Source organism: Solanum lycopersicum, chromosome 9 (genome assembly GCF_036512215.1).
Source record: "Solanum lycopersicum chromosome 9, SLM_r2.1".
Lineage (NCBI taxonomy): Eukaryota > Viridiplantae > Streptophyta > Magnoliopsida > Solanales > Solanaceae > Solanum > Solanum lycopersicum.
The window spans coordinates 14,247,940-14,320,028 of NC_090808.1; the positions used below are offsets into that span (position 1 = coordinate 14,247,940).

Below are 72,089 nucleotides of genomic sequence, written 5' to 3' on the forward strand. Positions count from 1 at the left end.
TGCCAAGTCAGACGAGGTAATTCTTTATGAAATTGAGGGAGTAATACTATTTTGTCAGCAAGAAAAGATATGTCATAAATATTACGATAATTAACCCGCGTCTTTGTTATAACTAGCTTACGGAAGCTGATCAAATATGAAGAATCGATCAAATTTTGTAGTGACTTAAACTCAAAATCTTTTATTTAAAAATCAAAACCGTAAACACCAAGTTACAAGCTGCTCTATGTACAAGAAGACAAAATTAAGACCAGGAAACAAACCGATGAAACAGAATCATCAAACAAATTGGTTGGTATACATTACTTTCAATAGTTTAAATCAACAATAGTCTAACAGAATATTGCATATATGCTTAATTTGACTCTAAAAAGGAAGTACCTTTAAAGTTCTTTTTTAATTTATTTATCATTTGGTTTTGATAATTGTATTGAAGTTCAACTAATTTAAATTTGTGTCACGTAGAGCTCCATTCAGAGGAAACACTCCCTATGGAAAAAAAAAATTCATACTGAGTACTCAAATCTGAAATCTCTAATAAGGGAAGAGCAGTTACATCTACTTCATCACATTCTTTGATGGTAGTGTAATTTTATGAGGTAAGACACAGGTATCTCCATATATTATAATCGAAATCTCAGAGACACAATTTAACTAAACTAAGATCTTTTTACCCACCTTAAACCCATTTTTTAAAATAATTTTATATACCTTTTTGATCTATTGGCCTCCAAAGATCTACCGTGGCGCCTTTACTATCTAGAGTCATGTAGTATGCCTCGTTAGTGGCAGATTTGAGATTTTAAGATCATGCAAACTCCATTCACTACCAATCACAAAATAGAATAAACAAAATTATGACACCTAAAAAACAATTATATTTAAGTACAATAGAGAAAAAAGTTAATACGAAAGAACTATCGTAAATATAATTTTAGACAAAAGAAATGTTGCAACTAGCTAAGTTGGTATGGAAAAACTGCTGCGCCGCGGGAAATCCTTCTCTATACAAGTTCTCGGACGAGGTTTTTGAACAGAACTTCGATAGGCGAGAGAAAGTATGAAGAGAGGAAGAACTTGTGTTTAAAATTTTAAGAAATGTTTCCAAAGTGAATCAAATCCTAATATGCATGAAGCTTAAGCACTGACTTATGAGCACTACGCCAATTCAATACTTATTAAATAGGTGTTCGCTCTTTAGTTTTATTCTATTACTTTAAATTTTTATATGAATAAATTAATTTGATACGAGATTAATGGGTGCTTGAGCACTTGAAAAGATCAACGTAGATTTGTCTTTGTGTCTCGTAAATCAAAAGATCTACAACTTTTTTTTAAAAAAAAAAGAGTCTAAAAAGGTAATAAAATCTTAATTTAATTAAGATGTGTCTTTAAAATGTTAATCATAGTTTAAATTGCTTTTACCTATCCCTAATTTAAAACTTTGATGTGCATATGCAATGAGGAAAAACACAATATTAGAATAACCATTTATCTACCAAGTTTTGGACAATCCATCTGCATATTCTAAGTTCACCTGAACTTATGATTTCCTCCACAATCATGTATTGTAATATTCTGTTTTTTTTTGTAAAAAAAATTTAAATATCATTTTCTCACTTCTGAGTTCTTGATCTACTGTTGTATCAATGTTTTTTATTTTTAAATTTCTATGTTTGGTTTAAATTCTTCCGAAATTTTTTAAGTCTGACACTCCGACACTATGTTAAAATTTCTGTTGTCCATTTGTAGAAGCTTTATACAATCAAACAAAATGTATATACTAAAGCTAATAGTAGTTGATGATGTAGCATATATGGTTAATAGATTCAGGGTGTGTTTGGTACGTTTGAGACAAAAAAATTTGAAAAATATTTTTCTACATTAATTTTTTTAAAAAATTATCAAGGAAAATGACTTTTTTTTCAAAAATTAAAAAAAAAATATTTTCCAAAATTCTTATCCAATTTTAAATTACATTTTTTGTTTGAACATCGATTTCTAAAAAAATATTTTTACTCTACCCTCCTCGACCCCAATCATCCCTCCACCCCCTCCAAAAAATTAAATTTATTTTTTAAAAATATTTTCAGTTTCAAAATTTTAGTTTTTCACCCCAACCCTAGACCCTTCCCCCTCGAAAAAATTAAGTTTTGTTTTTTTTAAAAAAAAATCGACTTCAAATTTTATTTTATTTTTCACCCCTACCCTCGACCTCCCCACCTAACCCAACCCACCGTTACCCCACCTCCCAAAATAAATTTAATTATTTTTTAAAAATATTTTTCAACTTCAAATTTTTATTTTTTTACCCATACCCCTCCTCCACCCTTCACAACCTCCCCCACTCAACCCCCAACCCTCCCCCCCCCCCCCCCAAAAAAAAAAAATTAAGTTTGTTTTTAAAAAATATTTTCAACTTCAAATTTTTATTTTTTCATCCCTACCTCGACCCCCACCACGCAACACCCACCCCACCTCCCAAAATAAGTTTTTCATTTTGTTTTTAAAAAATATTTTCAACTTCAAATTTTTGTTACTTCACCCCTACCACCTCCTACCAGCCCCCCAACCCCACCCCCTTCCAAAAAAAATAATTTTATTATTAAAAAATATTTTCAACTTGAAAGTTTTTTTTCACCCCTACCCCCTCCCCCCTCCCCCCCCCCCCAAAAAAAAACAAGAAAAATTACTTTAAAAAAAAATATTCTCAATTTTAAAAATTATTTTCCACTCAAGTAAAAATAAAAGATATTTCTCAAAAGTAATTTCCATTCATAAATCAAACACCAAAAACTATTTCCTAAAAATATTTTCTACTCACCAACCAAAAATGAAAAAAATAAGCAATAAATCTACTTGTTTTTCAGAAAAATATTTCCCCCCATACCAAACACACCCTCAATCTATCAAAATATTTGAAGTTTTGACCAAAGTAAGCCATTATTAAATTTGATTTATCAAAATAATATATTTTTTTGAGATTTTACAAAACTAGTATAAACGTGATTCTAAGTAACGTTTTAGGTAATAATTTATTTTTAAAAAAATTCAATAACTAAAAGACAAAAATTTGAGAGTGTAAACAAACATAAAACGTTATTGTCAGTTACGTTTTATATTTTGTTACTATGAGGCACATTTTAAAGTTAAAACGTGACTCATAATAACGTTTCTTTGGAATAATTAAATATTAAAATTCAATCTCGTATATGCCTCATTCAATTTTATATGCAAATTTCTCTTGTCTTCTCTTTTCATAGATAGATAATATTTTTCCAAGAAAAAAGAGAGCGAGGAGGGATTTTTTACGATATCAATTAATTCTTTTTTTAATAGATGTCTTGCTTACTTATTGCATCAATATTAATTCAATAACTTCTTTATTAATATTCTAATATTTAATAATCATAAGAAACCAATTGATCTAATATTTAGAAGGGATAGTTACCTAGGCTAGAAGATGATCTCTCATATGATTTATTCACAAATTTTGAAATTGAAATGATACAAGGCATTAGACAAGCTCCAATTTGTTCAAAGTCTTCCTCACATTTTTTTTCCTTTTGTTTAAAAAGGTATTGTCTATGTATAAAAGAGAAAGATAAGAGAAAATCATATATATTTCAAGTGAAGGTATGCACAAAATATATCTATTTATTTTAATAGTGAAAATTTAAATAATGAAGCAAGCATGTACAAGATTGAATTACAATTTTCAACCATTTTAGAGAAATGATATTGTGAGTCACATTTTAACTGTAAAACATGTTTCAGAGTAACGAATAATAATAACGTTTTATGTCTGTGTACTCTGTCAATTTTTTGTCTTTTTATTATTGAATTTTTTTAAATAAAATATTACCTTAAACGTTACTGAGAACCACGTTTATACTAATTTTGTAAAATTTTAAAAAAGTATATTATCTTGGTAAATTGATTTTAATAATGACCTACTTTGGTCAAAAAAAATTTCCACTCGAGTGAAAGTAAAAGATATTTCTCAAAAAATATTTTTCATTCATAAATCAAACACCAAAAATTATTTTCCTAAAAAAATTTCTACTCGCCAACCAAATATGAAAAAATAAGCCATAAATCTACTTGTTTTTCAAGAAATATTTTTTTCTACATACCAAATACACCCTCAATCTATCAACATTTTTCAACATAATAAGTAAATAAATAAGATGTTAAAAAGAACTATTTTAAGTAATAAGATTGCACCAATAATCACCAAAAAAAGTGCTCATATTGTTGCGGTTTTTTTGGAAGGGTTACACAAACCTTCGCAAAAATATATTAAATGTTGGGGCTAACTGACACTGATAAAAGAGAAAAGACATAAAGTGATATCTGAAATTGTCGCAAATTTTTAAAAATATATCATAACTATGGAGATGTCCTATTACCTCTTAAAACTATTTCGAACATATATTATTACATCATTTTTGGATCAATTCAAAATTTTTAATGACAAGTGTAATCATACACCAATATTGTGCGACACGTGTTAATTCAATTTGAAATATTATTTTTTTTCATTTTAAGTTTTTTTTTATTTCTTTCTCTTACCTTTTGTCTTATTTTAGTTTTACTATTTTTATTTCAATTTTTAATTCATCTTCCCCTCCAACTTTCAAGCTCCCTCCATTTTCTTTCTTTTTTCCTTCTTTTTCACCTCTTATCCTCACCTAACCCCACACCCATATCAAGTTGAGCCCCTTCATTTTCTTTCTCTTTCTTCTTCTTATTTGGTCAAATTTCTTACATTCCAAAATTATACTATTTTTTAGACTTTGTTGAGTTATTGATAACAAAATTAGTTATTAATCTAAGAAAGATCAAAATTTTGAAGGTATCATCATTTAATTTATCTCATTTCCATATAAATTCAAAACTAGAAATGATAATTTTGATAGCATAAGAATTCTCCTAAAATTGAAAAAGTTTAACTATAATTTGGATAAAAAACTATATAATGTCTACTAATCATCTTGAAATCTAATGGGTTTATCACATTGTTCGAAATGTATTAAAATATCTAGATATAATTATAAAATTGAAGAGAGTTAAACTAATAGTAGAATAAAAGAGAGATGACGTTGTGGTAAAAAGTGACAAGTTAATGAATATGACGATGAATTTTTTAAGAAGGAAGAAAGAAAAAGAAAAAAATGATAAGGAGAAAAAGTTAAAATAATAAGAAAAATAAAAATATATATTTTATAGTAAAATTCTTGTAAAAATAAAATTATATTCGTCTTTTTAGTTTGTTCACGCCTTTTAAGAGAGTGTATACACTCTCCATGCCAAGTGGACAAAAAATGATGTAATAATATTAGTTCACGATTGTTTAATGGGTAATAGGACACTTGCATAGTTTACGTGTTTTTTTGATAATTCGAGACAATTTCAGGTGTCATTTTATGTCATTTCTCCTGACAAAGTACGTTCTTCACATAGTCACACTTACGATTTTTTAAAGAAAAAAATTACTATTATTTATTTCATACTCTTTTCTATTCTTGAATACATCACTTTATGTGATATATCGAGATATTAAGTGGTGTATTCGAAATTGAAATGCGATATATCGAGACATTGATTGATTATTTGAAATCGTGACGTGATGTATCATGATGTATTTGAATTCCACCAAATTTAATATATTTTCGTAATTTTATAAAAGAGTAAAAATATGATGTAATTAACTCTTAAAACTAGGAGAATCATACAATTTTTTTAAATCCCATTAATAAACCCCTTCAACGATAAATGAAAGAAATCCCAGCTTTAAGTTCTCTTATTACCATCATCCCTTATTAGTTTTACAAATTCCCCAAATCCCTCATTTTCGCGCATCAAATTAATGTATCTTGCGCATTAGATTAGTGTATCTTACTTAATGATTGATATATCTCGCACATCAGATTAATGTATCAGCGCTTATATTATTGTATCAGTTTGAGAATTTCTGTAATTATAAACTTATAAAGAACAAATGATAATTTTACCTTAAAAATATGTGATTTTTGTCCTTTACCCTTTTAACAACAATCTTTTTTAAAGAAAGACAATACACAAGTGAATATTCGTATTGCGAGAGTTAATAGCACCAATATGTAAATTAGACCTATGCATAAAGAATATTTTTTATAGGGATTAGAGTTTACGTAAGGTGAATTCAGATCCCAATATATGAATATAAAATTTAAAAATAATAATAATATTTCTTTTAATAGTGAATTACAAATGAAATGGGTGATGAGTTTTTTTAAGAAATCATCCATTTCTTTGTAACAAACAGTACATTTTCTTGAAATCGTAAATTTACCTTTGGACTTAACATGACATTCATTCTTAAGTCTATTTTGGCGCAGATTATTTGGTTCCCGGGAAATAACATACAATGAGTATATAATATAGATAACACATACTTTATTTAATTTTGCAGAGAACAATAATTGTTTTATAAAATTTGGTGTACATAAGGCTATTGTCAACGTCAACCAATGCATGTTTGTATCCCCAATAATTTAAATTCAACCCTCCCTACCCTAATTTAAAATTAGAAATATAACGTAATGATGACAAAAATATTCCAAAACTTATAAATAGTCATAAAATTTTTTGAAAATATCATTGTATATAAATAAGGGTTTATGGGTTTGTTACAACCACTTCAATGATTAAAAGATAGACATGCCAGCCCATAGTTTTAATTTCCTTTTATGCATATCCTACCTCCTTATTTATTCTTCATCCTAATCCACCAACCAACCACACACCAAATTTTGGCTTAATATTGAAGTTTTAATAACTAGGTCTATTTTCAATTGAATTAAAAAATGTAATGAGAATATTAGGAACGAAAACATGTATCGATTCTTAGTCATTTATTGAAATTTAATTATTTTAAACTGGAACAAAAGAGGATGGAAAAAAAAAAGAAATTGAACATTGAAAGAGAAAGGGAATACCTAACCATTCAAGGAAATTTATGTGGTTGTTGAGTAAGAAAATTGATATATAAAGGGTATTGTTAATGTTGAGTTAGGTGCTAACATTTCAAAAAATAAGTTTTCAACGAAGTGAATTCGTATTATTTAGGCCAATTCTAACACAAATGTTTTTATATATAAAAACAAAATTACTACATATATACAATATATACATACAGATATATATATGTATGTATATATTATGTGTATATATATATATATATATATATACTGGGTGGATCTATTTGTATATTTTGGTATACAAATGAGTCCTGCAATTAAATTTTATACAACACATATGTCTGAATGAGTTGTCTATTTATATATTTCGATATACAAATAGGATGACAAAAAACATGGAATGCTTGATGCGAAATACAAAATAAAAAAAATTATGACTATAACATTTAATTTGAATTAATATTTTACTATTTCATATAATTTTCGGGATAATGCCCAAGTACCCCCTCAACCTATGCCCGAAATTTCAGAGACACACTTATACTATACTAAGGTCCTATTACCCCCTGAACTTATTTTATTAATAATTTTTTATCCCTTTTTAGCCTACGTGGCACTATCTTGTGGGCCCAACGATGGTTGACTTTTTTTTCAAACTAGTGCCACGTAAGCTAAAAAGGGATAGAAAATTACTTATAAAATAAGTTCAGGGGGTAATAGGACCTTAGTATAGTATAAGTGTGTCTCTGGGATTTCGGGCATAGGTTGAGGGGGTACTTGTGCATTTTCCCTATAATTTTCCCTAATTTTAATTACGAAAAAGCACAACTAAATATATGATCTCTTCTAAGACTATCTATACACAATATATATTACTTATTTTAGAAATTGTCGGGTGCACATGCACCATCACGATACCATGTGGGTCCGCCTCTATCGGAAACTATCTCTTGAAGTGTGAACAAATATCTTAAAGTAAGTCAGACTCTAGTTCAACGGTCTTTTATAAGGGTTCCACGTTCAGAACAGATCTGTTATAATATTTGGATGCATGTGGGCAAGTATCGTATATAAAACTTATTCTCTTCTAGGTTAGAAGAACCGATAAATTTCTTCATAGTCCAAAAAGGAGAAGAAAAAACATGTCTTTTTCTTGAATAAGAAAAGCACGTTCCTTTCTTCCTTTTTCCCTTGTAAAATTTTGAGTTCTAGTTGACTATGGACAATTGAGAGACCATAAAATTAATTACTAAGGCTTTTTGTTATGAAGATAATTATAAAAAATAATTTGAATTATTCTTACTAAAATAAATTATAAATTATTCCACTAAAAATTTCTATTTACACTCCTTCATTTGTAATTCAAAAATTTCTTATTAAACAGTACTTATGTAATTCCTCATATTAAGAAAACACATTCTATTCAATAAAAATTACTAAGGAATATAAAATAAAAATTAATTTCCTTTACAGCACTGGTTAACTTGTTTCATGTGTCAGATTCATATTTCATGATTAAGGTTTGATACAATTAAAACTTATAAATTTCTTAAAAATGTATATCATCAATCTCTATATCGACACACGAATTTCATCAACTTACTTATTGTTTCACCAATGTATATTATCATTTAATCTACTAGGCATATTGACCTATATCAGAATCTCACATTTTAATAAATTAAAATGATAATTAATATATATAACTCATAATAGTTATATCAAAATTAAGAACATATGTACATTTATTCGTTTATAAAATATATTTTTGTGAGTCAGTACCACCATACAAAGAAAGGACAACACACTCACCACATGAAAGATCAGGGTACTCATTTAAGGACTAAGGGTATCATTTATTTTTATTGAGATTTAGACCTCTAAACTTGAGTGCACATCTAAATGATTAAGATGTTGTTTCTGATATGAACACTAAATAATTAAACTTTTTGTTCAACATCAAAATCTTAATGTACATAATTTATTTATATATACATAATAAATACAATTAAAATAAAAATTAATAAAATAAGATATTATTTGATTAAGAAAAGCACATACATGTTTCTAGTAATGGTAGATATAACTTATAAGGGTGGTGGTGATGTTAATAGTTATTGTTAGTAGCTGATGGTGGTGATAGTTGTGACATTGGGGGTGATTGAAGTTGTGTTGAATGTTATAATAATGAAAATTGATAGTGATGTTGGTTGGGGAATTTATATTACCATTGATATGTCGCTAAGTACAAAACTGATTCTGATTCCTCTTTACAAAATGACTCCTATTAAGCTAAGGAAGCTAAAGGAGAAGTTGAAAGATTTACTCGAGAAAGGAGTCATTAAGCAGTGTTTCACTATAAGGTGTACCAATTTGGTTTGTGAGACAGAAACATTGCTCAGTGAAGATGTATATCTATTATCGATACCTGAACAAGGTTAATATAAAGAATAAGTATCTTCTTTTGAGGATCAATGACTTGCTTGATCAGCTGATGGGTGCTAATTTCTTCTTAAAGATTGATTTGCGACTAGGAAAATATCAGGTAAGAGTTCGAGAGAATTATATTTCAAACATGGATTGATATGGTCAGTTTGAGTTTCTTGTGATGTCTTTTGAGCTGAGAAATGACCCGACATTGTTTACCAATCTAATGAATAATATATTCGGATTGTATCTAGGTCTATTCGTAATTGTGTTTATCAATGGTATTCTGATATACTGAAATTTATAGACAAATCTTGCAAATCATTTGCAAGTGCTTTGAGATTGGGAGCTTTATGCAAAGTTTTCTAAGAGCCATCAAACATTATGGTTAATTCACACAATATTAAGGACGTGAAATGTTAGTCTAAGCCCATGAATTTGACATAAGCTTCTTAGATTAGCATGTTAATAAAAGAGGTCCGTAAAGGTATTTTCTTAGCTCTCGAGAACTATTGGTGAAGCTAACTTAGAAAAAAGCTAAGTTACAATGGACCAAGGTTTGTGATTAGAGCTTCCTGAAGCAGATGGATATAATGACATCGACATGAATTCTAACTTTGCCAAAGGGTTTAAAAGGCTATGATGCTTCTGGAGTTCGATTCGGATGTTTCTTGATGGAATATGATAAGATGACTGCATATGATTTGAGGAAGTTAAGAAAGACCAAGAGAAATTATTTAACCTATAATTTAGAATTAAATGCAGTTATGCATGCATTAAAGGTAAACATACACTATTTGTATCGTCTTTAATTATAAAGGCGGATATTATTAGGGATCATAAGATCCTCTGGTGCATATTTAAGTAAAAGGATCTAAACTTGCAGCACCAATGACAGATTGAGTTTCTGAAAGTAACATCCAAAAAAGAAAAATGTGATAGTCGATGCCCTCAGTCGCATGTCTATGGGTAACTTATCTTTCTTAGGAGTTGAGAAGAGAGAGCTACACCTGTTGGAAATCTTAGGAGTCCGATTATGGAACTTAAATTATAGTGGGTCACAATTTTGAATACCTTAGTGTCATTTCTAGTTGCAGAATTGAAAGAACGTCATAATAAGGATCCTAGCCTAGTGTAACTAAGGGGAAATACTCAATAAAAGAAATTTTTCAGACCTTGAGGTCACCGAAGACATAAGGTACGCCTTTGTGTTCCAGATACTGTAGGACTTTGACAATATATTATGGAACACGCACAATATTTATATTATTATAATCACCTAGGATCGACAAAGATGTACTATGATGTTAAGGGAATCTATTGGTGGCACATGATGAACAAAGGAATTGCTTAGTTTGTGGTCAGGTGACCCAATTTTCATCAGGTAAAAATTGACCATCAAAAACAATGTGGCTTAGTGTAGGATATAGTTATTCCTTTTTGGAAGTGGGAAATAGTGACTATGGATTTTGTTATAAGATTACCCCATTTATGACATAAGTTTGATTCTGTTTGGGTGATTACGGATAGACTAATAAAATCAATCTATTTCTTATTAGTTCGGACTACTTTCATGACCGCGGATAACGCACAATAAAAGGGAGATAGTTAGGCTCCATATATCTAAATATCAATTATTTCTACAGAGGGGTATAATTTACAAGTAACCTTTAGAGTTTATGTTCCAAAAGAATTTCGGAATGTAGGTTTATAGCATCACAATTTAATCCACTAATAGACGGACAGATCGAGAGCATTTTTCAGATGCTTGATCCTAGACTCTCAACGTACTTGAGATGATCTCTTGCCTCTTATTGAATTATGTATGATAACAATTATCGTTCAAGTATTAGGGTGACGACTCATGAGGCTTTGTTATTGTATGGTTTGAGATGGGTGATTTATGTTGATTGGACATGACTTAGTACATCACGAAGTGATCAATTGAAGCTTATTTGAGAGAAGTTCTTTACAACCCAAAACCACCAAAAGTCGTATTCCAACGTGAAATGGTGGGACATAGAGTTTTATGTTGATGATTGAATATTCCTAAGGTCTTACTATGAGGAGCACAACGAGATTTTGAAATAAGGGTAAGCTTAGCATGAGATTTATCGTGCCATATCACATCCTCCAAGAGGATAATACAAATACTTGATGATCTAGTGGGCCAGAAACTGTTTATCAAGTCTTTCATGTATCGATATTGTGGAATTACATAGGATGCACTTCTCGGGTTATCCAAGTTTAGGATGTTCAAATCTCAAAGAAGTAGTCATCCCAGAAGTACTAGACCATCAAGTGCAAAGATTGAGGATAAAAAATGTGGCTTTTGTACAGGTATTTTGGAGGAACAAAAATGTGAAAGAAATGACCTGGGAGGCCCAACATGATATGAGGTCAAGATACTCTTAATTTATTCCAACACTAGAGTGAGGGTATGCCATCTTTGATTGTAGTGGCCGAGGTTATCAGTTACTTCCTTCACTTGCAACTATTCATTACAAGTATGATTCTATTTAAATAGTTGTTTATTTAGCTACATCTTGTTAATTTTTTGTATCACCATATGAGGCACCCGAGTTGGACTTTTATGCATTTCAGGTTTCTAGGTTATTTTTATACAGGAGAATCTTCAAAAAGTTTGGCAACTCCTGATAACTTATTTAGGTTGATTTAATTTTCATTCAAGGATGAATATTGTTGTGACGAAAAAATGAAAACGAAAATCTAACAATAAAGAACACCAAGTTTAACGTGGAAAACCTCTTCAAATCAAAGGTAACCACCACGGGATCGACAAGATCCGAATTGCTTCCCTATACCAATAAAAAGGTTACAAATATTCTTCTAATATATACACAAGAAGTGCCAAAAGAGAATAAACAATAGCTACACCAACAAAAGATAAATAGTAAGAAACACCACCCAAACGTAGGTGTTGTTCGGGACCTAAAATATGATCTTTCTGACATTTGAATCCAATCTCCACCGTTCAAATCAACCACCAAGATGTTACGAACACTCAATTCAAATTTCATCTCAATCCAATGGGTTAGTTAATCGAGCAACACCGACCTGAAGGTTGCTGGTCGGAGAAAAAGACTGCAGCAAAAGTTCTTCTCTCTTGTCTCTTGTTGAAAGCTATCTCAAAAACCTCTCTTATGTCCTAATGTCTTTAAAAGACAATACCAATGCGGAATTGATTATTCTCTCAAGACCATCCTCTATTTATAGAGTTGTGCTTTTCTTTTACAAAGTCAAAACCAAATACAAATAGGATTACAATTCCAATCGTTTTCCTAATAGAATTGAAAATCAAATAAAGAGAATAATATCAATAATTTTCCAAGTATCATTAGGCCATGGGCCTTTGATGAGCTTCCATTGACCATTGCACAAGTCATTATGATATCTATCATAATCTAGTTGTCCTACAGAGATCAAATTTAAGGGAATGTCTGGAGCATGCTTGACATTCTGAAGGACCAATGTTGAACCAGTATTGGTTTTAAAACAAACAGTGCCCACACCAAACACCTTAACCTCACTAGTATTACCCATTTTTAACACCTCGGAGTTAACAGAAGTATAAGATAAAAAGAAGTCTTTTCTTGGTGTGACATGTGATGTGGCTCCAAATTCTACTATCCATGTTGTATCTTGAGGTACAAAATTGATGACGTCTTTATAACAAGCGAAGAGAAGGTCATCTTGGACAATAGCAACAACTTCGTTTTCATTATTTTCTTTCTTATTATCTTCTTTAAGATCTTGCTTCAATTGTTTGCAAAATCTTTTAATATGTCCTTTCTTTCCACAATGATAACATATAATATTTGGATTATTGAATCTTGACTTGCTTTTACTTTTACCTCTACTCCTCTCTCTTGTCTTATCTCTCCTTCGATCTTCTGTATATAGAACATCTGAATGTGAGGATTTGTTATGAGATTTTCTTCTAACCTCTTCATTCAACACACCACTCTTTGCATATTCCATAATCACCTTCCCACCAGTGACAGAATTTGTTAAAGAAACACAAAGAGTTTCCCAAGAATCTGGTAGAGGAGTAAGAAACCAAACTCCTTGTATTTCATTATCAAAATTAACACCCATTCCTGATAGCTGATCAAGAATACCTTGAAAATCATTTATATAATCAAGAATAGGACTTCCCTCCTTGTTTTAAAGGTCATATATTATTTTAGCAAGAATAACTTGTTATTGCCAGTTTTTTAAGCGTAAAGCATTTCCAACTTTTCTCCCAATGTTCTAGCATGTGTCTCATTCACAATATGGTTGAGAACATTATCTTCAACCCATTGTCTTATATATCCACAGTCTTGTTGGTGTTCAAATTCCCAATTTTCATCGGTCACAGTCTCGGGTTTATGAGCAGAAAAAATAGGAAGATGCATCTTCTTCACGAACAATAGATCTTTCATCTTGCTTTTCCATATGTTGTAGTTTTTTCCGCTTAGACATATTATCTTGCTCATATTCCTCTCTGTATATATAACCTTAGATCTGATACCACTCGTTATGACGAAAACATAAAAATGAAAATCTAACAATAAAGAACAACAAGTTTAACGTGGAAAATCCTTCAAATTGAAGACAACCACCACGGGATTGACGAGATTCGAATTGAATCACTATAACATAAGAGGGTTACATTAATTCTTCTAATTGCTACATAACAAGTGGTATCAGAGCCAGATTCAATAATGGAGTCAGATTCAATGATTCGATAATCAATTATTGAACCAGGTTAGAAAGATGTGTTCATCTTGGCAGGTGTAGTTCTAGCCGCAACCTTTTTTACAGTAGTAAAGATTTTTGTTGGAGAAATTATTTCAGAGAGGTTCTTTGTGTTGAGACATAAATTTTGCAAAGGAGATTATGGAGAGGTGAAGCAAGTTGTTGAAGAATAAGTGAAAAAGGTGGACAAATTTATCTTGTCAGAAATTTAGGCCAAGGGAGATTTGTTGGGTTTTATTTGCCCTGAATTTCTTACCATAAATAATTTTCCTTTTAGAAAAAGGTTTTAGTTTGACTAATCCTTTTTCTGATAGAAAAAGTTTTAGGACTCTGTAAATAAAATCATGTTTTTTCTAACTTAATCAACATTCACAATTTAGTCTTAAGGGCTTTGAGAGTTTTGGTTAGGGGGAGAATTTGTGGGTCACAAGCTTGATGTGTTATCACTTGTGTGAACCTTCCATGTATTCCGAGTGAATTGATTGAGGTTGTTTCTCTCGGTATTTGTACTCTCATATTTATAGTGAATTTCTCATCTCCTTTGTAGATGTGGGTCGATTAGCTGAACCATGTTAAATCTTTTTGTCTTTTGGTATATTTCTCGTTTGTCTTCATACTCGTGGTCTTTAGAGGTTTTCTTTGCTATCTTCCGCGTTACACCTGATTATTTCTGATTCTGACAAGTAGTATCAGAGCCAGATTCAATAATGGGAGACAAATTTAATACTCTGTCATGCTCGAACGTACACTCTGGATGTGATTGACACTCAAAACCATTTATGGTCCCAAACAAATTATTAACCTGTTTTACTATTAAAGTGATCAAGACTGGACAAATAAGTGGAATTTGTTTAAAGGTGGACATGCCACTACTATAGAAAATAACTTCAATCATTTATAAGTAATAAACCTTAAATAAGACATGTTGATAAAAACAATTGATATTAAGATTCAACTAACTCTTTTATGAAGATTATATATACCAAATATAGGTTACATTGACAAGATCCCAAGCTAACTAAATACTCTACTAATAACATCTAATAACTATTTATACTCTGAATAAACTAGAGACCTCTGAAATCTAGGAGGTCTCTCCAAAGCTGGATGAAATTGATACTACTGATATGTTTGTTTTTCCTTATTCTGAATATTTGAATATACATTATTAAAAGATATAGCGTTCAATGACGTCAGTGCATGGAATGGATGGTACAATATGTGAAATAGGTTAAATGGAACAAATGGTTAAAACAAAACATATTGAGCTAAATGAATTGTAAGAATTATTATTATTATTAATTATTTCTTACTTGAAACATCAAAGGAACCGTAAAACTATTGGAAATGATGCGAAAGAGTCACGTTAAGGGGAAACGTTTGAGAATAGATAATGGAAATATGTACTTATATTATAAACATAAGTATATATGCATTAAGTACGTGCAGTAGATACATAGTGTCTAGTGGCTCATTGTTGAATAATAAAATGAATTTACCTAGGAAGTCTAGGAGAAAATGCAATGAATTGTTTCAAGACCGACTCGAATAGAAATAAATTCAATTGAAATAATTAAAAAAAAATACTACTACCTTACTTGTAATCCAAGTAATACCATAAATAGTATTTAATAAGAAATATATCTCGTTCGTACATTGGTTACTTGATAGACGTACAAGATTAAATCATAACCTCAATAAATTGGTCCTCCCTCCACCATTAGGGTTAACCACGTACTTTCTACAATAATTTTATCGCTGACGGTTGTGATAATATAAAGTTAGGGCAAGGAGGTAGAAATCAATTTACGACTAACGCTTTTGCTTTTCTCTGTGATAATGTCTTCCTCATCAGGTATGTGCCCTAAACGATCTCTATGTAAGATTATCGTGTTCAAGAACCTGATATTATGTATTCAAGTATTTAATATTACATGTGGCATCAGATCCTGGATTGTTTGGAGATATAATTTTCATAAACTATATAACCGCATCAGCCTTGGGAGGGTAATAAAGAGTAATTACTGGCCACCATTCCTAAATAAACAAATAATTATGTTTTGTTTTAGATTGCACAAATTCTGAAAATTTTAATTTCTCCCATGATGTAATAATTATGTTCTCTTTTAGATTGTGCAATAAATTAAAGTGATCGTTATATTAAGTAATAAATAATATGTGTGTACTCAGTGAAATATAGTTTGTTAGTCACCAAAGTTGTCAAACTAGAAAATTAATGTTCACCACATTCAATATTCCAACAGAATTTGGGTCTGATTTTTCAACTTGATGCATGTATTATGATTCTATAGATTGTTAATCACCAAAGTGATCAAACTAAAATGTTTAAAATTATTCACATGCACAAAAAAATTATGATGTTATGTGTACTTTGTATTTCTATATTTTGTTAGTCACCAAAGTGGTCAAAAATAAAATGTTTAAAATTATTCACATGCACAAAATTTTATGAGATTATGTATGCATTTGTATTCATATAGCTTGTTAGTCATCAAAGTGGCCAAACTAGTATGGTTGAGAAAAGTATGCACTCATAACATTGTCATTTATCCATGAAATTTAATTAAATGCCTATATTGAAAATAAATAGATAAATTGACATTCACTATTGGTAGAACTTAAAATTTTTTACCTAAAGGTGAATCTATCATTCTACGAGTAGTGAAAAATTATGAAGTAAATTAATATTTTCAATTAAAAATATATTGTATATACAAAGATGTTGTATGTATTTGGTTAAAATTATTTAATTGCCTGTTAAAGATTTTTAAAAAAAATAACATTTAAATTATGATAGTGTGTCGTAGTATCTACACAAAGTAGAATTATGATGTACTTTTATTGTTCTACTATATTCACATTATTTTTTATAGAGAAAAGACATAAAGTCACCACTGAAGTTGTTACGTATTTTTATAAAGACACCTTAACTTTGAAAGTGTCCTATCACCCCACATAACTTTTTAATATCTTCATAAATGAGTCATTTTGACTCATTCCTTCATCTGGGTTGACGCGCGTGATGCTCACTCTTTTCAACCCGTTTAGCCCGACCCGATTTTTTACTAAAGTAGAAAAATCTTTTTGTCTTTGTTATTTTTTAACTTTCCAAGTTCTTGATATTTTCTTCTCTCTCTTTCAAGATTCTTAGAGGAACAAGAAATTGAATTTAATATTATCGATCAAAATCTAATCACAAGATTTATGAGAGTGTTCCACCCCAATATGACAAGATTAAGAAGATGGTTATTCTTGATGCTTAAAAGGTATTGAGTCTCCAAACTGCACAAAAGTAAGATTAAGAAGAGAGCCAAGCTTCTCTTGGGGAAACTTTCATCAGAGGTTGGATGGAGCCATTTTTGATAAAATCAAGAAACTCGAGAACAAGAGGAAGAGGAAGGAGAGAGCTCATGTAGCATACGATAGGAGAAAGAAGATTGATAAATCATCTAAATCTCGACCTTTTTCTTTGTTACATTGTCTTTCTGGGTGGTGTATTTTCAGTTTAGCATTGTTTCTCCGACTCTTTTATCCTTCATTATTTTCTTTAACGAAATTGAATCTGAAACTTTAAGTGACCCAGAAGAAAAAAATGTTTTACTGAAAATTAAAAGAGAAAATGAATTCTTATCATATTGCGTTTCGGAAAGATGATGAATTCTTCAAAGAGAGTACCAATGTTGATCTTGTTTTAGAAAAAATAAAGAAGATGAAATCATCAAAAGTGGGTTATCAATGACTCTTTTGAGTTTTAATTTGGGGAAGATGGTGTAAATTAATAAAATATTTAATGATAGAGAAATAAAGTGACACGTGGCACTTCTAAACTGGTTAATGACATTTAAAACATTACATCACGCTCCTCATGTGCGTGGTCACAACGCAGAATAGAGAATGGGTCAAAATGTCCCATTTACAAAGATATTAAAAAGTTTTGTGGGGTGATAGGACACTTCCAAAATTAAGGTGTATTTATGAAAATACGGGACAACTTCAGTGGTGAGTTTATGTCTTTTCTCTTTTTTTATATGTGAACATGTATCTATTTGCAGTTATTTCTCTTCATTCGCATGCTTCGTCTGTTACTGTGTTCAATGTATTGAACTTCTCTGAATGTCGTGAACAAGTCAAGTTTAACTTAGGTGTGATAGATCTTGACTTGACTTTGCTGAATGACAAACCTACTGTCATTACTAATAAGAGCAGTAAGGATGAGAAATTTTTTCATCAATCATGGAAATTCTCTAACAGATTGAGCCTTATGTTCATGCGAATGAGTGTTGCCAACAACATTGAAACTATTTCACAAACAGAAAGTGTCAGGAAGTATCATAAGTTTGTGGAAGAATGTTTTCGTTTTGTTGATAAGTCTCTCGTTGGTATAGTAATGGTTGAATTAACGACCATGAAGTTTGATGGGTCGGGTGTAGTATACAAAATCATATCATTGATATGACTAACATTGCAGCAAGACCTCGAACCTTGGACATGAAAGTGGATGACATCTTCTTAACTCAGTATATTCTGAACTTATTGTCTCTTGAGTATGGACCATTCCAAATCAACTATAGCACTAATAAGGATAAACAGAATGTTAATGAATTTTCCAGTTGTTTACTCAAGAGGATTCAAGACTTAAGTAACAAAGATGTCATTCCATTAAACTCATGGGTCAAGGAGCTAGTAAAGGGCTTAAAGTGAAAATCAAGAAGTTTAAGAAAAAGAAAGCACCTGCTAATGTTTCACAAGATGCTTAAAAGGAACTCAAGGATGATGTATGTCGTTTCTGTATAAAGGAAGGACACTATTAGAAAGATTGCTTGAAACGTAAAACTTAATTTGAAAAGAAAGGTACATTTAGTTCCTTTGTATGTTTCAAATAAAATTTAGTTGAAGTTTCTAATAATACTTGGTGGCTTGATTCTGGTGCAACTACTCATGTATCCACTATGTTGAAGGGATTCACTACGATCCAAACTACGAATCAAATAAAAAAAATTATGTTCATGGGAAATTGTATGAAGGCTAAAATTGAAGGCATATGGACTTATCGTTTGATCTTGGAGACTGAACATCACCTTGATCTATTACATACTCTTTATATTCCTTCAGTTTCTAGAAATTTGATTTCCCTTCTGAGACTTGACGTTTCTGGATTTGATTTTAAGTTTGAACATGGATGTTTCAATTTATATAAGAATACTATTTTTTTATAGTTCTAGTGTTCTTAATGATGGTTTATATAGATTAAAACTTGATAATAGTTTTTCTAAATCCCTACTTACTATTCATCAAAATGTTAAAATTAAACGTAGAAAAAATTCTGTTTATTTGTGGCTTAAACGTTTGGGTCATGTATCCAGAGAACGATTAAAATGATCAGTAAAGAATTAAATTCTTTCGAATTTAAATTTTGTTGATCTTGATATATGTTTGAATTGCATTAAAATAAAGTAAACCAAATATACCAAGAAAGGTTCCACAAGGAGCACTCAGCTTCTTGAAATAATACACACGGATGTTTGCGTGGAGAAAAATATTCTATCACCTTTGTTAATGAATTTTCACGTTATGGATTTATCTATTTGTTGAAAGAAAAATCTCAAGCAGCAGACACTCTCAAAGTGTATGTTAATGAGATTGAAAGACAATTAGATAAAAAAGTTAAAATCATTAATTAGGTCAGATAGAGGTAGTGAATATTATGAAAATTGTAATTAATCAGAACAATATCTAAGTCTATTTGTAAAATTCCTTGAGAATGGTGAAGTTGGTGGGAGTGTTGAACGATAAAGTGTGAAAATTAATGATGTAAGGGTAAATATTTCATTGCCCATGAATGTACGTACTTCCGCACCACTTACAAATGTTGTTCCTCTTGTTGAAAAACACTATAATAATGTTGAACAACATTTGGGTGAAACACTTCAAGAAGGAACTAACTCACAAGTATCTGGCGCAAATGAATCACAAACAATGACATACAGAAAATTGGTCATTATGTGATTTAGTTGCAAGAGTTAGATTTTGACATTGGAATTAATAAAGATTCATTTTCACAAGACAAAAAAAAGTCGGACAAATGGATTGATGCCATGAATGAAGAGTTTCATGGAATACAACAAAGTCTGGAATCTTGTTTAATTACTAGAAAATTCTAAAATATTCGATTGTAGATGGGTCTTTAAGATCAAACGTAATTTAAATGATAATATTGAACGATATAAAGCCAGACTTGTTGCCAAGGGATACACTAAAAAAGGAGACATTGATTATAAAAAAAGCTTTTCACCGGTCCCAAAGAAACGCTCATTAAGAATTGTTTTGACTTTGATAGCTCATTATGATTTAGAGTTACATCAAATGGATGTGAAAACTGTCTTACATATAGTAGACCTCAAATGAGGATTTTTATATGGACTAACCAAAGGGTTTTGAAATTAAAAGCTTAATGATAACCATAACACCTTTTGGATTTAAGAAAATTATTTGATCCGTGTATATACCAAAAGATCAGTGGGGGTAAGTTCACATTTTTAGTCCTGTATGATGATGGCATTTTACTTGTTGCTAATGATTTAGGCATAATTGCGTGAGACAATGATTTTCCCTCTATGAACTTTGAAATGAAAGATATGAGTGAGACATCCTATGTGATAGGGATAAATGAGAGATCACAAGAATTACTGGGATTGTCTCAGAAGGGCTATATCGAAAGAGTTCTAGAGAGATTTAATATGAACAATTGTTCAGCAGGAATAGTTCCTATTCATAAAAACGGGACAAATTTAATCTCATGCGATGCCCAAAGAACGATGTAGAAAGAAAAGGAAATGATCTCATTTTCTTAAATTTCTATTATTGAAAGTTTGATGTATGTTCAAAATTGTACAAGATCATATATTAGCTTTGTGGTCAGAATGTTGGAAAAATGTTAAAGTAATCCTGGAATGGATCACTGTAAAATTGCAAACAAAGTTTATGACATGTTATGAAGACACAATTCATACATTATGGCTGCAAAATTTTATTTTAGGACTTGGGGTTGTCAACACCATTATCAAGCCGCTGAAAATTTATTGTGATAATGTTCCAGCAATATTCTTCTCCAAGAATGATAAGTACTCCAAATGTTTTAAATATATGGAATTAAAGTACTTTACTGTCGAGGAAGAAATTCAGAAACAAAGAGTGTTACTTAAGAATATTAGAACTTATCTCGTGATTGCAGATCTATTAACAAAAGGCTTACAAACAAAGACATTTAAAGAACATGTTCAAAAAATGGGTCTTGGTTATACTTATGATTGATACATTTATGATGTTTTACACTCTGAGCTCAAATTATGTGTTTATGATATACATTAATAAATATCTTGTTTCTCATAATGGTGTAGACATTATTGTTTTTGACAAATTACAAGATGAGTCTCTATGAGACATTATTGTGGACTTTAATGTTATATGTTTTTATAGATTATGAACCTAGTATGATAAGTTGCTAATACAGTAGTATATGGAAGAAAGTATGTAGCTTAAAATTTATGTACAACCGCCATAACTCACATTAGTAGTTTGTTATATTTTGGTATGCATGATGGACATTATAGAAGAGATCTATTGCATGTGCAACTAATGTTTATTAAATATTAATGATATATGGTTATTGATCCAAGTGGGAGAATGTAAGAATTGTTATTATTATTAAATATTAACGATATATGGTTACCGAAATTTTGTTGTTGTTGCAGTGGGTTTTTGAAGATGAATACTTCAATTTTGATGAGACATTCCGGAATTTGGGTGAACGAATTGCAGTATGAAAGTTACAAAATTGATGGAATCGTTGTTGGAGATTCAATTTCGTTTTCTAATCTCAAAGCAGCAATTGCGGCCGAGTTGGATATTGATGTATCAAGAAAAGAAATTGAAATTCGATACATTGTAGAAGGTAACTCCTGTCCGATGAAACTTAAGAACGATATGAGTGTTAAACTATATTTTGAACTGAAAAAAAACGAGCCTGGATTTTCAATTTATCCATTATGTATTGACACAATTGAGAAGAATAGTAGTACTATACATAACTTTGATGGAAGAAGTGGAGAAATAACGTGTGTAGAAGGCACAACAAATGATACACAGGCTTTGGCAATAGTTGAAAATAGCTTATTTGAGTCACATGAAAATGCAGAAGTTGGAGTTGCAAATGTTATAATCAATTCAGATATTGTTGATGTGAAGACAGGTCAGATATACAAGGATAAAGCAACACTTGTAGATGTGATGACGAAATATAAGATAAAGAACAACTTCAATTGCAAAGTGAAGAGGTCTGATCAACAAAGGTATGACAGTGTTTTGATATTTTAATGTATCATGTGTTGTTTTATAATTTAATTAGTACATGAAACATTACTGTTCTATATGAAAACCTGCATGTTTCATATGTTATTTTATAATCTAATGTATCATCATTTAATTAATTTATTTTTGATACATTGAAATAACTATATTTGATACTTGAAAGTACTACTATTGATATAGTAAGGACTGTATCAGTTTAAACAGTCATATCACAAATAGTGAATAATTTTCATTAAATTTTGATACTTTTCTTAAAAATTGGTTGATACTTTTTGTGTGATTCATTGTTTGATTACTTTAAACATTATTGTTGAATATATTATATATGATGCATTTGATATGTATATTAATATGCTTAAAAAATGTACGCAGCTATGTGTTGGTATGCTTTTCAGACAAATGTGGTTGAACTATGAAGGCGTCGTGCAGGAAAAAATCTGATATATTCATTGTTAGGAATTTCGATAGTGAACATACGTGTCCGATGAGGGAGAGGGTATTAACCAAAGTCCAAGCAATAGTGGGATTTGTAAGTGGAGTGACAGCTCCAAAATTGGTCAATTATAAACGAATTTATACACCAAGGGATATAATTGATGATATTAGAGAATATTATGGTGTTGAAATATCTTACCAGCAAGCATGGAGTGCTAAAGAACGTGCACTCTCCATGATTAGTGTTGACACCCAATTTTGACCCGCGTCGGTATGAGTTAGTTAGTTTTATAAACCTTGCGAAAATAAAATATATGTACATATATGTATATACATATATGTATATGTATATATGTATATCTTATTCCCAGGCCACATTACCCCTCAACCCAACACTAACTTAATTCCTTTCAACTCAACACTGTCAAGCCCACTCCCAATTTCAGACAATTAGTTAATTTCCAAGCCCAAACTCTTAACAGCCCACTTCATTGCTTTTAAACAACAACCCAACCCAACTTAAAATTAATCCCAGGCCCAGTCTTCGTGTTCCCAGCCCCACATTAACTCCAACCCAATTTCCCTCAGCAGCCCAAACCAATCTTTCAGCCCACCAAATTAATTCCCACTCCATTAATTCGACTCCCAGGCCCAAACGAATAAACCAACCCACCAAATTAAATCCGACCCAACCCCTTTCTCTTACCCGACCCAACCCGTCCGACCCGCTCCGACCCGTTTCACCCCTTCTCTTCTTCCCCACAAGCAGCGAAACCCATTTCCCAGAAACAGAACACAGCCAATAATTCCCAGAAAGAAACGCGACAATTTCCCCTGAAATCGCGCAATTCTCAGAACCCCCAACAACCCAGTGAAAAATAGACGCGATCTCTCCCCCCATCGCATCTCTCCCCACGCTCTTTCACTCTCTCCTCTGCGACCTCTCTCGTCGCGTCTCTCCCCACGCTCTTCTCCCTTCCACCCTCCTCTTCGCGTGAACAAGACGGAATGGCGAAGACCCACACCCTGCCGCTGTCACGCAGGTCTGCACACGCAATACGTCGCGGTCATCCTTGCCAACACGCGAAGTCTGCCTTGTGGGGTTTGACCCAAAGGGTTCGGATTTAAAATTCAAAATGGGCAGAGGTTCGTGGATGGGACCCAAAAAGTGGAAACCCCAGTGTTTCCTTCTATATAAACCCCACCTCTCTTCAGGAAAAGGGGTTGGCAATTCTGAGGTTAAACATTTTTAAGAGTTCTTTTTAGTTAAGACATTTGAGAGGAATTTTTAGTTGAGAATCTGGGATTAGGAAACTTCAAGTTTGGATTTTTGGGAAATTTTGTTGAAACTGGTTTGGAAATTTTCGAAAAAAAAAGAGCTTTGTTTGTTGTCGTTTTTGTTGTTGATTCTAGCTGAAATCCCATCAATATAGAATACCAAAGATATTTGGATTTCGGGGGTAGCATTCGGACACGAAGAACAGTTCAAGTCTCGGGAAGTTCTTTCGTTCTTCGCCGTCTATCGACGGAGCGTTGGACTGTTGTTCAGGCTCGCACGGTGGTAGTCGTCTCCGTCCTCTGCTCGTCTTTCCTCTGTTCGCTGCGTACAGAAAGGTAACGTTTAGCTTGTTTTAACGCAGCTTATCATCAATGTTCCTTTATCCACTCTTTTCTTACGCAAGCAAGTTTATGCGTGGATGTTCGAAGTATTTTGTGTGCTGTTGATCGCTGTAGAAGTAATAGGCTATGATATTGGAAGTTTTCATTAGTTAGGGCCATCCGGATGTCAGTGATTATTTTGTGTTGGTTGGTTTCGCTGAAGTTTGTATGTTTAGTGTTCTCTCACTGTTTTCTGAGTCTGTCTTCGCGAGGCGGCCATTGTCGTTGGTTGGCTAACCGTGCATGACGTATATTGACTCTAAATCTTATCTCGTAAGCTGTTAGGGTGGTAGTTATTTTTTTTTCTTTCTTCCAGCAAGGTTAATATGGGGGCTTTGCATCTGTTTCTTGTCCTTAAGGATGTTCACCCGGTTTGCTCGACGTATAATCCTTTGTCTTATATCGAAAAGCTGGGTATGGTGGTTATTTGTTAAAAAATGTTAGGCTAGCTCTAAATATATCTAGCTTGCATTGAGGTTTTACACGAAATGGCACTATTTTGTTGTTATTAATGTTGCAATGTTAGTCGATTCTATCCTACTTTTGCTATTTCACGTCAGCTAGTTTGAGGTTAGCCTGTTAACATGGAAAGATCCATTTGTTGAGAGTTCAAAAATACATGATCTTTTGTGCATTCTTTGGGTGATGGCATCTCTAGTTTCTTCGCTCATTAAAATGACTTGGTGTGATGTTGACACCCTTTTATGTTGTCATTTTCTCATACTGATGTGATTGAGTTTATTTAGTCATATGTGGGAGTAATTGTATTCCGTTTCGATTATATCACGACCCTAGCACTATGACTAATAATAGTTTATGTATCCTTGTTTTAAATTACATTACTGATGTTTTGTTTCTTCTTTTTTTTTTTTTTATTTTATTTTATTTTATTATTATTACTATTTTATTTCTATCATTGTGTAAAGAGTTCACGTTCCTTCCTTAACTTCGTGTTTGTTTGGTTGCATGTGAAATTCTATCTCGAGTCCGTTTGGGACTCCATCCTACTCCAGGTATTCGGAAGTATTCGGAAGAGTCGTAAAGACTCACGCGTTCCTTTTTGAGTCAACCCATCAAGTGTTTTGGGAGAATTGAAGAAGTTGGAAGGAGAGAGACCGGAAGATTTTTATCTATTTCATATAGTATTTTATTTTGTAACGGGCATAAGCCCTTGTTGTTTTATTTTCTTGAAATTTATTTTGTATGTTTAGACTAGGACAGGTACGAAAGGGAAATGGGTCGAAACCCCAAAAAACAGGTGGGTCCAAAACTCGGTCAAGGTGAACAGAACCCGAGTTTGGACCCAAATCTCTCTCTCTCTCTCTCCCCGTTACTTGTTTTACACGTTTGTGGGGACTATCGATAGTCTAGGTTTAGAAACTCCAAACCCCCATCGACGCCTTTTATTTTATCAAAATTAAAATAAATCTTAAAACAATAAAGTTCCAAATTTACGAGTTGGCTTAGAATTAAAAATTTTTAAAAAGGAGTTAACTTTAAACGGATTTTAAAGCAATAATGTTTTTTTAAGTTTGTTTAAAATTTGAGAAATCTAACTTTAAAAATTCGCTAGCCCTTTAAAAATAGTCAATAAGTTAATCGTCGGAAAACCGTAAGTTAACGGAGTGTTTTAGGTGCCTTACACCTTCCTAAGATACTAATAGGAATCCCGAACCCTTAAAATGTTTCAAAACAATTTTTTCTGTTTAAGTTGTTTAGAAACGAAGTTTTCTTGATTTTTCTTAAAAATTAAGTGGCGACTCCTAAAAGTCTAAAAACAAACTCTTTTCGAAAATCACCCCCTTTTTTCGATAAAACAGAAATGGCGACTCCGCTGGGGACTTTGGAGGATTCTAACCTTAAGATTAACGTATTTGATTATTTGTGATTAACTGTTTAAGTGTCTAAATTATTTAGATCTTTTAAACTGTTGCATACATAGCATACATACTTCCGTCAAACGACACTTTTTTACATTTCCACTAAAGGACGATTATGCGGGTTCGCAGTCGTTCGTTAACCAAAAATCTTCTCGGGGCACCCTGACGAGTGTAGTTGATTACTTGATAGTCAACGATCGTTAATTGTCCCAGCCCAAGTAGTCCGCTTTAAATATAACCCACTCTTAGTCAAACTAGGATAGAGCGAAACCAAATCCCGAAAATAGTGCATTGGCCTAGGATGACCCGACACCCAAGGAGTGTCGGGCCCATTAGAAAAGTCCACCTTGAGTCCAAAGAGCCTGCGGCTCGATAGGACGCTCATGTTTGTTGTTTAAATTTGAAGGATGTATTGCGCGTTTAACGAGTTGTTGTATCGGGGGGATTGAAAATTAACTAGTTGTATGTTTTTGTAGATGTCAAGTCAGTTTCTTCACTTCAAAATGGTCACCCAGGCACCCAACATTCTTCGAGTATGGTGGGGCAATCTTAAAGAGTGTCAGAAGAGAGAGATCTCGATTCACTTGGGTCACCTACCTTCGATAATGGACTTCAAGGTATGGCCCACGTTTATCGAAGTCATCACCCGATTTTGGGACGATAAGAAGATGGTCTTTCGATTTGGAGATGTCGAAATAACACCCACATTAGAAGAGATCAAAGATTGCCTTGACTCGATTGGGATGTGTGGCAAAAGGAAAAAGCGTCCCGATCATCACATTCTCTTACCAGATAGGCCAACCAAGAACGAATTGAGAGATATGCTATTCCTAGTGAATGCAGATTGGTTAGAGACCAACGACATTCCACTAATGAGGTTTTTCGAGAGGTGGGGGCACGACAATTATTTTAGATTGTTCCCAGACGAATTTCATGATCACAGCACTTGGAGGCAAACTCAAGCTATCGCTTTCTCCGCATGCCTCTTGGGAACTATGGTGTTCCCTAAAGACGAAGGTAAAGAGATCGACACCCGGGTAATAATGGTAGTGAATGCCATGTTCAGAGGAGTCGGTAGAAAATCTGAAGAAAAGAAATATTGCTGTTTGGCCCCAGTCATCCTGTCCGACATTTACCGATCTTTGAGCCTGTGCAAGAATGGTTTTCCGTTTTTCCAAGGTTGCAACATATTACTTCAATGGTGGTTGACGGAGCATCTATGCAAAAGAGACAACCCCCGGCTACATGGTTTGGCCGAACCAAGTCAAACAAGTCCTCTCAATAATTACGAGTTCTACTTGAGTATCCATAAATTTCCAATTCACACCACCAGGGATGCGTGGGCAAAGGTGTTTTACAATTTGAAAGAAGGAGACATACAATGGGTATTACCGAGCTTCAGGTCTCAGATGATAGCAGCCCAAGGGGCCAAATTGCCATTTTTAGTCCTTCCCGGCATCAGAGGATTGCGTCCTTACAACCCGACACGAGTAATGCGGCAATTTGGGAAAGTCCAAATCATACCCGCCCAAGGAGATGCCAGCTCTTTCATTGTTGATTACAACGGGAAGGACAAAATACCTTTCGCTAAAATTATCCTCCAGGAATGGGCCGGACGTGTCAACATGAAGTGGGAGGTCACCGAAGATAGGTATGGAGCTGGGTATGTCGACGAATATAAGACATGGTTGCATAATAATTTGCATGGTGTAGTGGATCTGACACCACACACGAGTCGGAAAATCGAAGACGTGGAGACAAGGCTTCAGATTCACGCGTACCATTTTCAGCAAGAGTGGGACCGAAGGGAGCAGGAATTTCATAAGAAGGAACAGGAGTTTCAACAAAGGGAGCAAGCGTACCAACTCCAGGAATTAGAAAATCAGAGACTTTTGGCCGTGACGTCACAAGAATTAGCCGACACAAGGACTTGTCTAATACGTTTGGACACTATTCTGGATGAGCAGATGAACACCTTACAAGCCGTATCAACATCTTCCAAAGCTGCATTCGCTGAGCCATACGTGTTCACCAGCAAGTGCATTATCCGAGAAGAAGTGGAGAAGGCCAGAAGAGTAGCTGGATCATCGACCTTTTAACTCCCCTGCGTGGGATTGATTTTATATGTGTGTTTGCACTACATCCCCTTCCCAAGATATATCCCGTTTAATTTTGATTGTGTAATGAACGCTATGACATCTAGTGAAATTTGTTTCGGGGGTACAATTACTTATTTAAATGGCGCAATACATCCTTCAGATCGCTAGGCCTACCCTTGGCACAAAAGGGTCACATGCATGTTTAGGACACGATATATTTGTTTAAATGTTTATGTGTTATGTTGCTTTGATTGAGGATATCGTAAACCCACTCCCAGCCAAAATTCAAAAGAGTATACAGAAGCCAACATTACAAATGTCCGACCAAAATTCCCGAGTCTCAAGTTTCTCACACAAAATCCATACCATAAATCCTAAATACCGCTCTATCATCTCAGGAAAGTCGAATCACCGCTATGGACAAAGGCAAGAACGTCCAGACGGAGCTCACTGGGGAGGAATTGCGAAGAAAGATCGAGCGGGTCACTCGAGAGATTCAGAAGGTTAAGGAAGAAGGACTCAAAGTAGACGCGACCACGGCGATCTACAAAGCTGCGGTCACAACATTGGATGAAGATCTGGCGTCACAGATAAAGAGAAAGAAGGAGGTTGAGATGGAAACCGAAAGCCTAAGGAAAAGGTTGAACTTGCTTCGTTTGGAGATACACGAAGGAAAGGCGAGAGAGGCGAAGATAGATATCGAGACTGCTGTGTTGTTGGACAGAAGCGCGGCGCTCGACGAGGAATTGGCGACCCATAGCGACCCAAAGGGCGGAAAATACCTCGCCCGTGATCGGGGAGCAGATAACAGTGGCCCCGGCCGTGAAGTGACTGAGGAGGATGATGAAGAAGAAATAGTCTACAAGCCTCCATTTCCGACTGTCTGAAAGGAAAGGAATGACGCAGCCACAAGACAAGAAATCTCCGAATGTGGTCTTCTAGAAATCTCAATGTTGTTTTTCAATTCCCTTGTAATTACAACGAAAGAATGAATGGAAAATTTTCATCCTAAAATCCGAACTACGTTGGGCCTGAATTCTCCCCGTGAGATACGTAGGCAGCCTTCCCGGCCCGGCCCCTATCACAGAAAATTTTCATTCTCCTCCATGTTTCGGAGATACGAAGATAAGATCAACGGACGTCGCAAAGCAGCTGCAAGAAGACCATAGCTCAACGTGATTCAGATTTCCCAAGATAGCGCCAAACAAACAAATTCCTGTTTGTTCAAAATATATATCCGTCCTTATTCGTGGGTTAAGATATCCTCAAACAAAACGACTTGTGTGTTTATCTGTTTTATGTGCGATATTATGCATTTTGTACTCCGGATATGCACTAACAAATTTGCCTTTGAGTTGTTTTTACATCTCAGGTACCTTTTACTGATCTGTGTCGATAAAGCTGGCAGATCATCCTTACTTCACCAGGTCCAAAGGTCCTACAGATTCCTTCCCTCGATCAAATTCAGACAAAGGAAAAACAGTTATGGGAGACAACAATGACGAAGGGCGTCTTACTGACGTTGTGGTGGCTCAGCCCACTGTAGTGGAACAGAACGAATTGATCATGCAGCTGATGCAACAGATTGCTGAAATGAAAGTTGAAATGCAACGGAGACAGGATGCGCCTCCACCTGGATTTGGTACTAATACTGCTGATGCAAGACCTCCGGTCTACTTCCCTTCATCAAAAATAGATCCAACTCAGAACCAGCCTTCTACACCTGTGCATAATCCGTCTGTGATTGACCTCACAACCCAAAACCCTCAATACGCTTCTGCATCTTACCAAACTCCTTCACCTCTTCCAAATAACCACCCTCAAATACCACCCCATCCTCAGAATACTCAAACTGCCCCACCGCCACAAAATCAAAACCAAACTCAAACTGCCTTCAATACCCAAGCATTTCATCCGCATTTGAGTCAGAACACCAATCCTCAGGCCTACCCACAAAACTACCAGACCGCCCAAAACGTTCCAAGTCCCTCTATAGCTCCACCCCTACCAAAAAGAGCCACCTTCCAAGTTCCCGTTCCTGCCGAGCACGAGGTGCACGGTTCTGAGTTGGATCACTATGAAGAACAGGAAAGAGAATGGAAGGCGAAAGAAGAAGTGAAGATCGATATAAAGGAAGAAATCAAAAGGGCTATGAAAGAGCTGCAGTGCATCCCAGACGCCGTCGGACTTAGCTACGCAGAATTGTGCATCCATCCAGATTTGAACCTTCCCGAAGGTTTTAAAATTCCGAAGTTTGACACCTTCGAAGGAGTGGGCAATCCTATGGCGCATTTGAGAGCGTATTGTGACCAGCTCGTGGGAGTTGGAAGGGATGAGGCTTTGTTGATGCGGCTTTTCAGCCGAAGTCTGTGTGGAGAGGCCCTCGAGTGGTTTACTTCACATGAAACCAGGCAGTGGCCCAGTTGGAATGCATTGGCTAAGGACTTCATTGACCGATTCGCCTACAATGTGGAAATAGTGCCCGATCGGTATTCTCTAGAGAAGATGAAGCAGAAACCAACTGAAAGCTATAGGGAATTTGCCTATAGGTGGAGGAAAGAAGCGGCGAGGGTAAAGCCACCCATGACCGAGAAAGAGATTGTGGAAGTATTCGTGCGGGTACAGGAGCCTGAGTACTATGATCGGATCATATTGCTAGTCGGAGCTAAATTCGCTGAGATAGTCAAAGTTGGTGAGACTATCGAAGATGGTCTAAAATCGGGGAAGATAGCCCGTGTATCTGCGTCGCCTGGGTCTTCAGGATTGATAAGAAAGCGAAGAGAGGAAGTTGCCGCCGTCTCGTATGGGGGAAGAAAAACCCCTAGAAACCCGTCACATTCCCAAGATCATTTCAGGCCTTCCCCAAAGTCCCACCGATCCAACTACCCCCAACCCAATCATCCTAATAACCACAATACTGTCCCCACCTATCAGAATGCTCAAATTTCGTCGTACCAAAGTCCACCCTCTAATCTCCAAAATTTTCCTCCCATATACCCAAATTACCCTCAACCATACCAGATCCCATCCCCTTATCAGAATATTGCTCCCAACTGTGCCAACGTACAGTCGAGCTACCGACCACCTCCGCCCACTTATCAAGTCCAAGCTCCATTATACCAGGACCCCCTCCCGAATTACCAAGCTCCAATGCCAAATTTCCAGGCAAACCCTTATCCCCGGAGCCAAGCCCCTCGTACAAATACCCAAAATTATCAGCGGGTGCCTCCCCCTCGGCAAAGCAGTTATGATACTTCCCGTCCGAGATCTGAAAAAAGGCCTTCAAGGAACTTTACCACACTTGCTGAAAGCCGGACCAAACTATTTGAGAGGCTAGCCGCAGATGGATACATCCACCCTGTGGGGCCCAAACCCGGGGATGTCAACTCAAAGTTCTACAGGCCAGATCAAAGGTGTGCTTATCATTCCAACAGTGTTGTACATGACACGGAAGATTGCATCAACCTTAAGCACAAAATCCAAGACCTGATCGATCAGGAGGTAGTTTCTCTTCAACCGGCGGTGCCAAACGTCAACACAAATCCGTTGCCGAATCATGGAGGTGACAACCTTAATATGATTGAAACGGATGAAGACGGGTGTGGAACAAAGATGATTACCCCTATTATGAATGAGGACTTGGAAAGGGCTGTCGCTTCTTTAAGCGTCAAAGAAAGGAGGAAGTTTGTTATTCTGACACCTGCAAAGGCTGTTGCCTTGGTGCCTTCGAAAACCCTCGTTAAGCCCAAATTTGTCATTGAAACTTCCGTGGCCCAAGGCATGACCAGGTCCGGAAGGTGCTACACTCCTGATGAGCTTGCTCTCGGAGGACAGAAGAAGGACCATGCTAAGAGGCCGATAAGCGAGGGGGAAGCAGAGGAATTCTGGAGAAGGATGCAACCTAAGGACTATTCCATCGTCAAACATTTAGAGAAGACTCCGGCTCAGATCTCCGTGTGGGCCCTGCTGATGAGCTCTCAGTCCCACAGGCAGGCCTTAATGAAAGCTCTTGATGATACATACGTACCCTCAGGTACAAGTAGTGATAACGTGGCCGCTATGATTCATCAAGTCATTCGGGGGCACCGGATCAGCTTTTGTGACGATGAGTTGCCAGTCGAAGGAAGATCCCACAACAAAGCGCTACACATTACCGTGATATGTCGTGGAAAGGTTGTCAACTGTGTTTTGGTAGATGATGGGTCTGGTTTGAATATTTGCCCATTGACGACGTTGAGGCAACTAAATTTTGACCTTGGGAAACTGGAGCAGAATCAGGTCAATGTAAGGGCATTTGATGGTGTGCAAAGAGACACCTTAGGGGCTGTGACTTTGACCCTTCAAATGGGCCCCGCAGAGTTCAGTGCGCAATTCCAAGTATTGGACATAGACACTAGCTACAACCTTCTTTTGGGAAGGCCGTTTATCCACATGGCTGGAGCCGTCCCCTCTACTCTCCATCAGATGATGAAGCTTGTGTGGAAAAATGAAGAGTTAGTGATTCACGGCGAGGGAAGTCGCTCGGGCAAGCAGGTGTCGGTCATTGATGAGATGCCGCAAGGCGCAGACTTTTACACGGTGGAGCTGGTGAATGCCACCAACGAAGATTTGGCCCTCAACTCCATGCCAACCGTGTACAAAATGATAGCCACGGTGATGCTGCAAAATGGGTTCGAGCCAGGTTTCGAATTGGGAAGAGATTCCCAAGGAATTATCGAGCCTGTTCCGGTCTTTGCTCAGGGGTCGAAGTATGGTTTGGGGTACATCCCCACAGATGATGATATGAAGATGAAGAGGAGGAGGGATCAAGAGTTGACTAAGCCGATCCCGTATCTCTATCACTCCTTTCCAGTTCGGGAGCACGCCGAGCCTGAAGACGACGGGGAAGGAATCTGTGACCTGTTCAAGGAGATCAATGCCGTCATAGAGGAGGAGGCTGAGCCAGCTGGCTTTCGCGATGCTGAACCGGGGGAAATGCTGAAGAATTGGACGTCCACACCAATCCTGATGTCCCGGACTTTTGGGTAGAAAGGAATTATTTTGTGCATGCCAAAATCGGTGGTCGTTCGGAAGAGGCCCGAGACCCACCATTTCTGCATTTTCTTGATTTTGAATTTTGTTATGATTGTTTAAAGGGCGACATGGCCTTGTGCCATGACCCAACTTTGCATCTTGATTCAATTTAAATGAAAGCCTCTTTATTTTGACCTTGTTGATTCGATTGCTTGTTATATTTTACTTTTCTAAATTTTGTCTGTTTATGATTTCAGTAACGTAAGTTACAAACCTGCCAACGTCATGTCATGTCATGAGCTAAACGAACAAAATAAGGCAAATGATGACGAGGCTGACGACTACGACGAAGAAAGTGGGGAACCAGACTATGTAGCAGAAGAGTTTCAACAATTCGAGAATCAACATAAACCGAATCTGGAGGAAACAGAGACGGTAAATTTGGGAGATTCAGAATGTGTCAAAGAGGTTAAGATCAGCACTCATCTGAATAAAACTCAGAAGGAGAGCCTGATTCATTTGCTTGCCGAATACATCGATGTGTTTGTTTGGGAGGTCAGTGACATGCAGGGGCTGAGTACCGATGTCGTATCTCATAAGCTGCCTATCAACCCAGGGTTCGAGCCAGTGAAGCAAAAGACTCGGAAATTCAAGCCTGAGTTGAGTTTGAAGATTAAGGAGGAAATCACCAAGCAGATAGAGTCCCGGTTGGTAGAAGTAACGCAATATCCCACCTGGTTGGCGAATGTCGTTCCGGTCGCCAAGAAAGATGGAAAAATCAGGATTTGCGTTGATTACAGAGATCTCAACAAGGCTAGTCCAAAGGATAATTTCCCGTTGCCAAATATCCATATTCTGATTGATAACTGTGCCAAACATGAGATGCAGTCATTTGTGGATTGTTACGCGGGTTATCACCAGATTCTGATGGATGAAGAAGACGCGGAGAAAACGGCCTTCATCACGCCTTGGGGGGTATATCACTACAGGGTGATGCCGTTTGGGCTCAAAAACGCCGGTGCCACTTACATGAGAGCCATGACGACTATCTTCCACGACATGATTCACAAGGAAATTGAAGTGTACGTGGACGACGTCATAATTAAATCCCGCGAGAGTTCGGATCATTTGACACACCTGCGAAAATTCTTTGAACGTTTGCGTAGGTACAACTTGAAGCTAAATCCCGCCAAGTGTGCTTTTGGAGTCCCAGCTGGGAAATTGTTAGGGTTTATAGTCAGCAGAAGAGGTATTGAGCTCGACCCTTCCAAGATCAAAGCAATTCAGGAGTTACCTCCGCCTAAGACGAGAAAAGAGGTGATGAGCTTCTTAGGGAGGTTAAACTATATCAGTCGGTTTATAGCACAATCGACGGTGGTATGTGAGCCTATCTTCAAGTTGCTGAAGAAAGATGCCCCAACTAAGTGGACTGAAGAGTGCCAGACCGCTTTCGACGCTATCAAGAGCTACTTGTCTAACCCACCAGTATTGGTTCCTCCGCGAGAAGGGAGTCCTTTGTTTCTATATTTGGCTGTCTCGGATAACGCCTTTGGATGTGTACTTGGTCAACACGACGAGACAGGGAAGAAGGAAAAGGCTATCTACTACATCAGCAAGAAGTTTACTCCGTATGAGTCTCGTTACACTTTGCTGGAAAGAACATGCTGTGCTCTGACATGGCTTGCCCAGAAGCTGAGGCACTACCTGTCGTCGTATACTACATATCTTATCTCCAGGATGGATCCGTTAAAGTATATTTTCCAGAAAGCGATGCCGATCGGGAAGCTGGCTAAATGGCAAATGCTGTTGAGTGAGTTTGACATCGTATACGTGACTCAGAAGGCAATAAAAGCACAAGCTTTGGCTGATCATCTTGCGGAAAATCCCGTTGATGAAGAGTATGAACCTCTCAAGACATATTTTCACGATGAAGAAGTGTCATTTGTGGGTGAAGATATCTCTGAAGTTTATCCAGGTTGGAGATTATTCTTCGATGGAGCGGTGAATCACCAGGGTAAAGGTGTTGGAGCAGTCTTGGTATCAGAATCTGGTCAGCACTATCCTATGGCGGCTAAGCTACGGTTCAACTGCACAAACAACATGGCTGAGTATGAAGCTTGCATTCTCGGTTTGAAAATGGCCGTTGACATGAATGTTTACGAGTTACTGGTTATTGGAGATTCAGACCTCTTGATCCATCAGGTTCAAGGAAAATGGGCTGTGAAGAACCCAAAGATTGTACCTTATGTACAATATGTGCAAAACCTGTGTAAAAGGTTTCGCAGGATCGAGTTCAGACATACTCCCCGAATACAGAATGAATTAGCTGATGCTCTTGCCACCATCGCTTCAATGATCAAACATCCGGATATTGATTACATCGACCCGCTGGATATAGATTTGAAGGAGCATCCAGTCCATTGTTCACACGTGGAATCAGAACCAGATGGTTTGCCTTGGTATTTTGACATAAAGAGGTACTTGGAGTCTGGGACATATCCAGAAGACGCCACATCTAATCAAAAGAAGTCGATACGTCGTATGGCTCTCAATTTCTTTTTGAATGGAGAAGTCCTTTACAGGAGGACTCCAGATTTGGGTCTTTTGAGATGCGTGGATGCTGCTGAAGCCGTGAGGCTTATTGAACAGATACATGCTGGAGTCTGTGGCACACATATGAACGGGCTTACCTTGGCAAGAAAAGTCCTTCGAGCCGGTTACTTCTGGATGACTATGGAGAACGACTGTTGCAAATTTGTGCAAAAATGCCATAAATGTCAAGTGCACGGAGATTTGATAAGGGTGCCACCTCACGAACTCAATGCTATGAGTTCACCTTGGCCATTTGTAGCTTGGGGAATGGATGTCATCGGTCCTATAGAACCGGCCGCTTCCAATGGACACAGATTTATCTTGGTTGCCATCGATTATTTCACCAAATGGGTGGAAGTAGCCTCTTACAAATCGGTAACCAAGAAAGTGGTGGCCGACTTTGTCCGCAACAATTTGATCTGCCGATTTGGAGTTCCAGAATCCATCATCACTGATAACGGTGCAAATCTCAACAGTCATCTGATGAAAGAGATATGTGAACAATTTAAGATTATCCACCGAAGGTCAACTGCTTATCGCCCTCAAATGAACGGAGCTGTAGAGGCCGCCAACAAGAACATCAAGAAGATTCTGAGGAAAATGATTGACAAGCAACGGGGTTGGCATGAAATGTTGCCATATGCTCTACTGGGTTATCGAACGACGGTCAGAACATCAACTGGGGCTACTCCATACTTGCTAGTATACGGAACAGAAGCAGTCGTACCTGTCGAAGTCGAGATACCGTCACTGAGGATCATCCAAGAAGCTGAGCTAAGTAATGCTGAGTGGGTTAGCAAACGGATCGATCAACTAGCCTTGATTGATGAAAAGAGGATGGTTGCTGTTTGTCATGGCCAGTTGTATAGACAAAGAATGACTCGCGCTTTTCACAAAAGAGTAAGAGCCAGAAATTTTGAAGTTGGTCAGTTGGTTCTTAAGCGTATTTTTCCTCATCAAGACGAGTACAAAGGTAAGTTCGCACCAAACTGGCAAGGTCCTTACATGGTCCGCAAAGTACTATCTGGAGGTGCTTTAGTCTTGTCAGAGATGGATGGCGCTGTGTGGCCCAAACCTATCAACTCAGATGCTGTCAAGAGATATTACGCGTGAAGTTCGTGTTGCATTTCCCATCATTTACTTGTAATCTTCTGTTTGCTTGTATTTGTTTGCATTTGAATTCTTATCCCTCTTGTAACGAACTACGTCTGACCTGAATTCTCGAGAACGAGATACGTAGGCGGCCTATGTCGGCTTCGGTCACCCCATGTATTCCCCTTGATTATTCCTTAATTGGAACTACGTTTGACCTGATTCCTGCCTCAACGGGATACGTAGGCGCCACAACGGCTCGGTCATATACCTAGAAGATTTCCATTTCTCTCCATAATGAAAACTGGGACAGAATTGTTGAGAGGATCTCAAAAATTCATTTGAAGTTGGACTTCTTTAACAAGTCAAAACAAAAGACCAAATTCTACGACCTGAACTACGTTCGACCTGAATTCTCAAGAATGAGATACGTAGGCGGCCTTTGTCGGCTTCGGTCGGTTTCTTTGTAAATTTTATTCTTGTTAACCTTTAAGGGGAACTACGTTTGACCTGATTCCTGCCTCAACGGGATACGTAGGCGCCACAAGGGCTCGGTCATACCTCTCGTAAGATTTCTATTTCCCCCTTCTACAATAGAAACTGGGACAGAATTTTTGAGGGGGACTCAAAAATTCTCCAAAGGGAACCTTCTCCTCAGCGGATCAAACTAAAGACATTTCGAGTTTGCGACTGGGACAGAATTTTTGAGAAGATCTCAAAAATTCCGAGATTTGTTCGGTTACAATGGAAAGAGGAGCAAGATACTAAACTGGGACAGAAATTTTGATGATGGCCTCAAAATTTCGTCATGGGACTTCCCCACAAGTCCGGAATGCCTCTGAAATTCATTCGACAAGCGTCGGACTCAAAGAAGCTCGTTAAGCCTGACATGACATGACTTGGCATTGACTTTTTCGAGATACTATTTCTTAAAAAATTTCTTGCTTCTCTTAAAAATTTCCCTTTTATATTTCATCTGTTTCGACATAAGATATTTTCTTATCTATCAAGAGTCGGGAAATCGGGAAATCAACCGAGGACGTCAAGACAAGGAGCAAACAATCGAAGGGATCGACACAGATCAGTATGTTTAAAACTGACAATTTTTCTGTGGATGCAGGTTTATAGTTTCACTTCGAAATCGGCCGAATTCTTCCGACTGATGAATACGGAGAAGGAGAAAACTATCTCCAAAGCCGGTGATTTTATTGAAAGTTCAAAGGTGGATCAAAAAGGAATCTTAGCGAAGATCTCACTATTTCTATAGAAGACGCTATTTGCATTGCGTTATCAAAGCAAGATGATTATTGTCGATAAAGATAATGCATTACCTCAGAAGAGACAGCTATGCAATTATTATTTTTATCATTATCGATCAAGTCGATATATTATTTGGAGGTCGTCTTGCCGTAACTATTCACGGGGGCAATATAAATAATCATGTATGACGAGAAGATTTCATGCCTCGTCGAAATTTATACATCGCGAGAAGAATTTATGCCTCGCTGGAATTCATGCATCGCGAAATCATGCATCGCGGAAATCATGCATCGCGAGTCAATAATCATGCATGACGAGAAGATTTCATGCCTCGTCGAAATTTATACATCGCGATAAGAATTTATGCCTCGCTGGAATTCATGCATCGCGGAATCATGCATCGCGGAATCATGCATCGCGAGTCAATAATCATGCATGACGAGAAGATTTCATGCCTCGTCGAAATTTATACATCGCGAGAAGAATTTATGCCTCGCTGGAATTCATGCATCGCGGAATCATGCATCGCGGAAATCATGCATCGCGAGTCAATAATCATGCATGACGAGAAGATTTCATGCCTCGTCGAAATTTATACATCGCGAGAAGAATTTATGCCTCGCTGGAATTCATGCATCGCGGAATCATGCATCGCGGAAATCATGCATCGCGAGTCAATAATCATGCATGACGAGAAGATTTCATGCCTCGTCGAAATTTATACATCGTGAGAAGAATTTATGCCTCGCTGGAATTCATGCATCGCGGAATCATGCATCGCGGAAATCATGCATCGCGAGTCAATAATCATGCATGACGAGAAGATTTCATGCCTCGTCGAAATTTATACATCGCGAGAAGAATTTATGCCTCGCTGGAATTCATGCATCGCGGAATCATGCATCGCGGAAATCATGCATCGCGAGTCAATAATCATGCATGACGAGAAGATTTCATGCCTCGTCGAAATTTATACATCGCGAGAAGAATTTATGCCTCGCTGGAATTCATGCATCGCGGAATCATGCATCGCGGAAATCATGCATCGCGGGTCAATAATCATGCATGACGAGAAGATTTCATGCCTCGTCGAAATTTATACATCGCGAGAAGAATTTATGCCTCGCTGGAATTCATGCATCGCGGGTCAATAATTATGCACGACGAGAAGATTTCATGCCTCGTCAAAATTTATGCACGACGAGAAGAATTCGTGCCTCGTCAAAATTTGCACATCGCAAGAAGATTTTATTCTTCGCTGAAAGTTATGCATCGCGAGAAGAGTCATATCTCGCAGGAATTTACGTATCGCGGGAAGATATTCATGACCCGCAAGAAGACGTACTTGGATAAAGAAAGAGCAATACTTATCCATTGGCCTCGACTGCATTATGTTATTTCTTATAAAAATAAACATCATGGAGAGCATCGAAGATGACAACAAAAGAAACATCAATATCGCATCAGCATTTATTTATTTATTTCGACATCAAGTATGGAATACATTGAAGATGATATTGCAAAACACAAGGCATAAGCTTTATTTGCTGGACGTCAGACCGATCGAGTCGACGTCGAACATGGAAGAGAACAATGAAGTGTCGACATGGTAAAAGACACTGTCTCCCATCCTAATTGCATTTTTTAAGCTGACGAGTTTTATCTCAGTCTTTGTCGAGAGCATCCAAAAGGATGAATTCTCCAAAAACCACAGGTGCGGACGACATCAAAAAGGATGCAGCACAACGTGGAACTTTTTCTTAGCAGCGAACTGGGACACAGTCCAAAGAGGAGTGTCAAACTCTTAGGACGCGAGCAGAGGAGCGACTTCCACCACGATCGAACCACCCCTCTCGAGGCATACGGGTTTTCTCTAGTTCTGTCAGTTTTTGTCTCGCTTCCGAAAGTTTTGTTTTATCGGAAGCAAATTTCCAATCTGAGTGACAATACGTCAAAAGATTTGGAAATTATGTCTGTGTAAGTTCTTAATTATGGGTGTGAAGCGCGCCACATTCATGGCTAAGAGGTTACAAGCCTCTTTTTCATACTCGTTTAATGTGTCACTCGTCCAAAACCGAAGGTTAGCTAGCATAATAGTTTTCCTTTTCCAACGATCGAGTCGAACTACACACAGCCTGATTCCGAAGGTTTAAGGGTATGTAGGCAGATTCAATATTGAAAACTCGGCTGTATTCCAACATTCGCTCTCGAATTCTATTCTCGAGCATTTCGACACCTTCATAATTCGGTGTCGAGGTGGCTTTTGATTCTTTGAAATCGTGCGGTAAACCAAGCTTATCGAACTACAAGTGGCCTGAATTCTCATATAGCCTGAGATATGTAGGAGACCCGTTTGCAAGGGTTCGGCCATAATTCCTAAACTCTTTGTCAAATCCTCCTTCCTAAAGGCGAGTGGAGTTGGTCAAAATTGGTTCGGTCAACTTCATTTTCCTCGAGTTGCTTGCATCCACCCAAGTAAAATGAGGGACAGTTGTTGACACCCAATTTTGACCCGCGTCGGTATGAGTTAGTTAGTTTTATAAACCTTGCGAAAATAAAATATATGTACATATATGTATATACATATATGTATATGTATATATGTATATCTTATTCCCAGGCCCAATTACCCCTCAACCCAACACTAACTTAATTCCTTTCAACTCAACACTGTCAAGCCCACTCCCAATTTCAGACAATTAGTTAATTTCCAAGCCCAAACTCTTAACAGCCCACTTCATTGCTTTTAAACAACAACCCAACCCAACTTAAAATTAATCCCAGGCCCAGTCTTCGTGTTCCCAGCCCCACATTAACTCCAACCCAATTTCCCTCAGCAGCCCAAACCAATCTTTCAGCCCACCAAATTAATTCCCACTCCATTAATTCGACTCCCAGGCCCAAACGAATAAACCAACCCACCAAATTAAATCCGACCCAACCCCTTTCTCTTACCCGACCCAACCCGTCCGACCCGCTCCGACCCGTTTCACCCCTTCTCTTCTTCCCCACAAGCAGCGAAACCCATTTCCCAGAAACAGAACACAGCCAATAATTCCCAGAAAGAAACGCGACAATTTCCCCTGAAATCGCGCAATTCTCAGAACCCCCAACAACCCAGCGAAAAATAGACGCGATCTCTCCCCCCATCGCATCTCTCCCCACGCTCTTTCACTCTCTCCTCTGCGACCTCTCTCGTCGCGTCTCTCCCCACGCTCTTCTCCCTTCCACCCTCCTCTTCGCGTGAACAAGACGGAATGGCGAAGACCCACACCCTGCCGCTGTCACGCAGGTCTGCACACGCAATACGTCGCGGTCATCCTTGCCAACACGCGAAGTCTGCCTTGTGGGGTTTGACCCAAAGGGTTCGGATTTAAAATTCAAAATGGGCAGAGGTTCGTGGATGGGACCCAAAAAGTGGAAACCCCAGTGTTCCCTTCTATATAAACCCAACCTCTCTTCCGGAAAAGGGGTTGGCAATTCTGAGGTTAAACATTTTTAAGAGTTCTTTTTAGTTAAGACATTTGAGAGGAATTTTTAGTTGAGAATCTGGGATTAGGAAACTTCAAGTTTGGATTTTTGGGAAATTTTGTTGAAACTGGTTTGGAAATTTTCGAAAAAAAAAAGAAGAGCTTTGTTTGTTGTCGTTTTTGTTGTTGATTCTAGCTGAAATCCCATCAATATAGAATACCAAAGATATTTGGATTTCGGGGGTAGCATTCGGACACGAAGAACAGTTCAAGTCTCGGGAAGTTCTTTCGTTCTTCGCCGTCTATCGACGGAGCATTGGACTGTTGTTCAGGCTCGCACGGTGGTAGTCGTCTCCGTCCTCTGCTCGTCTTTCCTCTGTTCGCTGCGTACAGAAAGGTAACGTTTAGCTTGTTTTAACGCAGCTTATCATCAATGTTCCTTTATCCACTCTTTTCTTACGCAAGCAAGTTTATGCGTGGATGTTCGAAGTATTTTGTGTGCTGTTGATCGCTGTAGAAGTAATAGGCTATGATATTGGAAGTTTTCATTAGTTAGGGCCATCCGGATGTCAGTGATTATTTTGTGTTGGTTGGTTTCGCTGAAGTTTGTATGTTTAGTGTTCTCTCACTGTTTTCTGAGTGTGTCTTCGCGAGGCGGCCATTGTCGTTGGTTGGCTAACCGTGCATGACGTATATTGACTCTAAATCTTATCTCGTAAGCTGTTAGGGTGGTAGTTATTTTTTTTCTTTCTTCCAGCAAGGTTAATATGGGGGCTTTGCATCTGTTTCTTGTCCTTAAGGATGTTCACCCGGTTTGCTCGACGTATAATCCTTTGTCTTATATCGAAAAGCTGGGTATGGTGGTTATTTGTTAAAAAATGTTAGGCTAGCTCTAAATATATCTAGCTTGCATTGAGGTTTTACACGAAATGGCACTGTTTTGTTGTTATTAATGTTGCAATGTTAGTCGATTCTATCCTACTTTTGCTATTTCACGTCAGCTAGTTTGAGGTTAGCCTGTTAACATGGAAAGATCCATTTGTTGAGAGTTCAAAAATACATGATCTTTTGTGCATTCTTTGGATGATGGCATCTCTAGTTTCTTCGCTCATTAAAATGACTTGGTGTGATGTTGACACCCTTTTATGTTGTCATTTTCTCATACTGATGTGATTGAGTTTATTTAGTCATATGTGGGAGTAATTGTATTCCGTTTCGATTATATCACGACCCTAGCACTATGACTAATAATAGTTTATGTATCCTTGTTTTAAATTACATTACTGATGTTTTGTTTCTTCTTTTTTTTTTTATTTTTATTTTATTTTATTTTATTATTATTACTATTTTATTTCTATCATTGTGTAAAGAGTTCACGTTCCTTCCTTAACTTCGTGTTTGTTTGGTTGCATGTGAAATTCTATCTCGAGTCCGTTTGGGACTCCATCCTACTCCAGGTATTCGGAAGTATTCGGAAGAGTCGTAAAGACTCACGCGTTCCTTTTTGAGTCAACCCATCAAGTGTTTTGGGAGAATTGAAGAAGTTGGAAGGAGAGAGACCGGAAGATTTTTATCTATTTCATATAGTATTTTATTTTGTAACGGGCATAAGCCCTTGTTGTTTTATTTTCTTGAAATTTATTTTGTATGTTTAGACTAGGACAGGTACGAAAGGGAAATGGGTCGAAACCCCAAAAAACAGGTGGGTCCAAAACTCGGTCAAGGTGAACAGAACCCGAGTTTGGACCCAAATCTCTCTCTCTCTCTCTCTCTCCCCGTTACTTGTTTTACACGTTTGTGGGGACTATCGATAGTCTAGGTTTAGAAACTCCAAACCCCCATCGACGCCTTTTATTTTATCAAAATTAAAATAAATCTTAAAACAATAAAGTTCCAAATTTACGAGTTGGCTTAGAATTAAAATTTTTTAAAAAGGAGTTAACTTTAAACGGATTTTAAAGCAATAATGTTTTTTTAAGTTTGTTTAAAATTTGAGAAATCTAACTTTAAAAATTCGCTAGCCCTTTAAAAATAGTCAATAAGTTAATCGTCGGAAAACCGTAAGTTAACGGAGTGTTTTAGGTGCCTTACACCTTCCTAAGATACTAATAGGAATCCCGAACCCTTAAAATGTTTCAAAATAATTTTTTCTGTTTAAGTTGTTTAGAAACGAAGTTTTCTTGATTTTTCTTAAAAATTAAGTGGCGACTCCTAAAAGTCTAAAAACAAACTCTTTTCGAAAATCACCCCCTTTTTTCGATAAAACAATTAGGGGAAAACCATCAGCAGGATATAGACGGATGCCGCGATACATACACATGTTAAAAACTGTGTATCCAGATTCTTATATAAGAATGCATAAGACTGAAGAGGATGAATTTATGTATCTGTTCATCTCCTTAAGACCATTCATTAGGGGATTTAAATACTGCAGACCAGTAGTTGTTGTGGATGGTGCACATCTGAGTGGAGCTTACAAAGGGACATTTGTATCAGCAAGCACACTTGATGGCGCAGGTATTTTTTATTCATAGTAATGATGTCTTTTTATATATTAAGTATCAAATAATATAATGTGTGTGTAATCAGGTTGCATATTTCCATTGGCATATGGTGTTGTTGACACCGAAAATGATTGTTCGTGGACATGGTTTTTCGAACAGTTCAAACATGCATTTGGCGATAGAAAAGATATGTGTGTTGTTTCAGATAGAAATGAGAGTATCATGAAGAGTGTAAGGATTGTTTTCTCCGATGTACCTCATTATGCATGCATCTGGCATCTTTGGAAGAATGTATGTGGAAACTTCAAAAGGAGCAGAAAGGCCATAAGTGATCTATTCTACTCTATGTCCAAGGCATATAGAAAGGAAGATTTTGATAAGTTGATGGCTAAGGTTGATAGAATTGATCACAGGGTTAAGGAGTACCTTGAATATGCAGGTTACGAAAAGTGGTCAAGAGTTCATGCAACAGTAAACAGAGGTAGAATGATGACTTCAAACATTGCAGAATGTATCAATGGTTGTCTTGTTGAAGCACGCCAATTAACTATATTAGAATTCTTGGAAGAGGTTAGAATTCTTTTTGGATCTTGGCATTGCAAAAACAGAGAAGTAGCCTCATACACAAAGGACACATTAGGTAGAAAATTTGAGGAATTGTTGATTATAAACGCGGCTAAAAGTTCAAAAATGGAGGTATGTATCATTATATAATACTTTATATTATATGTATCTAATTCTGTGTATCATTATGCTTTTTTAAACATGATTTGGTTTTTAAAAGTTATATATTTAAAATTTTTAATGTACACAGGTTGTTCCATCATCTGAGTTTATTTTCTCAGTTTATGAAAATGGAAGAAGATATATTGTTTGTCTTGAGCGGAAAGTATGTTGTTGTGGTAGATTTCAACTAGATGAGATACCTTGTTCACATGCAATCGCTGTATTGAAAAAAAAGAATGTCACCGATATGAATCCGTATTGCTCTGATTATTACAAGCCTAATGCGTTGGCAAAAACATATGAAATTCCAATGGTGCCAATGCCAGATAAGAAAGATTGGTCAGATTCTAAACGCATGGTAGCTGAAACTGTGTATCCACCTAGATACAGAAGATCATCTGGACGACCAAGAAAAAGAAGAAGAAAGAATGCAGATGAAAAGATTTCGGTGAACACAAACTGTTGTGGACAATGTGGACAAGAAGGCAACAACAAAAGAACTTGTACTTTCTACCCAAAAGAGAAGTGAATTAGTCGTAATGTTTCTATGATATCAAGAATAATCTATAACGTAAACATTTTAATGAATTTCAGTTTTCATTACAACTGCAAATTGAACACTTTGTGTTTAGATAAATAAACGTACAAACATGTGATAATTAAATTTGAAGTCGTGCTTATGATTATAAATACTTTCTTATTATTGGTGTTGATAAATATACTTGTGTCAATATTTATTTTGAATATATAAATCTTATGCTACAGTAAGATATATAATTTAAGAATTAATAGGTAACATAATGTACATGATACATATGGTTTATCTAGTGTATCATGTACTTTTATTGTGTGTTTTTGGTACACATTGTTTATATAATGTATCATGTACTTTTAGTGTGTATCATTGGTTTGCACAATGATACATCTCCATTAGATAAAAAATACAAATATATTGTTGAGGTTATTGTGTACTTTAGAATGACTATAAATCATGTATCATATGAATTTATATAATTTAACTTGTGTAATGCTTTTTTTGTTATGTTTTTATTGAAATATACAGTAAATAACTTTCCTTTAAAAAAATAATACCAATTCATATGAATATGCTATTCAATTTACCTAAATATCTTGTAAAATTTAAGGATTAGAGTGTAACATATTGTACATTATACATACGGTTTAGCCAATGTATCAGTTATTTTTAGATTGTGTTTGGTACATATGTATCATTTGGTTTTGGCAGTGTATCATCTCGATTAAATAAAAAATTTAAAATTTTTTATGTCTATGTTTAATTATAAATACTTTGATTATACTTTATTAAATGATTTTAACCTGGTTTTGGCAGTATATTTATTATGTCTATGTTTAATTAAAAATTTAAAAATCTTTATGTCTATCATTTGATATTTATATTTTCAATATAAACAAATTTGTTACGTAATGTGAAAAAAAATATTCATGGAAATTGACAAAACCAAAAAAATAACATTAAAAAGGATAAAAATAGTTGTTCAATAACATATAAAAATAATAAATATAACATTAAAACATTGTTTTATCATGAAATGCTACACTATGTGAACTAAATCTTCTTCTGCTGGTGGTGTGACTACGCCCCTGGATTTTGGTGGATCATCATTGTCGCTAACATATCCGCACTTAGCCTTCTCACTTCCATAACTCCACAGCAATGCTCCATATCTTTGACGCAGGTAATCAGGATTAAAATCAGCATAAGATATATTGATTTGGTCACTGATATACTCGGCAAATGCAGTAACATATAACCCACAGTCTCTACAAAAAATACAGAATAAATTAAAAACTTAATGATACATTAAAAAGGCAAATGAAAAATTCTTGATACTTACAGGCTATCGCTTTCCTGTGTAGGGATGTCTTGTGCAAATTCTATCATGAAAGGAACTTGAGGCTCCAGAAGTGAGCCATTATTGTTGTCTTTATATGCTTGACAATCAGCAAATTTTGTGCGTTCATTTTCTTCAAAAAATTCACTGTCAAGTAGGTATGAAGGAAGCATTTTAGACAACATCTTGATCTCATGAGGAATTGTTTGTTTCCTTGTGCTAATTGATGAGTCAAAAACCCTTATCAACCTGTTTTTCAACTCAACAACAGCCAACACCCAATGGAATTCTTGATCACAGTTAATTGGGATGTAGACCTCATATACAAGATGCCATGGTAAAGCAGCTGGTATTCCAAACCCTTTGATGATGTTAATATTTGACCTCTCATGTACAAATACAACTGAAGCGCGGTCAATATGTTCTTGTGTAGTAAGACTATCATCATCATCGTCCATGTAATATCTATCATAACAGTTTTTTACATGTGACATGAACAAACAGTGGGTTATTGTGTATCTGTATTGATCCATGCTGCAAAGTTTTGATTTTTTACGAAGGTAGTAAAAAATCACATCGATGTGCTATAAAAAAAATGAAAACAGAGTAAGAAATTATTTACATCTAAACAATATAAAAAAAGAAATATAATTATGTGAATATAGTATGATACTTTTGCAAATTAAATAGTATGATACTTATACAGAATGTATCATTGCTAATTAAATAGTATGATACTTATACAGAATGTATCATGATGTTATAATATAGTTATGACTGATACATATTTCATAAATAGTTTAATATTTTACCTCATCAGACCAACATTTGTTTGGCTGTGACATGGCATAAAACCAATTCTTGTTTATTGGAAAAGCAACAACAAAGTCCATCATCGTAAATCCAAAAGAAGATCTTGATCTGTATTTATCGTCCGATGGGTTCCTGCATATATGATACATAAGTTTTCAATGTATGTACATGATACATAACACTGACTTATTTACAGTTTTTATAACAAAGTATCATGAATTAGTTGTATATAAAATGATTACGCCTAACACTGAGAAAAAAAATGTATAAAACTTACTTATTGTTATGATTTTTTAGAAGCCCCCTCAACAACCAATTCATGTAATCCTCAATAAGTTTCTGCGAAACTTTATCTGCAATGCCACATCCTTCGAACGGGAAATGGAGTCGAGCCATATCCTTCAATTTCTCTTTTCCCTTCTCGCTTGACCCAAAAGAAGTACAATATGGAGATTGAATCCTTCTCGAAGACATTCTATTTCTATGCGCAGGAGTGACTGCATCAGTTTTAACAGCAATCTCCGTTATTGGAATATCAGTGGGTAATTGACTGTCGGTCAACAAATACTGGCTGCTAGTTATATTCTGTGGATCGTAAGAATATAATGGTCTAGCATTGGTAGCATCTTTACCCAAATCTTTGATAAGCGCATCTATTGCTGCTTGAGTTGATGGCGATATTGTTGTTGAAGTTGAAGAATCCTGTATAATATGATGTAATGATTTTTAGAATAAATTTGTGTGTAATGAAATTGTGTGTCATAAATCAAAATTGAAAAATGTACCGATGAATCCATTGTTGTTTTTTCGGGCAACACATGAGGGATGTTGTGATGAACATTGTCATCAACGGCTTGGTCCATGATATGTTCATTTAAATCTTGGTGCGACTGATGTGCGTCACCATCCGGCATATGCAATTTTGAAATAAAAACTGTTAATATAATTTGTGCTGATACGTAACATTGATTACAATCACATGATACATAGTATTGAGTAAATATGCATGATACATGACAGAATATAAAATGATAAAAAAAATGATCATGATACAAAGCATTGACTATATGTACATGATACACAACATACCCAATGTATCATAAACATTACCTTTGGATTATCACTGACTATTTGTTCACCCTCATTTACGGAAACACCAACACCATCCATATCTACATCCCCTGCATCGTCGATGATATGATGCTCACCATTTTTACCAGAAAAACCACCACCATCCTCAGCTACACCACCCATATCATCGAGATCAAATGGTATTTGCTGAGATGTTTGTTTGTCAGACTGAAATGTGCTTGTATCAGCCTGAAAATTGATGTTCTCTTTGCTAATAGATTGCATCAGCTGGGAGTGATTTGCTTTTATCAAAATAATCAGTTCCTCAAATTTCTTGTCAACCTAAAAATTGTAGATACATTTAGGATAAATAAAAGTTTGTTTAAAAATAACAAAATAATTTGCTTACGTAAGTTTTCAAATGTCCTTTCAACTCCTCAATATGAGGAATTATATTGTTGACATTCTGTAAATCTGCATATCCATGAACATCAGCAGCCGGGTTCTGAGAAACGTCTGGAACAGAACCATGTACATCAGCAGCCGATTTCGGTGACACTTGTGGAACAGAACCATGTACATCATCAGCATTCGAATGTTGAGGCAGACTTGACATGGAAACATGTACATCATCATCCGGTGTCGGAGACACATTTGATTGATCAGGCTGTTTCTGTTCTGACACCTTTTTTTTGAATAATCAATTTTTTTCTTGTTTTTGGCGGTGGTGGAGGAGATATATCAGACACTCTAGAATATGTCCTCAATAACTGTTAGGACGGTTTTGTGGAGAAATCATCTAAATCATCTTTCTCGTTTGGTTGTACTAATGGTATTGATGTAGAATGAGCATGTTCAACTTGAGCAATATCAAAAGTTTCAATTTCCTCTGCTGTTGGACAATGTTTGAACATGCATTTTAAATGTATCACAAACACATAAGGTAATTTAATTGTTAGATACAGTAATAATTCATAATGTATCACAAAGACATAAATAACGATATTCCATATATAAAAATAAAATCTTACCTCTTGGAAAATGGTAGACATAAGCATTTCAAACTTTGCCTTTTTAGACACAACTCTCCAATTGCATATTCTTGGAATGACATTGCGTTCTCTCATAGCTATTTCTGAATTTAAATTGGATGCACATTCGTATATCCAAACATTTAGTGCATATGGCATCCCATATAATCGGTACAACTTTTTACTAACGTCAAAATCCTGTCTAAGTGAACCAATTAGTTTGGAAAATGATAGCTGACCCCAAGGAAAATGTTGATATCTACCATCTTCAACCATTAGAAAGTCGACAATAGATATCGTTGTATTATCAAGAGTAGCTAATACAAATGTATGAATAAAGAACAGTATAGACATTTGGAGTGCATCCTGATTGCTCTCCCAATTACCCATCTTAAACCTTTGAACTAGTTGATGCTTTGTAACACTATTGACTGCACCAGGGAAATACTTTTTAAAAAGCATACAATTAGTTTGTTCTGGGTATTTGAAATCATTGGTATTTCCTCTGACCTTAAGTCCTGTTAATAATGCAAATTCATCTATACCAAATTTCAGGACACACCCGTTGGAATGTCTAATATGCAACACATTAGGGTTGCTTTGTTCCAATTCTAAAAGCAATAAGCACTTAGTTATTCAGCCCTGAAGATTTAGAAATGTCTAAAAAGGGTCCAAAATTTGTATCCTTAAACATTTGGATAACATTGTCCCCTACGTATTTTTCAAAGTCCTTTAGGAAATTGTTGTTAAAATTGATAGCAAACCTTATGGAATGTGTTGGTATCTTTTTAATCTTGTACTTCAGTGGCTGCAATTTGAAAATAAAACCGCAAATTAAAACGATATAAAAATATAACTACTAAATAAAACAACTAATAACTTACTGATACATGGTTTCAGTTTTCAGAATTTCATACTACATTAAAAACATGTGATACATGTCTATAACATGTATCAGTGAATTAAATAAAACATTATAACATGTGATACATGTCTAATACATGTATCATAAACAGCGACTAAGCAACATACACAAAGAATCTATATGTATCATCAACTATATCTGATGAAGCATTTATTAAACTTAGTGAATGATACATTATAACAAATTTCAAAACATGTATCAGTACATCAACTAAATAACTAATACCTTACTGATACATGATATCATTCAGGAATTCATACTACATGCAAAACATGTGATACATAGCTACTACATGTATCAGTACATTGACTAAACAATGTACACACATATTCTACATGTATCATCAAACACATTTTATACTTTACTATACTTATTGAATGATACATTATAATAATTTTCAAAAACTTAATGATACATATAAAATATTATGAAACACAACAAATTCACGTATCAGTTGACCATCTAAAACACTATACACCCTTTTTCAAATATATCAGCAAGCACACTTGATTCCTTAAAAATTTTACTAATTTAAACAACACCATTTTTAAGTACCAAAATACTAACCCGGGACAATGTAGGCCTAACAACAGTGTTTGCTGCTTCTTTTTCATTTTTTGTTGTATTTTTACAACCTTTGATGTTTCGTCATGGTCTTTGTTTGAATCCTTTTGAAGATTCCTATGATCATGCAAAGACTTTTTCCTATTTTCTTTCCAATTATCATCGTCGGAATCATATATCCTTCTATAAATTGACGGATCCATTACTATGATGTAATAGAACAATTAACAAAAACAAAAAAGAGAAGAATATATTAATTGATGATGGATTAACTATAAAAATGGTCTGGGTTCATACGATTCAAGATTAGGAAGAAATAGTCGAATATGAATTAAGAATAAAAAGAAGAAAATAAAAAAATATACTGGGTTGAGAAGATTCAAAATTAGGAAGAAATAGTCGAATGAAGACGAATAAGGAAAAAAAAAGTGAAAGTTGACGTTGGTAAGAACAAAACGGTAGAAGGCACTGGAAGTTATCCTGCTTCCTGATTTTTTGAATTTTGAAATTCAAAATTTCAAAATTTGTACTTTTATTTAAATTTAATTAAATTTAATAATTCAAAATTAAAAAGCTGATTAAAAGGTTGAGTGTTTAAATGGATAAAATTTAAAATTAAAAAACTGATTTAAGAGGTTGAGTGTTTTAATGGAGAAAAAATATGCATTAAAATTGGTAAATGTGTATTATAGGAGAGAGTGTGTAATGTATCTAAAAACTTACACTGAAATAAAAAAAATAGGAAATTATGTAATATTTAAAAAAAGTAGGGAAAATTGGAGAATATAAAAATTATAGTTGTGTATTTAAGTTATTTTTACAAAATATTTTTTATGAAAAATATTTTCCTTCGTACCAAACACACCCTAAGAGTTAATACAATAAACAAATTATAAGAAACGAGGAAATAAAATCAAACTTTTGGGCTTTTGTACCCAACCTGCCCTAAGTCTAGAAAATGGGCCAGCTGCAAATAATGGGTTTCAGCCCATTGACTTTCCTGGACCTGCTGCACAAAAAGATTTGAGTTTTGGGCCCATTTTTGCTATCAAACACTTGTGTCTATGTATACAACAAATATATACTGATGTATCTGGGCTGTATTTTAACCCATTTTCTTGTATATCGGACTGCATATCAAATATATACAGCCTATTTCAGCCGCTGAAACATGTTATTCGATTTCTTCCTGTATCTTGCTTTACCCGATCTGTATATCGATGTATAAAGAATTATACAGCCCACATTGGAGGCTTGTATTTCGACTCCAGCCTTGTACACCGATTTTTCAAGATTGACTGATACAATAAAAGGTAAAATTGAGCCTTATGGCTCATCCTGAAGATGCAAGAGAGAGATGCACCATGAACTCGGGAGGGATTCACATAAAAAAAAAATGATGATAAGAATTAGTATCCAATAATAATATCTCCCAATGACCAATAAAGGAGGATTAGCCGAACAACAAGTAATAAAATATAAAGGAATAGAAGTCATCAACAAAGCAAAGGGGCTAGCAGTGACCATGAGTTTGACAAATGCAAATGGAAAAAGAAGAATTAAAAGCAAGGCATAGTGATCAAACTGCTTATACTACTAAGCCTCATTTTTAGCAAATGGATAAGCAAATTAAAGGCACATAAGACCATAATCAAACAACGAGTTAATATGCCAAAAAATATAAGATAATCAACAAGTTAGTGAAAACATACTTGGCAACTGCAACATTAGATCACATTTAAGAACAAGTTAATATTAATTTCTTAGCACACGTTGGGCAACACACAAATCAGCCAAAAAGTATATCTCTAAACGATAATAATTTTAAGTAAAATCAACCCCATTTAAATGAAGAAACTAATAACACAACATAGGCAAAAATTTTGAAGGGATAATGATATACTCATTTATCATTCTTGAAAAAGAAATAACAAACAGTAAAGGAAACGGGGAAGCAGAGAAATCATGACAAACATGAGGGATGATTTGAATATAATTTGCAAGGAGAAAGGGAAAAAACATCATATAGATCAGAGATGTATTTTGGAGACTAGCCAGTTGACTAAACTTTTCCTTATGCATAAATGAGCTAATGGAAAATCATTTCGACTGACATCAAAAACAAAGAAAACAAAAACTTTGATCCGAAACACAACATGTTGAACAGTAGGATAATCACCGAAATTTAAGAGCAGGGTTTGAGATTTCAGGTTCATTTCGAAGGAAAGTTAATAAAACTTTGATGCTAAGAGTCAGTGAAAACTTATACATACACATGAGTATTAAACAACATTCAAACAAGTGAGGGATAGCCTTAAAATTACCATAGCGGAGCAGCGAAGCTAGGCATGAAAATAGCAGAATTAGAAACGACAACAGAAATGTTATACAACACAGATACGACATATCAACTATGCCCACAATTTAATAACCAAAAACAGTATCTAAAATACCCAACCACCAACTCTGTTCTTTCTATAACTCTACTTTTCTGCCCCCAAAATTAAAGAAAGAAAGAGGAATTTGGGGTTGGTTTCCGTTCAGATTTTTTAAAGGAAGAGTTTGAATTTTCTTTGCTCCATTTCGAGACCAACAGTAAAAGAGAAAAGGGGAAAAAACAAATGGCAATGGTACTGTTGGCACCCCTTTTTTTGGAATTTCTAGGCAAACAAGTACAGGGGTGGGCCAGTTTCCGGGTTTCACAGTGTTCTTCGCTATTATTGCGTGAAGAAGACGAGGGAGGGTAGGGTAGGGTCGGGTCATAGAAATATGGGTTGCGCGTTTGGGCTGAATTTTGGAGGAAGATGGTGGGCTGTAAATATTTGGCAAAATGAGTTGGGTTGGGTTGGCTTGAAGTGAATATGAAGGGAAAATGCGCTGCTGATTTTATCAGTAAATGGGCCAAAAATTTGGTCTTAAAAGAGAGTTTAAGAGGAATGAAATGACCTATTGAATTTCACTTATAGCCAATTAAAATTAAAAACTTAGTCGAATTGATTAAATTATTAAATGAGATGAATTTATCTTAATAAAATAAAATAATTAACTCAATTATAAACTATTAACTCAAAAACATAAACTATTGAATATTTAATTAAGCAAAATCTTTTGAGATGATTTTCGAATATTCATGAAATATATTAATATATATAACTATGTAGAACATACATATTATTTCAAATTATGAAAAAAATATGAAACTATAAATAAGTTGCAAATTATATTTATTTATTTTAATTTTTTTTATAAAACTAATTATTTTAAATTTTTTGAAATTGAAGAAACATAATTATTATATTATATTGTGGAGGATCAAAATTGGGTGTCTACATTATTCTATAGCTACAAATCTTCTATTCAGTCCCTCTAAATCTACCTTGCTATCCGTCCAAATCAGCTATTCTATCACAATATTTATTCTTTTAATTCTACAAAAAATGTATATGAGCATGCTAATTTATATTACTATATAATTACTTAATATATACAAGCATTTAGTTGTCCATTATGCTCACATCCCCGCTCAAATTGATGTTGGTGGATCAAGAAGCATCAATTTGCCTACTAGAATCTAATGGAGTTGTCGTGCAATGGATTTTATACACGCAACAACTATTAGAAGATCATTGGACATATGTGGAAAAGTAATCTCCTTTATCCACAATTTCTTGTATATAATGACAATTCACTTCGATGTGTTTGGTTCACTCATGAAAAGTTGGATTAGTAGCAATCTGAATAACACTTATATTGTCAGCGTGAAGAGGAGTAGGATGATATTGAAAAAATTCAATCTCGGTAAGTAATCCACGAAGACATACAACCTCAGAGAAAACAATAGACATAGATCAATATTCAGCCTCTGTTGAAGATTTTGACGCATGTTCTTTCTTTTTACTCTTCCAAGATATCAATGACTCTCTTAGAAAAATATGCATCAATCAGAGACTAGACGACGAGTATAAGGACATTCCACCCAATAAGAATCACTAAAAGCATTAACAAGAATAGGATAAACAATTGGAAAAGAACATTCCACGAGTAGATATTCCTAAAAGATATCGAATGATGCGACGAACAACCACCAAGTGGAGATGACTGCAAACCTGCATAAATTGACTAACTTGTTGAACTGCAAAAGAGATATCAGACCGAGTAATGGTAATATAGTTCATACAAAAATCCAGGTTTGAACCTCTTAAAAGAAGATGATAAGTCCTTAAAAGTAGAAAGAAGAGGAGAAATAGAAGATGAATCTACAATAATAGGAAAGAAATATCGATTCTCAAAGAAAATAACATTTCTAGAAGTACAAAATTTGTGGGAACATGGATCATAGAAAAAATAAAATTAACCTTTTTGTGAAGTACTATAACCCATAAAAGCACATTTAGCAGACTGTACAGAAAGTTTATAGCGCTGGGAAGGAGCAAATGCACAAAACAAATACAACCAAATGTATGAAAATCACTATAATTAGAATTTTGGTGATAAAGACTAAAATATAGAGACTCATGGATTCAGCACTCAGATGACAATCTATTAATTAAATTAATAGAATTAGACAAAGCGTCCACCTAATTTTTTGATGGTACAGATGACTCAATCAATAAAGTACGAGTGACATTTAAAAGAAGACGAAATTTTCGTTCAACAACTCCATTTTGTTGTGGTTTATATATGCAAGAGTGTTATGAGACAATTCCTTTGTCAAGCAAGAATTTTTTGAATTCATAAGACATATATTCTCCACCAGAATAAGATCTTAATAATTTGATGCACGTAGAAAATTGAGTCTCAATGTAAACCAAAAATATCTTGAACGTGAAAAATACCTCAAAATTTGGATAGAAGAAAATACACCCATGTAAACCAACTATAATCATTTAGAAATGTCACAAAATATTTGAAATGAACATAAGATATAATTGGTGAAAATTTTCAAACATCACTATGAATGACATCAAAACACTTTGTTGCAAGACTACCAAAATTAGGAAAGGAAGAGTTTTACTTTTGACTAATTTACATGTAGAACAATCAATAGAAGTAACTGAAATTTGATTTTTATTTTCCAATAAGCGAGAATTTGATAAATGAGACAACATAATAGATTTGAATGTGCTAGACGCTTATGCAAAACCTCGCTCTTACAAGCAGTAGAAGTAGAAACAAAAAATATAACGGAAGAAATTGAAAAGTGTATAGGAAACAATCATCCAAATTTAGGCCCCTTCACGATTATCGTCCCCTACACCTGATCCCCGACGAGACAATCATTATGAGAAAAATTCACATCACAATTGCTATTTATCATTTGTCCAACTAAAATAAGACTAGTTGAGACTTTTGGTGAAATAAAAACATTTTGAAAGTTGGAGTAATGTCCCCAACCTTGGCAATGGGTAAATTACAACCATTGACAGTTTGTATTTGTGATGGACCTTGATACTTACGAACATTTTGTGGATCCTTGTTGAGTTGTTCATATGATTGGAAACACCTGAATCAACAATCCAAAAATTATATGCAACATCATTACCGTTTAATCCCAATGCTGAAAAGGCTGACACGATCATTTGTTATATCATTTCAATAATAAGTGAGTTATCATAAGTGGAACCATTTATCCCATCTTGATATAAATTGATCCTACAATTTTGAGGTTATGTGGGACACTCTTTGATAGTGAGTCCTTGTTGTTTACATTAACTACAAAACTTCTTGATATAATTTCTAGCAATAAGATCATATTCCTTGCAACTGTAGAATTGAGTTCTACTCATATCCATGCCCCTTTTATTTACCTTGAGCAGCAAATGCAACTGTGACATCACTTTATTTCTTAAAAGCATTTTGAATGAAAAGACGTTGCTCTTCACGAAGTAATTCCCTAAACCAAACATTCAAAGAGGGAGATCGATTACAATTCATCAAGTTAGAACGAATACTCTCAAAGTTGGAGCGTAATTTCATGAAAATTGGTCGCACTTGCTTTTCTCATGAACTGTATGAATCACTGATAGAGATTCAGCAGGTAATTTGGCATAGAAAACATATGTGAATTCAACCCATAAGTTTTGAAATCCAGAAAGACCTCCTTGAGAGTAATTAGCAATTTCATCCTGTAATTGAAAGTGTCTTGCACTATTATCTTTGTTGTAAACCATTTGTAAGTAATCTCACTATTATCTTATATGACCTAATATTAAGAAAAATAAGACAACCACTTGTCCCTAGAATCTATGTCATCACTCGATCATCTTTAATCTTCTATTCATCTAGCTTTATTGCATCAGTAGGAGCATGATCACTTTCATCTATATGTTCCAATAGTTCTTTGCCGGTGACAAACAACTGAAACTAAAACTAAAACTCCCAAGAGGAATATTTTTTCTAGTAAAACGAACAACGAAGGATATAAAGTGATGTGAATTCATGCTTTTGAATAGTTATGAAATCTACAAAGACTAAAAAAAACATCTAGAATGACCAAGAACAAAATTTCAGGTGATAGGATTGATTGTCGATGAACAATCAACCAAAAATCAAGATTCTCAAAATTATTTTAGAAGGAAGCATAGATGACTTTATGAAACTAGCCAAGAGAAGGCTCTAATACCTTGCCAATTTTATGCTAAATGTCTCTCAAAGTGAGAGAATCTTTCCATTATATAAAGAAAATAAAGACTACACAATTTTAAAGATAAGTCATTCCTATTCCTAAAGATCAACTATTCTATCTCTACAAATCTCCTATTTAATTCCTCTAAATTTTTCTTGCTATCCCTCCAAATAAGCTATTCTATCACAATGTTTATTCTTTTGAGAGTTATGGTTAGGAAAATCTTTTATGGGACACAAGTATTATGTTATTACTTGTGTGAATCTCCCATGTATTGTGAGTGAATTGGTTGAAGATACTTTTATGTATATTTTATACTCTCATATTTATATAGTGTGGATTGTTCATCTCTTTTGTGAAAGTAGGTCGATTGATTGAATTACGTTAAATTCTTGTCACTACAAGCAAAGTGTGAATTACATTAGAATTTTCCTGCGAATTATGTATGAAAATTCGCAAAAAAACGAATTTCTTGTGGATTTTCCTATAAAACAAAATTTGAAGGCAAAACCTTGCTAGGTAATTATTTCCCACGATTTTCAAAATCTCCAACTAATTTACTAAGGAATTTAAATTCCGCAGGCAAATTACTTGCTATTTTCTTACAAAAAATGCAAAAAATAAAATGAATTTTCTTACCAATTTATTCACAAGTAAAGCCGTAAGAAGATATTTAAATAAGTATCCTTAACGAATTAATTATTATCTCCTATCTGATTAATTTTAAAGCAAAATTTGATTAATTCAATTGACTATTTAAATACCATTCAGTAATTCATAAATTCTACAAAGTACTTGTACTTTATCTCATATCAATATTGTAAGTTTTGGATCGTGGGTCGCCCATGTGGATCGACCCGACCCAACCTGTTATAAGGTCTTATCCGATTAATTAATTAATTAGGATAAATACTTTGAAGGATAAGACTGAACAGTTACAAAGTAACTGTTCAAATCCTCTTTAAAAGACTTCTAGTGGGAGCAGTTTCCGACAAAGTGATGAGACGTGAAAAGTGGAACGTTAAATGTGAACAGAGAGGAAAACCTTGTGAAACTGAAAATGAAAATCAAAAACCAAGTTTTCAGGTCTAGAAACAAAAACATTGAGTTTCTTAAGCAGATTCATCAACACAAAAACAGACTTCTAGTTTGTAAACAAAATATTTGTTTTCTAGTGATTCAAAGATGGACTTGAGTATCAACTTGTCAATGAAACAGATCGATGACTTTCGCTGTGAATTATAATATACACATCTTGTTGATGATTGCTCTTAAAATTCCTACAATGGTATCAGAATCATTGTTATTAAACTCATTATACATTGACTTCTTGGCTATTCACTTCCTATGTTTATAAGAAAATAAATTGAGTATGTTTCTTTTAAAAATCAATGAATAGAAAGAAGAATAAACATTTGAATAATGTTAAATGTTTATTTGACGTTTTTTATTGAGGATTAATAATATGGAAAATAGGATTCAAAATCATATTTGATTATAAATAATGAAAGAGATAATATTACTTATCCTACAATGAAAATAACTTTGCAAAAAAAAATATTAAAAAAAACTGCTTCTGTTTACTAGCGATTTAGAAATTGTTTGAAAGATGTTTTTGATCAAAACTTATTTGATCATAACCTGGTTGCGCATATCTTATCGAAAAAATATTATAATAGAAAAACGGAATAAAAATGAGTTAAATACGAATTGTTGAAAACTTGGTTGTTGTTTTTTTTACAGTTTTCTGGAAAAAAAACTGCATCTGTCTGGATCAATCTTAAAATTTATTGTGCAGTTTTTAGATGTAGACTTGAATTTTTTATGATCTACTCATTTTAAGCTTTCCGAAAATATATCATAATAGAGAAACAGACTTAAAACGAGTACAATATGAATTTTTTAAGTTGGACAGAAAAAAACATTTTTTTTATATAATTATTTTTTTGGATTGAGATTAGAGTCCTATTCAGAAATTTTTTTATACATCCTCTTTAAGATCTTATTGGTCTTGTGTATTCGTTTTGTCCTAATTTTCCTTAAACTATTGATTTCCTTTTATGAGAAATTTGTGACATATGTTGTCACATTAAATGGTTTAATTATAATTTTTTTGTTCCAATTTCAGATGTGGCTGAAAAGGAACATGCTCAAATTACTCCAAATGAGAGTTCTCCAAGTAGAGCAAAAGGACGAGATCAAAGAGCAATCCGCCGTAAAATGTGTTTCAGAGGGCGAGAAGTCTATACATTGGTGTGCCAAAAGAGACACAATGAATGTTAAGGAATGAAAGGATCATTCGAAGAAAAAGGAAAAAAGAGCTAAGAGAGATTGAGTCGTTGAGCATTCAAAGAAAAAGAGAAAAAGATCTAAGAGAGTTTAAATCATTGAAGATAGACCTCCTTGATTGTTTAATAGGATTCCTCTAAATCTTTGTCAAAAATTTTGAAAAACTTAATGAAAGTGAAAGTTCAGTTATAGAAAGAGAAAGGTATTGATGTTTTGCATCATTTCTTGCCAGAATACTGGAAAGAATGAACTAAATCAAGTTAGAATTGAAATTGAGAATAATGAAGAATTATGGAAATACTATGTAAAAATAGGAGTTAGGTGGGTAAAACTTCACCCACGTTGTATTCACATACTCCAATTTTTATTAGAATAATTTTTTTATTATTATAATTTTTGTATTAAACCTTGAAGTGAACATCTTTAAGTATGCTTTAATATGAATATTTTGAGTTTTATTCTATTTTACTTTGGATGAGTGAATGAGTATTCTATTTCACAATATTATATGGTATTTAATGATTAGACATACAAATATGTGTGATTATAGTCTAAAACAAAATAGAATACACATAAAGAAGTTAATTGCAAATATTGATTAAATATTTAAATGTAAATGATGAATGGATACTTAAGTATCTTTATTTAATTGTAAATGATGAATGGATACTTAAGTATCTTTTCGAGTTTACATTTAAATATGAAAACTTTATGAGAATTGATTTGCTTGAATATGTATGTCACATGGATAATTATTAAAATTCTTGCCTAATCATATGTCAATAACAAACATGGTATGCTAGAATAGATTATATAGAGCAAAATTGAATGAAATAGTTAGCAAAGGAAGGAAATTTAGGTTCTTGCACCAAAATTGAAATGTCAACCTATGAAAATTGTCTTGCTGGAAAGATTACGCGTAAACTATTTGAGAGACTAAGAGAGTTGAATTCCCACTTCAATTAATAATTAAGGTCCAATGGATGTGAAGGCAAGATCTGGTGCTTCATACTTCATTAAAGCACTTGAGTGCTTTAAAAGATATATGAATGAAATTGAACCTCTGTACGAAATGTTGACTACAGAAGATCTGATAAGGTTGTCAAGCATACTTGATAATTCAATGGGAGATGATTCCTGGACTAAGTGGGAGTTAAGAATCTCAACCTGTATACGAAATATTGAATTCAGAAAATCAGATAATGTTGTCAAATATACTTGATAATTCAATGGATCAAGAAATGATTCCTGGTCCAAGTGGGAGCTATGAATCACAAAATTCTTTAGAGAAATCTGAACTTCAAATCTGTAAGAGTACAAGAAAAGGTGTACCTAAACGATCTTATGAAATTGAAGATTATATTTTCTTGGTATCTCATACGGAATTTGATGAACATCATTCTGTAACAGAGGCTTTATCAAGCCCTAAAAGGGGTGAATGGTTAAAAGTGATGAAACAAGAATTAGAGTTTATGAAAACCAACAAAGTCTGAAATCTAGTTGACCTTCCAAATGAACATTAAGCTATTAAGAATAAATGAATTCTTAAAGTTAAACGTAAATCAATGGGTCAATAGAAAAACAAGTCTCAAGTTCCTTATTCTAGTATTATCAGGAGTTTGATGTCTGTTATGATGTGTACTCCCCCAGACATTTGTTATGTCGTGAACCTAGTTAGCAGATATCAATCCTATATTAGAAAAGATCACTGGAAAGCAGTAAAGAGAATCTTTTGATATATGAAGAGAACTGCAGATTATATACTGTGTTATAGTGAATCTAATTTATTCATAAAAGGTTATATAGACAATGATTGGACTGATGACCAGGATGATAGAAATCAACATCCGTTTTTGCTTTCTTACTAAATGGTGGTACTATTCGTGTGTGTGCGTGTGCGTGTGCATGTGCGTGTGCGTCGCGTGTGCGCGTGCGTGCGTGCGTGCGTGCGTGTGTGTGTGTGTGTGTGTGTGAAAGAAAGAAATAAATTTTTTTTGAAACTTGTGATCTAAAATAAGTCATAAATATTTGTGTTGCTAGAAATCATTTCAGTGAAGGTAAAATTGATATTTTATAGTAAAATTGTTATTAAATATAGAAATGCGTCATTCCCTTTTCTTATACCGACTAAAAATAAAAGTCAATCATATAAAGTGAAACAGTGGGAGTATTACTTATTATTGTTTTGCATAACCTTCAAATAAACTGTTATGGTTATATTATTTTTGAAATTTATAAAGGCCTTTATTGAAATGAACTAAATAAAATAAAATAAAACAGAAGAAGAAATTCTTATGTCATACCATCCTATAGAAGATGGTATGATATTATTTTCTTAAATTTAAGACTAGACATTATGCTTGACATTGAGTATCTAGTGATATAAGAGAAGATAAAACAGAGTAAATTTCTTCTTTATTTTTTCTCATTTTCTTTGAATTGTTGTTTTTGCAAGGTTTCACAATGGCAACATGAGAAAACTAATGGAAGAGATGTCTGAAGCAGAAAGATGTGTCTGATATTGATGTGTCAAAGATAAATTGGAGAGATTATTTTTTAGGAATTCACATTTGTGGAGTGAAAGAACATGTATTGAATGGCAGATCAAGAGTATCTTCTTAAGTGGAAATAACAGTTCCTTTGTGTCACAAACATTGCATACTCTATTCTTTAAGAGAATAAATATCTAAATTGGGAGAGGACTTAAAATACTGGTGTTGATTTCATGTAGTTGTATTTCAAGTTATTACTGCAATTTCTTATTAGATAAACAACAAAAGTCTAAGTTAGCGGAACAAATTCATTTTGAAAACTAACTATGCAAGTAGTGTTTCCTATCATATACAAACATAACTACTAGAGTAAAATTATGCAAGTAGTGTTAACTGTTCACAAGGGAATGATGAAAAAGATTGTTGGACTTGGACTATATACACAAGTACATAACACATGGAAGAAAACTAGGAACCAATACAGAACAAAGTTGAACTGCAGGTAATAAATCTAAAGGTTTTAACAAGTGGTGATAAATCAATAGGAATGGATGCGGAGAAGAAGAAAATACAAGAAAGACAAAATACGAGAGAAGGAAATGATCATTAGAGGAAGATGATGTAAAGAAGAATATCGCAAATGCAGCCAAGGAGAGTTTTTATCTATCATAGAGGTTGAATAAAGAAAAATCTGCAATACCAATAGAGCGCACATGAGACAAGGAGAACACATGGCTAATGTCAATCTATGTTAATGAATGTTTTAGTATGGATTATTAGGTCTGTTAATACTCAACAAACATTCATTGATCAAATTGCATCAAAAAGAACATCAGTATATAATAGGATTGATGGAACCTTTTCAGGAGGTAATCAGAATTAGAAAGCAGACTTTGAAGCTAATCTTTTTGTTTTGTTTATCACACGATGAAAAAGGTAAAATAAGTGTTTGTCTAATTTTAATAGGAGATAGCTACCTTAAAAGAGGTGCAGGATTAAACTTCATGAATCAACATTTTGAATTTTATCTACATCATAGGGTGCAAGAAGCCTTGAACAAGCTACTCAATCTAGATGCTGAATACTGAATTAAGAATGGTGAAACAGTGGCAGAGATAGGAATCTAATGAGATTCAAACCCGTGGGCACTGACTCATTCAAGGCACCTGAATTCATTGGGCTACAACAACTTCTTGTGTCAAAGATGTCTAAAATATATTATTAATCACTTTGTACATCATTTCACTTGTATATGCAGTATTTTTTTTAAAAAAAAGCTGTCCAATTGGACACCCTGACAACCACATAACACTGCCCCTGCGGTGAAATAAATACTAGCTAGGTTCTTTCATACCGAAGTTAAAGGAAAGAAGAGAACGATTGAGGACAATAAAAACTAGAATAATGGTTTTGAAGATAGTGTAGATATTGCAGAACAGACAGTGTGATTTGTTCACAACCAATCTCAAATGAAAGTAATCCTATATACTTTGATATGTTGAATGTTGTATAATAAGATTTTCGGTTCGGTTACAAAACGGGCCATTTTCAAACAGATCCATTGTTGCATCCCAGAATATGATGTATCCAACATAGGCTACATGATCCGCTAGTAGTTTACTAGATAAATTGATAAGTAAGGCATTCCCATCCCACCAAGCAAAACCAGTATTTTCTTGGTCAGGGCCCAATCAGGCTATATTAAAGAGCGTTTCCACGTGGCAGAACATCCTCACTGGTATAAGAATGCCAGATACGGAAGAGGGCAACCGAGCAGTTTTTTCGCTTAAATAGGGACAATGTAGGATTTACTGGTGCATTTTATTAGGATAAACTGAATATTATTATAGATGATATAATAAATAATACGGTGAACACTCTTTTCTGTAGAGCTGAATTACCAAAAATTTCATACAACATTAAGGCCAATATAACCGAGCAACTTTGTCAATAAAATCATTCCAAATTGAAACATGCACTGCCAGAAAACATGGTTTGTACATGGAAGTAGAATATGAAAATGTGTTACTGGTGCAGCAATCATCATAGAACCAGGAAAAGAGGTAAATATTTACAATATTTTGTATTATTGAATGTGCAACAACATATTTTTCTATCCATAATCTAGACGAGTGACATAAGGGGATCCATCATCACCAACTCTATCTATCATAGCTCCTGAGGTATTGATATGCTAAACAATACGTGGCCATATAAATATATAGTAACTCAAAAATCAAGCAATAATGAAAGAGCTATGAACTCTATACCCATATTGGATTGACAACCTCATTAAAGGATTTAGCTACTGAAGATATAATTACGAGCAATGAAAATTAATCCAAGACTGTTTCGAAACATTCCACAGTAAACCACAATATTCGTACACACTAGACACTGAAATTCTCCATCTCTATATATAAAAAGCCTACAAAAGTCATTATATCGATTGGTACATAAATAAGGAACTCTATAGCCTCTCTTCTTGTTTCTATCCTTTTGATTTCGTGAAAGTCACATACCGTGATTGAGAAACTCTCAGTTTTGGAGTTACTGGATAGTGTTGTCATTAAATTTCACACCAAAATCCATAGACCGTGAATGTGATTTATGGTCGTTACTTGGTTTGTACTATAGTCAACACTTCAAATATTTATGTCCATTCCATGATAACAAGTACTACACGCGTACATTGTTTAAACTTATTTTCCTTCTTCTGACCAATTTAACTCCAAATTTTCTAACATTAGAAATAGATAAACACATGATGAAGGACATTGAAAACTCATGTAAATAAGATCACATCAAATGTGTCATAGTTTCGTGTCACATCCACTATAAAAAAATCTGTGTTCAACGATGGGCGAAATCCATTGCTAATATCTATGATATTCCGTCACTAGGCATGATTAGCAACGGATTGTTGACTGTTACTTTACACTCGTTAATAATTACTTAGTCACGAAAACATGAGTTCCCCGTCACAAGTTTAGCAATGTCTTAGTGAAGAAAGATTTTTGTCACCACTTGTTAGCGACGGAGTAATTCGTCATTATATTTATATAGTTTCGTTGACAATATCATAATTCTATGACGAGAAAATGAGTTTCGTCACAAGTTTAGCAACATCTTATTGACGAAAGATTTTCATTGCACTTGTTAGCGACGGACTAATTCATCATTATACTCATAATTCATTTCATCATTTTGGATAAATTTGCGATGAAATATTGGTCGCTAGTCCGTCATAACATGTGTGGCCCTTAATAGTCCGTCACTTGTATGTCGCCAACATTCTTTTCATAGCAACAACCAAATAGTCACTAAATTTGTTGCTAAAAAATTTTCTTTCTAAAACTATTTGATTTATTTATTTTCAATATGCGCTGTTCATGAAATAAATTTAATATAAATTACAAAATACTCCATACAAACCATCATTCAAATAAAATAATAGAGAAAATGTATTAGTACCCCAACATATGCCCGAAATCCAACAAACACACTTATACTATACTAAGGTCTTATTCCCCCCCCCCCCCCAAACAAACTTATTTTTTAAATAATTTTCTTTTCCTTTTCGACCTACGTGACACTATCTTTTGGGGCCCAACACGTGTTGACTATTCTTCAACCTATCTGATAGTCCACATAGGGTAAGTTTAGGGGATAATAAGTACCTAGTATAGTATAAGTGTGTTTCTGTGATTTCAGACATAGGTTCAGAGGGTACTTATGAATTTTCCAAAAATAATACTCATTAGACAGTTCAAAATATATGAAAAGCGAAATCCAAACCACACATTTTTGGTTCAAAATATCCAAGGCAACCTATCAACTATTTCGAAATGAACCTCTAGGTTCATAAAAAGTTGTTACTACACAATTTATAGTTTTAAATTGTTTTCATAAAAACTCTAGAAGCCTTTAGACATTTCAAGAAGGCTATAAAATTCTCTAGAATGCCATAGAAAATATCTTGGAAGACTTTGGAACATCCTAGAACATGTATAGTATTTTAGAGCGGGATCAAAGTGTAATTATTAAGGGGGCTTGTAAAGTAAATATTATTTGCACTTAGGCCCTTAGAAAATAGTATAAATAGAAGGACATCTCATTTGTAAAATATCCAACAACTTGTAAGCAATATTCCAAGCAATATAAAGTCTACGTCCAAATTTTTCTAAATCTTTCTTTGTGTTCTCTTAATGATCAAGGCCTACTTGAGCCTACAAGATCATAAAAAATTCGAGAGTAAATTATCAAATGTCGCATGGAATTTTTGCAAAAACTCCATGTCTGTAACATTAGACAGAATTAATCACGTAATTTTTCTTACGGAAACTTCAAAACTCAAATTGAGCTTTTAAAATAATAAGTGTTACAGAAACCCTAAAACTCAAAATTAATCATGCGTTTAAAGTAATTATTGATACAGATATTACTCGAGCACAATATCCAACATGCATTTAAAGCAATTACAGTTACATAAACAAATTAAATCAATTCATTAAGGATTGAATTTAAAATGTATAGAGTTGAATGGAAGGAAAAACATGTGATTTGGACTTTTCTCCAACTTCACCAAGTCTTTCACTTTCTAGATGTAGGGTTATTTTGTTTTAGTATTCACTCCCTAGATTTAGGGTTGTTTTACTGTGATAAATCCAAAGTAATTGTTTTAGGTTGGTCCTTAGGTTTAGGTTATTTACTTTTTAGGATATGTACTTATAATAATTGACGAATTTGACCTAAAAATTATAAATTAATATTTTAACTTTTATAAAAACAAAATGGTATTAAATGGATTATGTATATTAATTACTAATACTAGTTATGGATGAAAAATAATAGTCATTTTTTAATTTCAAAAACACTTTATGAAGTTGTTTTGCACTTCACTCAATAAATAATACATACGATCGTTGTATCTCTTTTGCTCCACCTTAGCACTATGTTTGGATCATTGTTATCCATTATATTGTATTGTATTGCTATTATACCTATAATGTTTGTTCTTATTGTTACTTAAAATGTATTGTATTGTATTGTTATATTTCGTTGTTACATAACAATGAAAACTCCTATTTTCTGGAACAACCAATTTGGTGTGTTCCCATTCTTACTTAATTTCTTTTTTCAATTATATATTTACATAATATTTCAAAATAGTATTTTACCTTTTATGTTAATTATTTGAATATAGTCAAGCCTCCTACCTTGGAATAATTAGGATATTTTAATAAATTGATAAATTACAATACAATACACAATCAAACCAAACAATTAAAATGTTACTAAACAATAACAAATAACACAGTCTAGCCAAACATTGTATCTACCATACAATATAGTACAATACATTGTTAAAAAATGGATAACAATGATCCAAACAAATGTAAATGCTTCTCTTAGAATTCTTGACCTCTACAATGACATACTGAGAAAATTACTTATGGTTCTCGGACTCTATAGCTTGTCTTCTATGTGTTTCTATGCTTTGATTTTGTGAAAGTCACATACGATCCATATCTTCCTTCGTGGTTGAGAAACTCTCAATTTTGGAGATACTGGATAGTTGTCATTGAATTTCACACCAAATCCATAGACCGTGAATGTGATTTATGGTCGTTACTTGGTTTGCACTATAGTCAACACTTCATATATTTATGTCCATTCCATGATAACAAGTACTACACGCGTACATTGTTTAAACTTATTTTCCTTCTTCTGACCAATTTAACTCCAAATTTTCTAATATTAGAAACATATAAAAACATGATGGACATTGAAAACTAAATAAGATTACATCAAACGTGTCATGGTTTTGTGTCACATTAAAAGTCCAACTTCAAATGCTTTCTTGTAGTCAAGCTACCAACACAATACACTTGTCACACTTCGAGCTTAAACCCTAGGCAAATGGCACTTGGGACCACTAATGGTCCCAAGAAAACTTCTATAAGACTGAGCACTAAATAATGCGAAAACTGAGAATAATTGTAATTGGATAAATTGCTTAAAGTTGAAATAGTCTTTTAAGTATAATAAAAAAATCTGGAAACAACTGGAACAATGTTAACACTGAAAATAATTGATCATTAGTGTCTAATGAAGCTTCTTATAACTAAATTGACTGAGTCTACCGAAATAATACCTGGCACTTCCTTAAAGCAAAAAAACAATGACTGCTAAACTATAGACTAATAAGTCATAATTGAAGTCCCTTAAACATGAGGACTGAGGAGATCTCACTACAACCTGAGTAAGAAGATTTAGTGAAACTTTTTATTACAGACATGCACGAATTCAAATGCAAAAATCTACATCATAAAATGACGCAATGTCAAAAATGGAATATATTGGTAAGTAAATTAACAATTGAATATGCTCTATACATAATAACTAAAGGAGTGCGAATTTAAATGCAATAACAGAAGGAATGAGAGTAAAAACTGTTGGGAAAACGTGGACAAGCACAAAAATATATATGGTAAAAGTAATGGAAATAAAATGAGAAAATAATGACACCAAGAATTTTACGTGGAAACCCTTCTGAATAAGGGAAAAAACCACGGGCCAAGAGGAGCAACTGATATTACTATAGTAAGGAATTTTACACTGTGTAGTCACGAATACAACACTCAATGTGACTACTACACACTCAAAAGGAACAACACTCTTTTGGTTTCCGTCTTACTAAAATATCGCTTACACTCTATTTTTCTTCACAGACTATTTTCGTATATAGTCTATGGAATACCTCACTTTGCTCTCAAAATGGTTTTTCTCTCTAACTTGGTGTGTTCTACAAATGAGCAAGAATGCTCTATTTATAGAAGGATAAAACCATACCTATGTCACTAATGACATATGTAAACATAGCAAAGTCAAAAATGGTTGCAAATCTTACCAATTTGCCAACTACCAAATCTTTTCTTTTCAACTCCAATTACTATTCATTTTTAACAATTGCTTGTACCAATTGAATAGCTAAAGTTAACTAAAACAATGGGATGGATTCAACAAATCTCCCCCTCCAATCCCATTTACTGGGAGAAGGTATCTTCAACTTCTTTAGAGAGAGCTCATACCCACAAGTTCTTTGCACAACTCGAACTTGTCTTTTGGTATCATCTTGGTCAGCATATCTGCAGGATTTTCACTTGTGTGAATCTTTTTGACGTGAAATAATTCATTCTTCACTTTCTCACGAATCCAATGATATCTGACGTCAATGTGTTTTGTTCTTGCATGGTACATTGAGTTCTTGCTCAAGTCTATTGCACTCTGACTGTCACAATAGACAATATACTCCATCTGATTCAAACCAAGCTCTTGAAGAAATCACTTTAGCCATATCATCTCCTTGCCGGCTTCAGTAGCCGCAATATACTCAGCTTCAGTTGTAGATAGTGCAACACACTTCTGCAACTTTGACTGCCATGATATAGCTCCCCCTGAAAAAGTAAACAAATATCTAGTAGTGGATTTTCTGTTATCAAGGTCACCTGCCATATCAGAATCTGTATAGCCTTTCAAGATTGAATTTGATGCTCCAAAACACAAGCATTCATCTGAGCTTCCTCTAAGATACGTGAGTATCTATTTCACAGCTTCCCAATGCTCTTTTTCCGGATTTCGGAGAAATCTATTGACAACACGAACTGCGTGAGCAATATTAGGTCTAGTGCACACCATTGCATACATTAGACTTCCGATAACGGAGGAATATGGAACATTGGCCATGTTCTCTTTTTCCTCCCTAGATGTAGGACACATCTTCTTGCTCAACTTCATATGACCAGCAAGAGGTATACTCACAGGCTTCGCATTCTTCATATTGAAGCGCTCCAATACGCGTTCAATGTACTTCTTCTGGGACAAATAAATCTTCCTTTTATCTCTAAGACGAGTAATTCTCATGCCCAAAATTTGCTTGGCATGACCCAAGTCTTTCATTGAAAAAGACTTACACAACTCTTTCTTTAGCTCGTCAATCTTGGAAGTATTTTTGCCCACAATCAACATATCAACCACATACAACAAAAGGATGATAAAATCATTGTCAGAAAATTTTTGTACAAATACGCAATGATCTGAAGAAGTCTTCTTATAGCCTTGCTCCCCCATAACATATTCAAACTTTTTGTACCACTGTCTAGGAGCTTGTTTTAGGCCATAGAGACTCTTTTTGAGTTTGCATACACAATTTTCTTTACCATCTACTTTGAAGCCCTCAGGTTGTTCCATATAAATCTCTTCTTCTAGGTCACCGTGAAGGAAAGTCGTCTTCACATCCATCTGCTCAATCTCTAAATTAAGACTAGCAGCCAAACCTAGAACTGTGCAAATTGAGGACATTTTCACAACAGGAGAAAATATTTCGTCAAAGTCAATACCTTTCCTTTGACTGAATCCCTTAACAACCAATCTAGATTTATACCTGGGCTTCAAGTTGTGTTCTTCAACTTTAACTTTGAACACCCATTTGTTCTTCAAAGCTCTCATGCCCTTGGGCAATTTTACCAACTCATAAGTGTGGTTCTCATGCAAAGACTTCATCTCGTCTTGCATGGCTTCAATCCATTGATTCTTGTGCTCATCTTCCATGGCCTCCTTATAACATTCAGGTTCTCCCCCGTCAGTGAGTAACACATACTCATTGGGTGAATAACGGGAGGAAGGAAACCGCTGTCTTGTGGACCTCTGAAGCGGAATATTTGATTCGTCCACAACTTCATGAACAACAGGATCATCAATAACAATGTTCATTGTTATTATCAACATCAACATGTTGATTTGATACATGATTTTGGGCATCACCATGATTATCAAACCCAATAACATCATGCACACTTGTGTGAGGAAATTCATAATGATGGACTATACCATCAAAATTTGAAGATTCTACCTTCTCCGATTTGTCAATATCTTCAATTGTTTGATTCTCCATGAAAATAATATCACAGCTTCTCACAAGTTTCTTTTCAATTGGATCATATAGCCTGTAACCAAATTCATCTAGGCCATATCCAATGAAGATGCATTGCCTTGTCTTGGCATCTAATTTTGACCTCTCATCTTTTGGCACATGTACAAAAGATTTGCAACCAAATACTCTCAAATGG

General features: G+C 34.7%; 2 protein-coding genes across 6 annotated transcripts; one reads left to right on the top strand and one right to left on the bottom strand.

Annotated features, from left to right (window-relative positions):
• Positions 1-29,033: 29,033 nt before the first annotated feature.
• LOC112942166 (uncharacterized) lies at positions 29,034-38,581 on the top strand. Its single transcript, XM_069289338.1, has 5 exons — positions 29,034-29,498; positions 30,019-33,641; positions 33,888-36,107; positions 36,213-36,780; positions 38,435-38,581. The coding sequence occupies exons 1-5, from the start codon at positions 29,034-29,036 to the stop codon at positions 38,579-38,581; spliced, it is 7,023 nt and encodes a 2,340-aa protein (XP_069145439.1).
• An 8,164-nt stretch (positions 38,582-46,745) lies between these two features.
• Positions 46,746-54,254, bottom strand: LOC104645401 (uncharacterized). Of its 5 annotated transcripts, none has more exons than XM_069288927.1 (10): positions 51,556-54,254; positions 50,064-50,871; positions 49,442-49,924; positions 49,072-49,374; positions 48,747-48,851; positions 48,594-48,663; positions 48,239-48,458; positions 47,961-48,093; positions 47,152-47,732; positions 46,746-47,077 (listed from the first exon to the last, which is right to left on the bottom strand). In XM_069288927.1, exons 3-10 carry the CDS (start codon positions 49,646-49,648, stop codon positions 46,849-46,851), a joined length of 1,848 nt encoding a protein of 615 aa, XP_069145028.1. In that variant the 5' UTR covers positions 49,649-49,924; positions 50,064-50,871; positions 51,556-54,254; the 3' UTR covers positions 46,746-46,848. The 5 variants fall into 5 exon arrangements, with proteins under 5 accessions (XP_069145028.1, XP_069145026.1, XP_069145027.1 ...); XM_069288925.1 differs by having other exon boundaries at positions 48,239-48,663; positions 51,556-52,890; positions 53,877-54,253; XM_069288926.1 differs by having other exon boundaries at positions 48,239-48,663; positions 50,064-50,261; positions 50,828-50,871; positions 51,556-54,253.
• Positions 54,255-72,089: the final 17,835 nt, after the last annotated feature.

Excerpts from the sequence above, each read along its gene's own strand:
- LOC112942166 (XM_069289338.1), top strand. The coding sequence starts at position 29,034 with ATGGACAAAGGCAAGAACGTCCAGACGGAGCTCACTGGGGAGGAATTG. Across the intron at positions 36,108-36,212 it reads TGGTATTTTGACATAAAGAG|GAGGACTCCAGATTTGGGTC; the intron begins GTACTTGGAGTC and ends AGTCCTTTACAG. Across the intron at positions 36,781-38,434 it reads GCCCTCAAATGAACGGAGCT|GTTTATAGTTTCACTTCGAA; the intron begins GTAGAGGCCGCC and ends CTGTGGATGCAG.
- LOC104645401 (XM_069288925.1), bottom strand. The coding sequence starts at position 49,648 with ATGTCAAGTCTGCCTCAACATTCGAATGCTGATGATGTACATGGTTCT. Across the intron at positions 49,375-49,441 it reads AAGGACATTTGAAAACTTAC|GTTGACAAGAAATTTGAGGA; the intron begins GTAAGCAAATTA and ends TACAATTTTTAG. Across the intron at positions 48,852-49,071 it reads TAGTCAGTGATAATCCAAAG|TCGCACCAAGATTTAAATGA; the intron begins GTAATGTTTATG and ends GACGCACATCAG.